Genomic DNA, 72,089 nt, shown 5'->3' on the forward strand with positions numbered 1-72,089 from the left:
AGTTTTGCTTATTGCTGCAAAACAGTTCTTGTACAGTGGATATGAATATGCAAATGAGTGAGCTGACCATATCAAAACCTCACAATTTTCCATTGATCGTGTACAAAAAATTGACGGAAATTCCATGTTTCAAACACACACACACACACACACACACACACACACAAGTTGTTGGAAATGAAGAGGACTGCTAAAAAGCAGAGCTTGTAGTCTACAGTCCCCTCATTTTCTTTATCATTCTTACACGCATGTGACATTACAAGTTGTAATAGACCTACATGTATATAATTGTTCCCATGCAATGATAGTGGCACTGAAACTTCAAAAATCGGCATTTCGTAAGATGGAGTACAGATCGTCTTCTTATTTTAATATCGTTGTCGATAATCATTTTGGTTTTGGTTAAAGAATTTTCACAATTGTTATATGTATAACTTTTTCGTAATTCTTCAAGATATTCTAAACCATTAAAAATCTGTTTATTTCTAAAAAGTGGCAAATATCAGGGCCGGCGGAGCATTTTCAAAAGTGTGTGTGTGGGGTGGGGTGGGGGTACTTCAGGGTTTCATGAGCTAATTAAAGTGGGGGCCCAAAGTGGTGACACTTTATTTATTCCTTTGTATGGTGCAAAAAAAAAAGTGGGGGGGGGGTGGGGGGGGGGGTGGCGAGCCCCCCCCCCCCCCCGGTTCCGCCGGCCATGAATATGGCTTGTGTAAATTGCATCTTTTTGTTCAATTGGTGCAGATTAATCATATTGACTCTAATGACTTTCATTAATAAAGAGTATCAGTTGAATTCACAGGCGATAAGATAATTAGGCCTACGACATATACTCTTTCAGGATTCGCTGGGCTATGGTAAGGGATAAAAGCATTTTTGAAACTGAATCACTCTCGTCATATGATTCATCATCGGAATAGAAATCTTGTCCCGACCCAAACAAGGGCGTGTCTCTCTAGATGACACCTGTGCCGCACGCTTTGAGTTTCTATCTTTGATGTCAAAGAATGCAATAAAATCGTCATGGGTTACAATGGCATTCTACCTCCCGGATTTTACATTGCCACTTGTTTATGTTACTTTTAGCTGGAGACACAGAACTCATTATGTGATTGTACCGTGCAGTTGTGTTCCGGCAGACTATTTCGCACGACCACGCTCTAATGAACTTTGGCGAAAGAGTTGAAACAGGTGGCTGTCTAAACAATTGTCCAATCATGAGCGTTGTTTGACGTGCGCTATCCAATGGCGTACCGCGGCAGTTTTGCTCCATTCCCATCGCACAGATCAGACGTTACCAACCAATATGGCGCCCGAGTAACGGGAAGCTACTCGTGCTGGATAAGTTGGCGTACCCAAAATTCTGTTACCCCATGATTAATCGCTGTCTGCTGATAGCAGCCTTCATGTTCAACTTCTACGTTAGGAAGGTAAGACAACTAATGCTTCTTGTCCTTACATGTACTGGTAAGGTTGAAACTGAATTTTTATTTCGTAGAAAGTGGGATTTATTTGTTGGTGCAATGCTTCGCTGTTCATTTCAGTGCGATGAGCAATAGCAGTCAGTAACTCCACCCGGGTCCCCCGTGTCGCTCCCGTTCCCGTCCGTCGGCCGTCCCGCTCGCTCCTGCGGCCTGGGTAGGCCTTGCGTAGCTGTAGCAGATCTGTTCGATACAAAAGGACAAGGCCCCTCGCCTTCTCCCTCGAAATCTTCTTGCTCACTCTTCACTCTTTTTTTTTTTTTTCACTGGTAGATAACTAGATCTAGCCTACTTTCTACACTACACACAGCCTAGGACTTTTGCAGAGCCTGGACCATGGCATGAATTTTAATGTTTATTTATTTTTTTTTACAGTAAAAGAATGTTGCTTGCATTTGTCGCCGAGACTAGACTTCCGCCTGTACGCTACTTACTACATGTATGTGAATCATGAGTCAACAATGGTCAACAAGCAATCTAAGCCCAGGATATGAATCTGCGGTATTTTTTGCCTTGAGTGAAATGAAATTCAATAAGGTAAAACTGGGGCCCTGGGGAATATTGATTTTTCTAAGATTCACAGTAGACCCCCGAAAGTTGCAATGCTAACGTTAACATTTAAAAGTGGCCGATGAGTAGTAGATGATGGTTCAACTAAAAACTATACGCTACAGTCCATAGTCCCATAAATAGTCATAGAATAGATTTAATGCATATCTACTAACGTTTTGAGATCTACGTGCTACTATTCTACAGGTTAGTACAACATGAAAAGACTTTCATGTTTATGGAAGGAATTCATGAGTCGTGTCCATCTCTAGTCTGAAGCCACGGAGCAAAATGAAATGCTTTTGGCTTGGGATGCTGGCAGTGCAAATATCATCATCATCTGTACGGGAGTGTAGGTAGGTCCTGTCAAGTCACCCGGTTGTTAGCGCTTGGTAGCACAAGTAACAGTCTATATCAAGCGTGGGCGTGGATGTCGGACAATTTCAAAATGTTTGTCTGACCAGAACCTGTCTAAAGTTCGCAAGAATCTTCAAGTTTGAAGGAGGCAGACTGAACCAAAAGAAGAAGAAGAAGAAAGCGTGTTTAAAAGAATCTATACTCACGCGATACTAGTGAGTGGATGTCACGAGTGATGTAGCGCTAGTGAGTGGATGTCACGAGTGATGTAGGCAAACTGTTCCATGACTGGATGACTCTTTTGCTAGAGAAGTTGCTCCAGATCTTCAATTGATATTGGTGGTAAATAATAATCTTGAAGGGATGGCCTCTTGTTCCACGATACTGTGGTTGCACAAAGAAAGACTGTGGGTTTATTCTGTGTGTATCATCATTTAGTATTTTGAAGACCTGGATCATGTTCCCTCTTTCACTCCGGTAATATCTTAGACACATGTAGATAAGAAACTACTATATATGAGATGTAGATAAGAAGTATGAATTATCTAGCTGTTCTGAGCTTTCTACTTTGTTGAGAGCTCCAGCATGCAATATAGCTAGTTTCTTTATAGATTTACTAAGAGAGTAGATGGTGATATAAACAGACTCCTATCCAGCTAGCTGGCATCAAGATCAGTGACAGACAGTTCAGTGATGTACCATGATGATGGGCTGTGCTGGTCATATCCGTCTGTGTTCCAAATCCCAACTAGTGGAATACATTTTGTAATGATACCCGGTAATAGTATAATAATAGTACAATAGCAGTAGTAATAATCATGATAAAAAGAATAATAATAGTAGACTGTCACTCTTATAAATTCAATATTGCAGTGTAAATGTTGGACAGGGACACATGTCACGTCAGTTCGCATTTCTATAAGTTTGTATGCTCTTTATATACATGAATGTCTCACTGTCTCTTTGATTGTTTGTAGTACCCAGACTACATTCAAAATCTGTGTACTTACCACTCAGAGTGGTTCACCTCAGAGCGTGCATTATATAAAGTACATACCATATGTGGGAGTTGAACTTTGAAAGGTAAAGATCAGGATAAGGAAAGACCCAGCCTGCACCTGGTCACATTTGAATCGCTGTAAATGCAGTCTGCAAGAATCTTCAGGCTATTGAAGGAGGCAGACTTAACCAGAAGAAGAAGAAGATCTGGACTTGATATTCTCTAGGCCATCTCACATAATACTAACAGGTTGGCCAAACTTGTCCCTATCCTGAGCTGGAATCTGCTGAGAACCGTACCGAAACCATGGTATCTGTATTGGAACTACAATTGTAGAACTGGTCTACACTGTGCCAAAGGATACACCATGCCTCTATCAGGAACTAGACATGACATTTTTTCCTGCGACGATTGCTTCGGACGGTCTTATTTTCTCCTCTAGGATTTAGGGTTAGGGTAGCAAGAGTGTTTTGCATTGTAGGTTAAGTTTGATGTGAGGATTAGGAGTAGGGTTAGGGTTTAATATATGTTTGTGAGTAGAATTTGTTTGGCTTAGTGTGCAGATATTTCATGGGAGCAACTATAGCAGGAGCAAATGTCATGGAACCATCAGGTGCCAGTCTATGTTCATTTCTGACTTTGGTCATATATTAACTTTTAAAGACTTTAAAAAAAAAATCTCAAATTAGACAAGAGGTATAATCCAATGAGTGCTATGCATTTTATCATGTTGCATGCAGTTGTTTGTGTTTTGTTTAATGGTATGCTGTACCGTAACACTATTGAATCAAAATAAATGCTGGTAGTAGTAAATGCAGATTTTGAATTTTTGCCTTGAGGAGCATACATTTCTGACTCCAAATGCCAACTTCAAAATAGAATTTTTGACATAATATTATAGGAAAAAGGCAAAACCAATGAGTACACTATCACATTGTATACATTGTGTGCAGTATGAATCTGAATATGGTTAACGCTAGTGGAAATGTAGTGATGGAAAATTTGAATTTTGGCTTGGTGGTATGCATTAACTTCTCATTCTTCTAAGTGTCAGTTTGAAAACAACAGCAACAACAACAACAACAACAACAACCACATAATGATCATTGGCCGATGTTGGCATGCACAGCTCTTAGGTGCAAAATGACACATGGTCCATCCATCCTGTATGTTGTGTGAGTGAAACGTCGAAAAAGATACCGGTAATGATGAAAAAGAGTAATGTGCTCTCCTCTTTCCAGACTGCATAACACTACACTGACTGTGGTCATTCTCTGTTGATGATTTTGTCTCTGATAAGAATAATAGAGAGGGTTAGTTGTCAGTTTCAGTACTAGAATGCTGATATCAGATAGTTGATACTACACTGTGACTCCTCTTCTGTGGCCGTTTGCCCAGTCCTTGGAAGCTTGGAACACAATGCTGTGATAGCAGGTTGCCCGCAATTGCACTCTGCTGCTTGGAGCACAATAGCCCCATGCAGTCATTGTCAACGCTTCATTGAGTTCAGAGAAACGCAGCCTTATTGTCCCGCCCTTCTCCAGAAACCTCCAACAGTGTCATTTATGACTCGCTTCACAGCGTTGTCACCTCACAGCAGCCGTTAAATCAGCGATAGTGTCTTCACGTATACCATGCCTCTAGTAAAACCCTACAACTGTCCATTATACATGTAGGGGACACATAAAACTGCAATCTGTACACAATGGGTCGCCTTTTGATGTGTATGATCTGACTTCAGATTGAAATTGTTTCTGACCATTGCCCATTTACTTGCATGCTGTACAATAGTATACTACCTCTCGATGACAAACTGTAGGGAGAATGAGTAAATACTTAGTGCTACCCCAACTGTTGACCCGTAGTTCAGTTTGCAAAGAAAAGGTAAATATTTACCTTTTTATTTGATTTTCAAATTAAACACTGTTAAAATGTCTGACATCATTTCCAATATCTTGCTGATAGTCTATTACCAAGACCATGGTCAGCAGAAAAAGTAACATTGCAAGGTCACAGTGGATCTATGTTGATATTCCATTTTAATTAACTTCATTTTGATTCAATTTTAGGGTTTATTTTTTGTAAATTTCACGAATCACAGTTGGATTGCGAATTCAACAACATACAAAAATGTCTTGATGCGCTCCGGTGCTAGTGCATTTACGTTGGCGTCGACGTCAATTCGCGAAAATGTCTCGACCTTCTCATGCATGAAAATATCTGTATACAATGCAAAAATAAGATTGTATGATACAGTATCTATGATTTGTGAATGAAAACATCATGTAAAGTGACAGTTGGTGCGGGGAAGGGGAGAATGAACATCAGAATACTTCTCTTTTTTCTTTAAAGGGAAGGTAAACCCAAAGAGCAATGTGGATTGAGTGAAAGCAGCAACATTAGCAGAACACATCAGTGAAAGTTTGAGAAAAATCGGACAATCGATGCAAAAGTTATGAATTTTTAAAGTTTTGGTGTTGGAACCGCTGGATGAGGAGACTACTAGAGGATATGACGTATGAGTGGACAACAATACAAAGAAAATATAAAGGATATTCAACAAAAATTCACTTTTCTAGAATTATGAAAGAGCAGTGGACCAACCGCTTTCAGAAAGCAGGGGGAATAATTGCTACCCTTAACATATGTCAATATCAAGTTGATGGAATTTGTAATTTTCATGAAAAATGGATTTTTGTAGTATTTTCTTTATATTTTCTTGATATTGTAGTCCACTCATACGTCATAACCTCTAGTAGTCTCCTCATCCAGCGGTTCCAACACCAAAACTTTAAAAATTCATAACTTTTGCATCGATTGTCCGATTTTCTTCAAACTTTCACTGATGTGTTCTACTAATGTTGCTGCTTTCACTCAATCCACATTGTTCTTGGGGTTTATCTTCCCTTTAAGATAGGCTCTTGGTCAGACTTCATTATTCCATGGAGCAGAGTGTATGCTCCAATCTGTTCAGACCAACCTTGTATGAGCTTTGTTTCTTTGAGTAGTAAGTGTGTGCTACATGTATAACATACCCACAGGTCATCTTTACCTTTCTTCTGATTTGGTGATCATGTTACTTTGGTTAATGATTTATCTCTGAGATGAGACAATGAGAGTGCAGCCAGTGTATAGTACAGGGTTCACACGGGTCATGGAAAACCTGAAAAGTCATGGAATTTGGCCTAATCTTTTTCCAGGCCTTGGAAGTCATGAAAAACTGATATTTTCATCAAAAGGTCATGGAAAGTCATGGAATTGCAAAAATTATAGAAGTTTATCTATTGTTTGTGTGCGATGTGTATGTATTCCCGTTGCTTCGCTTTGATTTGAAATCAATTTTTCAGTTTAATGTGTTAAAAGAAAAATTGTGTAAAAGTCATGGAAGGGTCATGGAATTCTGGCTAAAATGGTCATGGAAAGTCATGGAATTTAATTCATGAGAAAGAGTATGAACCCTGTTTAAGAAATTATAAAACATGTCGATGACTTTCAGGAAAGTAACTGCAAATTCTTCGGTACAAGTTTCTACACGTACAATAGCTTTTATTTAATTAAAGTAGCATCTACCCGTATCTTAAGACTTGAAAGTAACATCTTCATTGGGATTCTCAGCACATTTATTATACTTTTCATTTTCCCTGTTCTTTTTGCCAATTTCATTCCGCAAAAATATTGTGTTCTACAGTAGACATAGATTGTGTTATTTTGAATGAACTTACAAGTTTCTCTTAAATTCTATGATTTAGATTAAAGTTTGATACTTTAAAGTGCCCTGCCTTCAACCTTTGTCTTTCATTATTCATGAATATTTCTAGGCTGATTGTGGAGTTCTTTTTTTTTTTTTCCTTCTTCTTCCTCTTCTGTAGAATTCATATTGCTATTATAGGCCTTTTTCACAGTGGATTGAAAGATTTTTTTATTTTTTTATTTTTTTATTTTTTGCATAAGTCTTGACCTTACCCCATGTTTTATTTTGCTAATTTTAGTTATCATGATTCAGTATAATCGGCTGGATATACAGATGTACAAAAGTGAGATTTTAACCAATGCTCAATAGCTCTTCTTTGATGTAGCTTCTATTGCTCTATTGCGGTAACGGTATACTGTGTGTTTTATTGTAATATCACACCCAAGCATGTGTCAGCACAAACTCTAAATCACACATATTAAACGATCCTACGTACACATCACTTACATTGTAAGTAGAGCGTATTCGTCCAGTGTGTGTGCACACGCCTCTGATTACCAGTGTTTTTGTTCTAATCAGATTTGTCTATTGATCTTCAGTCTGCACGGCAGCAACAGATGTCTGCAGTGCAAACATAGAAGTAGGAATTCCCACACTAACAGGAGTAATTTGGCAGAGTGTGAGATGGTGGTGTAGAGAGAGAGAGAGAGAGAGAGAGAGAAAAAAGAAGGGGAGAGATTTGAGACAGTGAGAGAGAGATTGTACCCAGTATGTTTAGGTATTGTTGACTAGGAAACCTCAATCAGCGTAATTACTTTGATCCTTATTTGGTGATACAGCAATAAATCTGTTCAAATGCTCCCACTCTTCTGTGCCGAAGAAGATACTTCACTCTGGCTCGGTCATGCCAGGACATACGAACTTGTAAGTCTTGCTCCTTGCAGTCACTTGTCAGTTCTAAACAATTACTTGATGAAAAATTGATGTGCAGGGATCTTCCCATGATACCTCTGAATGAAAGGTTCAGTGAAGGATTTGTTTCACACTTGTTGCTTGTCGACCATTGTTGGTATCCATTTCATGTGTATTCATGCATGTAGCTCAGTGCATTAGAACCCTCGTGTCATGATCTTGAGTATTATTCTTGTCCATTTTTATGGACTGAAGTTACAACTTCAGGTAACAAGGAGAATGTCGCACATCAGTGAAAGAAGCCTAAAGTATTTGAGATAGAGAGAAAAAAAAAGACTGCTACAGGTAATTGAAGATTTCTTGATGTTTGCATGTCTTTATCACTGATACAATGTGGCACCTCTCAAGATGATGATGTTGCATCTGGATTGAAGACTAATTTCTTGACATAATGACCCTTTGCCTGTAATTTGTATGAGCATCCAACAAGCAAAAAAACAATATAAATAAACAAAAACTCTCCTCTGTGAATGGATTCGCAAATGGTGTGATGGTTTTAAACTTTGGCTGACTGTGAGTGCAATTCTTGTCTTTGAGTCAACATGAAGCTAATGTCCATTCAAAAGATTTCTGTACGCTGAAATTTTAGACTGCATACAGTAGAATGTCTATCATGCTTTACTCTATAGTTGTCCTGTGAGAGTTAATGCCCCTTTATAAAACACCTACAAATATTCTGGCCAACCAACTGGTCGATTGTTCATCAAGTGACATTTGCTAAAAAGTACCATTGTAATTTGTTGTCATAGTTATTAGATATTGAACTCTGATGGATTTTAGGACAAATTTTACTCCCTTGGCAATTACCCCAGACCCTTCCCTGACCCTAACCCTATCCTAATCCTAACCCTAATCTTGAACCTAATCTTAATCATAACCCAAATTCTAACCCCAAACGTAACTCTAAACCTAACCCTAGCCCTAATCTTTACTCTAACCCGGTCACTAAACCATATTTAGCAGGGGTAGCAGGGTAATTGTTCCAATATGCTCTGACGACCTCCCTTTACATGTTAAATACTTCCATGATAGATTCATAGTTTTGCACTATCAATCATACTCCTCTGATGTTATTGATGCTTATTTTTGCAGTGCACTTTTAAAAGCAGTTACAAGTTCTGAAGTGCATTCACAGTCATTGATAAACAATCAACAATTCCAGCTTATGACTTCCTCTTCCGACTGTTCCTTGATACAACCATTTACTTTTCTTGAAAAATTGTTAGTATTTCTGCACTATATTCAGGAATTGGTGTTAGCCACATTTGGATATTGACGTCCAAAGTATTGTAGAAAACAAAATAGTGAACAGCCTTACTAATACCGTGAAGCAAGATTTTACATTTGGTAAAAGATGAGATACTCTAGTAGTATTCAACTCGGATTTGCTTCATTTGAAAATTGTCTTATCTTTTGCCTCATGCAAAACCTTGTACATTGCACTTGTGACCATTCACTGTTCGTATACTTTTAAGTCATCATGGTCATGTGCAATGTTTATTCTTTCTACAAAGTTCTCAGAATATTGTTCTATATCACTTTTAGCCTTTGATTAGCATGGCATGTGAAGTATGCAGTTTATTGCAAAGAGTAGGGTTGGAGGGGAGGTCAGAAAGAGTACATATTTCCATGAACACTGTGCATAGTTCCAGAGGGTGTGGATTTCACTGCACCCCAGGGGTGGCCAGGATGATGCATTGCCATGGTTACACCAAACAGTCTCCTGACCTCTCAGTCTTTCAATCCATCAAGCCTGCTACCATACTTCTATTATGGCAGAAGGCGCCCATAGTTCAGTTTGCCCCCCCCCCCCCACAAAATCTTTCCTAACTTGGTTTGTTGACATAAAATATATTATTGCATTCTTGATTAGCAATCCCACAATCTGCATGACCATGATAGATTGCTGTATCATACTTTCAGATGTCAAACACAGTGCAGGGTGATATTAAAAGTATAATTTGAATTCTTTCAACCCATTGAGGATGAGTCCCAAGTATACTCGGGCAAGCATCTATGGGATACGTGTTGTAGCAAAATCAAACTGTCCTCAAGGGGTTAGAAAAAAATGTAACACTAGCATTTTGAAGCCAGAAAATGACATACATTCTTGTTAATTTTATCGCATGACTTCATAGTAAATTTCGTGTCGAACAATTTCAAGCCACACTCCAATATTTTTTTTTGTGGGTAATTTCTGTTATAATCATGTTTCTGAAGTATGTTTCTAAACATGATTAGAATTATATTGTACAGAGTGTTTAGACACTTAATGCAGCTGTCATTTGTATGACGCACCTCTTGACCCCCGGGATAGGTGCGTCAAAGTACCAATGTGCGTCATACCTTTTAGGTACCATGACGTACCCTCCGTCACAAAAAAGTGACCCACCTCTATGAGACATTGACGCATTAACCAGTCAAAATGGTGACGCACCTCTTCGTGAAAATGACTGACCCTTGACGCACATGTTATTCGCAGTACGTGCCAGACTGGAATGCTGCAGAGCTCTGTGTGCGCTCACGCAATTCGCTGCCTGCGAACTGTGTACACCGAACGGAACTTCGCCCGCGTGAATCCCTGTCGCCTACGGACCCTGGATGTTTACTTCGATCGCCGTGGTACTGTATCCCCATGATTGTGTGGGCGGCTGGGGAGCGTTAGTATAGTAGCTTAGCTGCACACTGTAGCCAGCTGCCACTACACTTCAGTAGTACCCTGTTTCGATTCGAATCGGGGTAGAAGCGTTCCGTTGTGCAATGTCTGCTTCTTTTTCTCTTCTTCTTCATCCGCTTGTCCCTTGCCTCCCAAGTATGAAATGATTTTTAGAGTGTTGTGTGTGTTTTTTGTAACGTTATTGCATCATTTTCTGCAAGGAAGAGGTGAGTTTCTGTTCGTGTATTGATGTGCACTGCAGTATGTGCAGGTGAAAAGCGTTCGAACTGTCTTTCCCGAGTATCGTGGAAGCTCGATGTATTTCTCGGCCTATCAAAGGAGATCTCATACAACAGAATACTTATAACAAACTATTTTCCGGTCAAAATGAATTGATTTCCTTTGTTTTGTATCGTTTATTGACTTGATCCTGAGGATCTTGTCGCAATACCGAGTTTCCAATGTGTATTTATTTTCACCTTATTTTCGCGTAGCTTTCGGTGCTGTAGACTGTTGCTAGGGCCTAAGCCTACTACTAAACTTTCCATTCTCCACTGTCGTTTCTCACACATCGTTTGGTACGATTTCTTCCATTTTATATCACTTTATCCGTTCCCTTTATACTTTGAAGTATTTGACGTAATTCTTTCAAGTGTCTCGCACTGCTATTTTCGTAACGGCGATTTCTCCGCTTTGCTGCAATACTTTTTCGAATCGAAGCGACGAAGTTTGATACCAGCCGCTGTAGTGTGCCGTGTGTTGTCTTTTCTAAATATTTGTGTTGTTGGGAGTTGTTAATACTTTGTATTTGTTATTTATTTTTCTTAATGTTGATAGGAAAAGACTATAATGGTCTGAGTGATGTCTGATGGTGATGATGATAACTATGCTGGTGTAAAAAGACGGCTTACTGTGAATGCTGAGCGTACGTGCCGTTCGTTCCATTTTACTTTCCCTCTTATTCTTCTTTCCCCCTTACTCTTCTTTTCCTTTCCAAGAATGATAAAAAAAAAGAAATTACATACACCTCACAACAAAATAGAACCACGTGCTACCAACCTTCGTAAAGTTAAATCTAAATGTTCAATATCAGCAAAGAATAAGGGGAAAGCACGAATGACAATAAATTAGAGCGAAGAGATTGTTTTACATGCAGTCTCTTCGGCTCGAAGAAACTTGACACCCCACCCCTCTCCCCTTGTGGAAATTTCCACAAAAGCAGGTGCCACACCCAGGTGCGTGCCAGACGGAAGAATGCGCGCACTGGAATAAACAGCGTGTAAATATCATGGAAATATCGATCGAAGAACCAGCTCATCAGTTGAATTAAAGGAATCATTGCAAAGATATCGTGATTCTATAGCCTTTCTTTTGACGCATAGTAGGAAACATCAAACAGTCGAATATAATGTACTTGATCGAATATCTTATGTTCCCTGAACAATAAAAAAAAAGATCGATTAATCAGTCAATTAAAAATGCAACTGAGCCAGAAATACTTCTCGTATGCCCAGAGAAATTCACTACGAGTAGGTTCAATGAGATGCAGTCATCACCTGGTTAGACAACAAAATCATGACAATTAATTTCTGTTCACGCTCATGATAACTGCTTATTACTTATCAAAGTTTTGGCTATCAACATTCGTTCGTAGGTGTTTTTTGTTTGTTTTGTATGTTTTTCCTCGTGAAAGACGTAATGATTTCTTCGTATCGAACGTAGACTGCATGTTTACCATTTATCCAAACAGTAGGCGCCTAGGCGTACTTTCTGAATATATTCAGAAATTTCTATCAACATTTTAAATATATTACAAGACTCCCAAATACCACTTGAAAAAAATTAAGAAATCGAATTTTTTAGATATGAACAAAAAAAAAATGCGTAAGAAAAAACCACTTCAACCTCGAATGACTTCGAATTTCTCTAAACCGTTCCCTAGTTCATGGACATCCCATAGAAACGCGTGTTTTGATATACACGTTGCTATGGCAAACTATCTATATAGTTTCGCGAAACTACGGCCTGGCCACAGTAATTTTTTCCGTAACCTCCCGCCTCCCCTTCCCCGATTCGAAAACAGCTTGATTGAAGCCCCTGCCTATTTAAACACGAACCTTATTAAACCCAAGTTAGGTACATGGTTTATATGGCTAGTGTTTAAATAGAATTTACTATTTTAAGTTAATGCAGGTTTTAATAGACTCTCAGTAATGTTAGTTCCATAATCGTTTGTATGTGTTTTGGGGCCTGGCCTCTGCCATGCCTCGCCTTCTGTATACGTATGTACGCGTGTACTGTAGTATACATGTACCACATGGTCGACATCACGCACGTGGTTTTGCTGCAGGTTCCACGGTCGACGGTCGATGCTACACTACAGTGAATGCGATTGAAGGATAGCGAGCTTCGCGATGCCGCGGGCTGTATGTGATGATTTTAATCACAAATCGTGTTTGGTAGTGTGGTTTTGGAGCAAATTTGTACTCAAACTTTCTGAAAAGACCTTTAGTCTGACATCAGATAGAAAAAGAAGACATACGAGAATGAAGTGAGTATCAGTATGTTATAATAAAACTGATTGAAAATTGTGTCATTTTCGCGTTTCCAGGAGCCGGTGAATTCGGCCGACTCGCGATCGCGAGTTTGTTTTATTCTGTTACGGAGGGATACCATGCCCCATGCAAAAAGCCTCGCAAAATTACATGACGGTCCCATTAACGAACCTTTTGACACACTCTGGTTAAATGACCGACTATGACGCACATAATGGGTCAGTATTGTGACGGACATTTTGCTCCCGTGACGGCACCACGCGTCATCAAATTGGTGGTACTTGACGCGACCATGACGCACATTTCCCGGGGGTCAAGAGGTGCGTCATACAAATGACAGCTGCATAAATGGGTCCCCCATCGACCATAAAACTGCAAGCAATGACTATTTTATACGACAGCTGTGTCACAAATGCTATGTCTTGTCTATTGAACATGCAGTACTTTCCCAATATGCACACATACAAGAGCAAATGCGAAAAGCATATTATAAGGTTTGTCAATGGCAGTGACAGAAGGTCACACAATGTAGTAAGCTCTGCCTTCTCTAGCATGTTTTAGATGTTAAACCATTCAGATTGTAGTGCATGTACCCAGAATCGAGCCAAACACAACATTTGGAAAACACCTCCACACCACAATTGGTTAAATGTAATTTGATTAATTGATTGATTGGAATTTCCTTATACTTGAACACAAAAACAAAGAAGTAGGAAGAGTTTGTTCGCAAAAACCGATAAGTCCATTTTTGAAGATTTTGAAGTACGGTTTCTGTCATAAAGTACAAAATAATACCTTTTAAATGATATATTGGTCACTACATATTAAGGTACATTTTTGAAGTTATGGTCAAAAGAAGCAAAAATTTTCTTATTATTTTCCTTATTTTTCTTGACCTTTAATCGCAAATATCTCCATTTGGCAAATATGGACTTATCGGTTTTTGCAAACAAACTCTTCAAATATAACTGATTGATTTATTACAATTCCTTGTCATTTTGTGTCTTATGATGTAAATTATAGTTTAATTAAACTTCATGCTTTTAAATTCAACTAAAGGTGACTATGCAAGTATTAAAAGAAGTGTTTGGGGGACGTATAAAAGCACAGCTTGAATTGTAGGTCCCATTACCCACCCCCAAAAAGATTAATTTGTGAAAAAGCTTTTATAGTCAATACATGGTTTGAATTATAATAATAAAGGTCCATCTATAAGAAAGAGATAAGAAGAAAAGTAAGAAATAAAGAGATAGACAGGACAAATTGGTATAGAAGATGAAAGAAGAGATGGAAGAAGGAAATGAGACCTGGCAAGAGAGTTGGTAATTTCAAACAGAAGAAATTGAGATTTTCCTTCTACTGTTGCTATGATATGAAGCAGAAGCATGGCATTGACCAGTCTTTTTTTTTCCCCACCTGAAAAAAAAAAAAAAAAAAAAATGGATGTACTGTAAACTGGCAGCCATAAATGGATATTGCATCCAAGGCAGGGTGCTACCAAGGAGGTATCTTGATGCTAGCAGGGAGGTTCTCACCTCCCTGGTGCTACAAACTCACCTGTTTTCTTGCCCTGGGCAACCAAACTTTACCACTGGGCAAATAGTGTGAAATGGCACTTGCTTCATTAAAGTACAGGGCCTAGCTGTTTTGCTTGTAAGTGCAAGTAGGGGCAATATCTTTTGTAATGCCCTGCAAGGACAAGTAGATCAATATTTGATGAGGCTTCTTTTCTTGACTGTTTGTTTTTTATTGTGGATCTGTATGGGTCCGCAAATACTACATTAAATAGACCACAGCTATAAATGGGAGCGGATCATGCCTTGTATTAACTCTAGATGAGAATTTCAATGTACAATACATACTTTTCAGAGACCATATAAAGGGTTAGTATCCTTATTTTGTACTTTACATCATGTATGTGGTACAAAATATTGTAGGAATAAAGGTATATTGTCTTGTGTTATATTACAAGTATATTATAATTTAGACAGTTGTGCAGTGGGGTACATGTACAATGTACTTATTATGACTAGATTCAATCCTAACAATTGAGAGATTATTGATTGTATGGTGTAGAAGGTTAAAGTGTATTGTGTATTAAGTGTTTTCCACTGTGGTCTTGTATTTGTTTATTTCTGTCCTTAACTCTTTTTGTACTGGATACTGTAAACCCCATGTGTGCAACATTGTTTTTCAGACAGCAATGCAGGCATGCTTTGAGAAAACATTCTGTTTTTTCAAATCATGGTGAAACTTTCATAGATTTTTGTTACCCTAGACATGTAATGAGTGAAGTTGTAGAGAAACTGCCAAGCTTTGCTTCAAGATGTAAATTGTATGACAATTTTCTTTCAAATGACCAGTAGCTACATTATTGCAGAAGCTGAGCCATGACTTTTGCACTCAAAACAGTGACAGAAACTTGGAATTAATAGCAAATTCACTAATCACCTCATAAAATGCAAGCTACATATGACAAGATTGAAATTGTGAGAAATGCTTTCAATGCACTGTGGCGTTTGGCAATTTATTGATCGGTCTGGGCGAGTTTGTGCATTTGAGCAGAATGTGCAAATTTGACACACACCATCGACTGAATTGGGCATGCAAACTCGGCACAAAGGTCATATAATTGATATGAGAGTTAATTGTGTGATGACCGATAATCTGAAAAACCTTGTCTTTGACATTAATTATGATAATTGTACTTGTTGATTTCTTGTTGTAGATGAGAGGTTGACGACTGAATTCTCTGTACTTTAACATCCCAGAGCCTTTTTAACTACAGGTACTTTATATTGTGTATGATGTATGAGTTGTATTGTCTGTACCATCATTTTTGTTTTGTGTAAATATTGTGAAATAGTATGTTGAAACTACGAGTACTGGACAATGGAAACCTCTACTGCAACCATGGGATCACCAACATCATAGAACTGTGAATGAGTGCTTGATTCTAAAAGAGAAATCCTAGATGGTGATTGTGATCAGAATTACTACCAAAAACTTAATCACACAATCATGTTCCTCAACTGACCTACAATTGTATGTGTGTATCCTGAAAATGTCATCAAGTTTTGTCTATCCAGGGAGGTGGATTACCCTGGTCTATCCCTTTACAGGTAATAAGTGCAAAAAACAAACAAACCCAAAACCAAACAAACAAACAAACAAACAAACAACAACTAGGCCTACACAGTGAACAGCTGAGAGTGGTGGAATGAGACAGTGATTGTAAATGACTCCAAGTTCCTCAAATGTTACACTGATGGTCTTTTTGGTATCATAAATATGTTGTGTTTTGTACATCTTCCTGACCAGAGCCCCCTCTTTATTTTTTGTTAAAATGAAAGAAATAAAAAAGGAAAATGGGGGGGGGGGGGGGGGGCTTGTGCCCCCTTTAATTTTGTGAAGGCACCTCCTCTTTACGGAATTCCTGGATACGCCCCTGCTGTGTGATCCTATTCCCTCAATACACATTTCCAGGAAATCATCTTGACCTCGTATAGATGAAATATTGAAGTATCATCTGTGGGAGATGATCACAAAACAAATTAATAACAGTCAGTTGATCAGTTCAACCTCCCAGAGCTACATTCTGCTGCACAGTATTATTTTATATGAAATCTTATGAAAATGAAGAGGGCTTTAAGAAAATAAGGCTGATCCATGACATTTACCCTTTAAATCTGTGTTTATGGAATGCTCGCTGTACTCTGCGTGCTCCATCTGCGGACTATTTTTGCCCCACAGATGTTTTGAAAGCTTGCCGCTGCCTGCTTGGCTGCCCAGTGGATCGTCGGAACTGATCAGTGCTAATTCAATTGCCCGTAGCCCAATGACCCATTTTAGCCGTGTTTTCTCCTCAAGGAATGGAAGCTCATTATTAGACAGGATGATCTCAAATTTTCCTGAACATTAACCTTTGAACTCCCCCAGTTTCATGGTTTGATGCTGTATCTTTTATCATTTCAATTTCTGTCATTTATTCTAGTATTTCATTTGATGGAATAATAACTTTTCTCTCATTTGGTTCCCATTCATGTCATATACCATTGTTTATTTTGATAGCAGGATGATTACACATGGATCTGTAAATCACTAAATTTATGGATGATGATTAAATTGGCAACATTAATATGTCAGGCCCAAATTTGCAACATTTTGATAAATTTAATCAGAGGTGCCAATCTAGTGACGACAAGGTGCTCATTTCTGCAGCAAAATTCCCCCAGGCCTTGAACAGATTGGTAATTCAGTGCCTTACGAGGGCAGCACACAAAAATAAAGAGGCACACTCTTGAACAGGATATGTTATAAGCACTCATTCTTACCCCAGATCAAGGGCATACAGTGGATACTATAGAACATTTGCTGTGTACTTCCCCCAGGAGGGGCTTTGCTGTACTTAAAGAATAATAGTCACTTTTGTACTGCACGTCATCTTGTGGAAAACTGTATATCAACAGTAAACTTCACTAACTTTTCTTTCTCACTTGTTTTGACGAGACAATATATTTTCAGGAATTTACCCGTACATGTGTGTAGGATGATACTGAAAATGGGGGGGGGGGGGGGGGGGGCGACTGAATGATGTTGTCATAGTGTAATGCTGCTGTGATTTTTTTTTTTTTCTGTAGCAAGACGTCTTTCCATTTTCAGTTTTTTTCTAGTCTAGAAAGTACATTTTTTTTTTCAGGGTAGGAGATCAAGCAGATGAATACTACTGCATAAATCACAGAGATTTTTTTTTTCATTGATTACCACTGTCCCTGATGTCTGTAAGTGGTATGAGAGTGAAAGACTGCTGCCTTTACTCATGCATGCCAGACATACATACACACATATGGTGTGTATACAACATTCCTTGATGCTATCAACTTAGGAGTGAATGAAGAAGGCAAAAGAGGTGATTTAGCACCTCCATAGCTCCAACACGCAACATCATAAGGCACCTAAGAGTCCCTTGTTGAGTGATGTAACATGCTAATATCACTCTGTCTCTTAAAGACACGCCTTCTCTTAGTCACTTACAGAGGGAAAAAATGCCACCATTTCCTAGAAATGACCTCATCCACAAACCCCTGAGCAAACATTAAACTGCTCCAGCCACATGATTGTAGAAACACATTGCAGGATAAAGGGCCAGTATCAGTTTGGTTTAAGTCTGTGCTTTTCAGCGAAAAAAGTTTACGACTGAATTTGCATGTCATTCTTCACCCTTGCTCTGTTTCTTTTGAGAATTGATACTCACATTTGATTGAATGCTTTGCTTGTAGTGATTTGTACAGATATTTTGATACAAACTGTCAATGTGTTGAAATCGTATTTTCCATTGGACCCTTATTGTTTCACACTTTCAGTGCTGTAAATTGTCACACAAGAGTGATTTTGTCTTGCAAAAGTTTTGACCAATTTGTGTTAGGAATTACCGCGGTGCCAAAAAAGCAGTCTGGTATTCACAGTTAGTTGAACTGGGTATTAAAGGGAACGCAAACCCAAAGAGCAATGTGGATTGAGTGAAAGCAGCAACATTAGTAGAACATATTAGTGAAAGTTTGAAGAAAATCAGACAATCGATGCAAAAGTTATGAATTTTTAAAGTTTTGGTGTTGGAACTGCTGGATGAGGGAGACTACTAGAGGTTATGATGTATGAGTGGGCAGCAATATAAAGAAAATATAGAGGGAATTCCACAAAAATCAATTTTTCAAGAAAATCACAAAGTCCATCAACTTGATACTGACATACACATGTATTCCCCCTGCTTTCTGGAAGCGATTAGTCAAGTGGATTAGCAATGTGGATTGAGTGAAAGCAGCAACATTAGTAGAACATATTAGTGAAAGTTTGAAGAAAATCAGACAATCGATGCAAAAGTTATGAATTTTTAAAGTTTTGGTGTTGGAACTGCTGGATGAGGGAGACTACTAGAGGTTATGATGTATGAGTGGGCAGCAATATAAAGAAAATATAGAGGGAATTCCACAAAAATCAATTTTTCAAGAAAATCACAAAGTCCATCAACTTGATACTGACATACACATGTATTCCCCCTGCTTTCTGGAAGCGATTAGTCAAGTGCTCTTTCATAATGCTAGAAAAGTAAATTTTTTTTGAATTTTCTTTAAATTCTATTTGTATTTTTGTCCACTCATACGTCATAACCTCTAGTAGTCTCCTCATCCAGCGGTTCCAACGCCAAAACTTTAAAAATTCATAACTTTTGCATCGATTGTCCGATTTTCCTCAAACTTTCACTGATGTGTTAGTTACTAATGTTGCTGCTTTCACTCAATCTATATTGCTCTTTGGGTTTGCGTTCCCTTCATGGATGGTGCCTCTACATGTAAGCTTGTAATTCAGTGTCAGTTGTTGCACATTATTTTGCCATAAATTGGCATCAAATTGCACATTAGCTGTATTGAAGATTCTGTCACAAAGGACCACAAGTTTCAGCAATAAATTTCTCTTTATCAGTATACACACCCCAGCTCCCTCCACCCCCTCAAATAAAAGAATCAAAGACAAAAATAGGATGTCAGCAAAGTTTCATCATCAAGCCCTGTTATTCATTTCCTTGTTATTTGTGTGAATACTTGTCACATTATTGTCAATAGAATATCTTTGGATGGCAGAGACATGCTGTCGAGTCTCCCTGTCTTCCTTTCTCTTCCTGTGCAAACATACAATGAACCTAAACCACCAATATGTCACCATCTACCGCGGATAACCCCACCCATTTGTAGCCCTAATGAGGTCCAGGGAGGACCATTCGACTCTCTAAATTGCTCCCTCGGAAATTTATTAGCCAAAACATCTCATCAAAACAAGTTTGGAGCAAGTTGAAGAATAAGATATGAAAAGAAGCTTTGATTTACAGTATAGAGTTTCTTTTAGATATGATGTACGTGTACATGTACATGGCGTCAGGGAAGAAGTTTGGTAGGAGTCAAGAAAATATTGAAATACAAATACCATGGGGAATTTAAGCTTTGTTACTTTGATGGTTTGGAATTCACTGTGATGTGTGTTTACACTCACATCATTATAACTATAACTGTCAACTCATTATAAAGGACAGACACACTTGAATGCAAAATATGGCCTTTTTATTTCTTTAGATTGCCTTTGGATTCCTCAATTAATTTGTTTGTTTCTGATAAAACTTCTGAAATGAATGACGAAACTGTAGAGCTCTCAGCTAGTATTGGAAAATACAATGTGCTGATATGTGTTATCATAAAAAAAAAAGAAAAATGTTTCTTAGATGTAAATTTATTTCTGAAAATTGATTAAGTGTGCAAGTTATGTGCCACTGTATGTGTACTCTATTCATTTGAAACCAATGATTTTTCCCGTTAAGATATTTTCCCCCCTCAGTGTCATTAGTTTTATTCATTTCGTTTGTGCCACATGCATTATATTTATAAATGCATTTATTATCATTTATTGCTCTCTCGCATTACAAGTGACTACTTGTTTGTGTACAATACCAATGCCATTATGATGCTGTCAGGGTTAATATTTAGAGATTGGCGGCTCTGCAATGGCTGCTGTGGTAGCCCTGTCCATTGAGGGATTATTGGCTGTAATTGATTGGGAGTGGACGGCCAGTTTTCTAGGGTCGCATGTCCTCAGTCTCCCCAATAAAATGCCATCAATCACTGCTTGCCATTGGGTCATTTAGCTGGCCTGGTCTAGATACAGGCTCGTTTACATCTACACTATAGAGTGAGGGGTTTGAACCGCTCTCCTGTAGAAACAGCAATCTTTTACCTAAAAGCAAACAATTCAGTGTTGAAAGTTAATGAAGATCGAACTTTGGCGAGTGCTTAAATTTCTGATCATGGAGTACTCCACTGAACGGAAAAGTGTGCGTCACATTCGTATCGGGATTAGAGTCATTATTTTTACATGTCTATAATCTCGCGAATGGCACCTGACTCGCAAAATTCGCGGAAATAAAAACCCCAAGAAATATTCAGCGTATACAGTAGTTGGTTCTGTAGAGCAAATCTCACTGTCTGTCACAAGGATGTGTGATCCACTGCTTCTTGTAATTGCTGGTACATTATATGCCATAAATGTGTAATATGTTAGAATGGCATTTGTGAATGACACTCAGGACTTTGTATGTTGTGTTGATGCATAAAAGATTGAAACATTTGCATTAAAGTCAAACCGGAGGATTGTTCACACATGGGGAAAAAACAACCGACAAAGAAACAAAGCAAAACTGGCTATTTACAAAGAAGAAATGCACAAGTCAATGTGGTTTGTAAAACATGCTAATTGCGGAGATTTGGCTGGTGCAAACCTGCATTGTAACCTACGTAACTACTGGTGGTAGTAATGCTGATATTTGCATTCACACACTTTATTTGAATACAAAAGTACAGCCAAAATATCAATGTTTTGGTACATGTGTGAACAGGCTTGATATCTCCTGTCTTCGCCTCATCGTCTTTGATACAAAGAAACTGTTGTCACTCTGTGTCCATGGGTATGATGGATTTGTAGGCTAGGCGAGGTGTTAAAGGGACAGTCCTCTCAAATTTGCAGGTCATTCCTGTTTAGAATTCCTTCACTTTACAATGCTGATCTTCTGTTCACTGTGAGAAAGAATGTCCCATCTTCCAGTAGGCAGCAAGGTAGAGTTGTGCAACTTTCGTTATGCAGCTTTTGCTTTAATAGATAATTTTTATACTGAAAAAGAGGCATGATCTCTACTTCTACCCATTCTTAGGTAGTGAGCCACTGGTAAATGATCCCAACCATGGGCAAAACCGTCCCAATATACAATAAAGATGGTTATTCAATCCTGTATAAAGTGATACCTGAGTTGTCCTGGGGAGCAGCATACATGCTGCACACAGTAATTAGTCATGAGTACATGATCACCAGTCTTTTATCACCACCACCAGTCCTGTCCTCTACAAGGCCTGTTCCATATCCACTTGGCTTTTGCTCAGAACCTACATCCTGTTAACTCTCTTAATGCCATGGCAATAATCTTCCATGATAGCATCATTGGTAAATGTGATACTGAAAGGGTTAAATTGTATTCTGCTCTCTCCTGAATATTTTATGGTGATGTAGTTTATAGCAAATTTTATGGAAGGTGACTGCAAGACTACCAACAGATAATGAACAGGTGACTTTTCACTTTATCTTTTGCAATTGACCTTCATTCTGATCAAGACTTTGTGTTGGATGAAAGGACCAAAATGAAGGCAATGAAGTATCATTGACATATAATACATGATAATTGGCCTCTCCCTTCAATTTTGCCTTAGTCTGGAAAACCTGCTTACATTTAAGGCATTCCATCGAAACGAGAATACAGCACGAACGAACATGGAATTTTCTTATGTCCACTTGGCTACTGAGCATCTCAATACAGACTGTATAAATAATACAATTCTTCAAACTTCATTGTGCACCTGTGACCACAAATCTGTTGCCCTATTCGATGGTTTAGCGTATAAGGCATTGCTGCTGCGTCATACCTGGATGGCAAATATGCTGTAATTTTAATACTTAGTTGTACATTATAGTTTGTGTTTGTTCTGAAAAACAAGGGCTGGATGTAAGACTAGGTGGTCATCGGGGTTGTTTAACCCTTCAGATGGCATCCTTGACTGACACAAGATGAGTGTTGCTTGACCTTCAACATGTAAAGAACTTTTGGTTGTTATGTTTTCAAATGCCCTATTTTTATGCCTCCGCCACGAAGTGGTGCCGGAGGCATTATGTTTTCGGGTTGTCCGTCCGTCCGTACGTACGTACGTCCGTACGTACGTCCGTACGTCCGTACGTCCGTACGTCCGTCCGCTTTCGTTTACGCGATAACTTGAGTAATATTTACTGGAATTTTACCAAACTTGGTCCAAGTATGAAGTATGATGGGGCAACGATTTGATAAGATTTTGGGTGAAATCGGCTAAAGGTCAAAGGTCAAAGGTCAAGGTCAAATCATGAAATTGTATCCGTTTACGCGATAACTCAAGACTGTATGGAGCAAATTTCACCAAACTTTGTTGGAGGATGATGTATGATGGGACAATTACTTGATTAGTTTTTCAGTGAAATCGGACAGAGGTCAAAGGTCAAAGATCAAGGTCAAATCCTAAAATTTATCTGTTTATGTGATAACTCAAAACTGGATGAAGCAGCTTTTACCAAACTTGGTCCAAGGATGATGTATGATATGACAATTAGTTGAGTAGATTCTAGTGACATTGACAAGAGGTCAAAGGTCAAAAGGTCAAGGTCAAATGCTAAAAATGTTGCTATTTCCCCCATATCTATGCAATGCCCCAGGTTATTTTCTTGAAACTTAGTGTAGACATGTACTACTGCATAAGGATTCTCCAGAGAGAGTTTCACGTCATAAGGTCAAAGGTCAAAAGGTCAAAGGTTAGGTGAAAATGTTGCAATATCACTTTTCTCGCAAATGGTTCGATGTATCTTCATGGAACATGGTACATATGCATGTACTGACTGGCAGGGATTATCTAGGGAATTTAGGGGTCATGGGTCAATAGTCAGGGGTTCAAAGGTCAAGGTCAACTATGTTGACCTTGACCAATGTTACTACTGTATTTCCCTCATACATGTATACTAGTATATGCAATGATTGCATTATTAGTTTTAAAAGTGTTTAATTTATGTACATGTATTACTTGATGGAGATTCTCTTGGAAATTTCCAGCCAGAAGGTCAAAGGTCAAAGGTCAAAGGTTAAGGGTCAAAGGTCAGGTTTAAATGAAAAAAAAAAATTTTGTACTGTAATTACACTCTTTCTTCATACCTTGAAAATTATACTCAATGCATAAACTTATAATAAGGTCGGTCAGAAGTCAAGTAAAAATTTTCAATTTCCCAAATATGTGTACCTGCACTCTTTAATAGACAATTATAGCAAACCCAGTTCGTGGAAAGTGAACATTCAAGATATTTCTGACAAACCTGTGATTTCGATATTTTGCCAGTTATGTGAAACTGTCATCACACATTGTCAAGACATTGTACTATACACCTATTGGGAGAATCATGCATTATGGCGGAGGCATCAGTCGCCGTAGCGACATTTCTAGTTCTCAAATATAGTCTTGTTTTCAGACTCTAATGTGTTTTATATCAGGTTTAGAATATATGAAAAAGTGATATTTTAATTTCTTTCAAATAGGTTCCAAATCAAGGACATTTCTTAATGCATATTTAACCAAGGCAATGAATCTTTCATGTAGCATATACGTTGCTAGTTGTTAAAAGGGCTGAGAGCCTCCAAAAGGTGAATTAATTTGGAGAAATGAATGAGAGGGAGAGAGAGGATCACATTAAAGACATTTTGTTGTTTAATAACTTGGAATGTTTTACTTATGATAGAGCACTATTGCCATTTCAGGACCAAGTTTACTGTATAGGACCATGCAGTAGAAATGAAAGCCACATTTTTTTACATAGTTTTATGCTGTTTTAGGGTGGAGACTGTCATTGAAGGTATCTTTGAAACATTTACAATTGTCTTCCTCTCCCATTTTGTGAAACATAGAGACAATATTTGGGATAGAGGCTCTAGTTTTCTAATATTTGTTTGTATTACAGGATGATGGTCGCATATCTTTGTCCCACTGAAATGTGTTAAACATCTGAAACAGGCATACAAGGCAGACACAAATCTACATTGTCATGGCGACACACGAGGCCAAACCCTAACAAGCAGAACGTATTTCACGAGTTTTGGAAGCATCGCTCGCAACAAAGAAAGAAAAAAAGGAAGAGAGAGATGTGGATCGATCAGATATGAAATGAGTAGATGCATTGAGATACATGTATGCAGAAAGAGAGAAAGGTGATGGGGAGGTAGACTGATAAAGGGAATGAACAAGAAATAGAGTGATTGAGAATAGAATACTTGTAGAGAGAAACAAAACAAAGTGAACTAGAAAAGCACTCTGAGAGCGCAGACCTCCGCCAAGCATGCAGCTCATATCCACCACTGATCTTGTTCTTCCATAGAGATATCAGTGATTTCCACCCATACATATTATAGCATTGTGTGCTGAAAGTCGCCCAATTTCCCAATATAGAAGCCTTTGTTACATCATAAATCCTCAGCTGCACGGCACATCTCGCCCTAGCAGAAACTAGAGCACCTAAAGTGCGCGCATGCAAACCTCAAATACGCACAGCCTGAACTCCCAAGTTCATTGACCCTACCTGCCAGAATATCAAAAATCCTTCATAAATTCCCCCAAAATTCTCGGATCACTACCAAAAGTTAATTGTTTGTTACTTGTGTCATTCTCAACCTTTCCTGCAAGTTTCATCCAAATCCGTTAACTACTTTTTGAGTTATTTTGCACACGGACAAACGAACACACAAACCAACGGTAACGAAAACATAACCTCCTCCCTTGGTGGAGGTAATAATGTAGAAAGGGGAAGAGAAGAAGAAGCCGATAAGGAAGGAAAGGAGAAAGATACATAGTGAGAGAACATTAATTAAAGACCTAGAGATAGAAAGAGAAAAATGGATTAATAGCTCGATAAAGAGAGAGTATGAGATCGATTGATGGAGATAGACAAAGTAGGAAAGAGATAGAGTAATAGATGAAGAAGGAGAGAAATGAAGATGGATGTAGAGAGGTGCTTGGAGAGACAGGAAAGGGAGTGAAAGTTGTTTTATTCATGCGGCGTCCCCGGCGGCTGATGAAGAACGCTCCCAGCCCGACTGGTGACAGCTCTTCCAAACGTGGCCTAGTTACAGCAGACTAAGCTACAAAGAGTTGTATTACCATTCATGCCGGCTTCCTTCAGCCTTCATTCACCGGCGGATGGTAGAATGCGGATGATGCATTTCCCATCTGTATGAGAGAGTAGCTCCTCCGCAGTATTGGTGTCCTCCTCCTCCTCCTCTGGCTTGCTTTTTTTTTTTTGGAGCCCCTCTCCCCGCAGCTCATCACACCCCGTTTCAGTGGGCCTTGCATTTTTCTCAGTCAGGTTGGATGCTTACCTAATCCAAGGAGCAGCTAAGATAACATAGGAATAGCTTAAAGCAAAGAGATGATTGCTGTTTGCCTCCGGACATCTCAAGAGCAGTCTCTGACCTCGTCGTAGATGAAGACGTAAGTTTCATCACCTGAGGAAAACATCATCATCATCATCATTTTTTTTTTCTTTTCATTCTTCAGGTGATTGAGGAAGTACCCGTACTCTCTGCTGTGATGTGTTTCTCACTCTGCTCTGTGAGGCAAACTCCTGCTGTCCAATGTTAGGAGCTGTTGGAATCTTTACACCTGATTCACAGATCCATTGCTGGTATGTACCAACTATCTTAGTTCAGTCTTTTGCCTCATACCATTAATCTTTTCTGTGCCAATGAGTCAAATGTCCACAAATTTCACACACAAACCTATGAGCATGTAATACAGTGCAGCATGCAGAGGGTTAAAGATGTCTTTTGGTATTTGTGTACACTGGTTAATCTCCTTTGATTTAGCATAAGAGATACATTACACAGGTTTATGAAAATATGGATGAATCTTTGTTGTGTCTGTGTAGTTTACTAGTTGCATAATGAAATACAATACGCAGGATGTAAAGAATGAGAATGAAGAGGGGATTGTAGGGATATATGATTTAATGAAAAATCTTGCTACTAGAAGATCTCACAATGCATTTGTGTGTGTGTGTGTGTGTGTGTGTGTGTGTGTGTGTTTTGGGGGGAGGTGGGTGATGTGGAAGGTAATTTTGTGTTGAATGTGAATGATAGTTTAAAAGCTCAACATTGATTTCTCCTGATTCAGTTCTTTTCAGAGCAGCTTTTACTTTGGCCTGAGGAGGTACTGAATTCCAGGGCTTCTCATAGGAATGTTGACAGGCATCTGAAGTAGATATGAACAGAACTCCAATACCATCATGGTAATTGATCCCTTCAAATACAGTTTAAGATGTGATCTTCACAAGGAAATTTAGTACAAGCTGTTTAAGAAGACTGCGATAGGGATATGTTACTGGCATTGGTTTTCATTTTTCATATTTCATATTTCATTTATGTAACAATTTTTTTAAAATTCATTTTCATAGATTCATCAACTTGAAGATGAGTCTTGTATGTTACTGAAAAAATTATTGAGTACTGTTATTCTCATTTTATGAGATCATTGGAATATTTTGTCTGATTTATGTTGAATGGCATTTTAAGTCTTAATGTGATTTTTTGTCCTTCGTACAGCTGTACTTTTAGTGAATCACAATTTACCGTATGTGCTGTAATAGCCTTTTACTTAAAGGTCCAGTTTACTTTTGGGAGCAGTGATTTCAAAAATGTTCAAGATATCACATTTGATGCATATGTGTAGGTCTGTTGTATCATAAAACATCCTACCATATGAAATATTTGCAATAAAACCTAAAATATAAGGAGATATCAGGATTTTTCTCAGTAAACCGTAACTGTATACGGTTTAGTCTGGAAACATTTTTATTATAACTATTGTTCACATTTTGTGTATTTAACAACACTTAACATCGATTATACGGATTCAAATTTTGACAGTGGTTGTTTCTATCCCTAACTCACATTTTAGAACTATTTTAAAGCACTAATGCTTTCATCTGCAAATGGTAAATTATGCCTTTAAAAATTGGTTGTCACACATGGCAGCTAAGATCAATACCTAGATCAAAGTCTAGTTGTACACCATTGTTCATTCAGTGAAGTTACTAACAAAGTTGCTGCAGAAATTATCATCTTGTCATCAGTAATTTTACCATTCTGGATTTCAGTGCATCAGACTCAGAATGAAGGGGAAGTTTCAGAAAATTTGCCAATTTGAGAGAGCAACATCACTGCCATCTTTAAAAAAGAAAGAATGTAGTGCCAATTTAAGAATCAATTTTAAATCCAGAATTCTTCAACCTGAACAAATTATCATACTGGACAGCAAAGGGCTTTCATGAAAGATATTTTTACCCTGTCTTATGAAATGCTAATAATGAATGGATAAAATGATGATGAAAAGAAACAACATCAAACCACAGTTTGTTTTTTTAGTGTATGTTTTCAGGGACTTTACATGGAAAAATTGGGAATTTATTAGTTTCATGCGGTCATGAATAACTTGGGTATACATGTCAACATGTGACATTGCATCTCAAAATCTACAAAAGTCGCATGACCTGATTTTCTATGAGGACAAAAAAAAAATAGGTTACAAGGGAAAATCTAGTTAATTTTTTTTTTTTTTTTAATATTTTCTGAAAGAGCAGTTCTTCTTCAATATATTCCTAACTTTGGAATCATAAAGGGAATGGGAAATTATCTTTTTTTTTTTGCTGGTTTTGTCTAGAACTTTTTGTTTTGGTCTGATTAGGCTCTCTCTATTTTCAGATTTAGAGCATTAAAAACCCTTCAAACACTTCTCACTTTCAACTCTAATAACTTTTGAAAGGATGATGCTTTTGTGTTGGAGGTTTAAGTGGCAGTCATGAATAGAATGTACTTTATGATGTGCAAACTTTCAGTTTAGTTTAATCATCCCTAAATAGTGGTTGCCATGGAGTTTTATATCCCATTCTTTGTTCCATTCATTGCAGAGAGCACAACAGGGTGAAATTAATCACTTAACCCGTTGAGGACGAGTCCTGGGTATACTCGGGCAAGCGTCTATGGGAAATACGTGTTGTAGCAAAATCAGACCGTCCTCAACTTGTTAACTAGACCCTAGACTTCAAAGCCTCTTTTTCTCAGTACATACTTTTCCTGAGTGTGTATATTATTTCCATTATTTGGATGGGTTTTGAGAGTTCATTTGTATGGAATTCTATGTTATTTTAAAGCTTAGAGTCTGCTCTTTCAGAATTGGTCCTTAACTAAAAATTCATGTCTGGCAACTTTTGTGGGTTCTCATTCTGTGATGCAGGGTCTCTTATAAGGAATGCACCTTAGTGGTGCTACAAACTTGAAGCAGTGGTTTCCCACTTTCATGAAATGATCGTTAGTCATAACTGATGCTGTGTGAGGCCACCCATACTGCCAGGTACCAGAGTTCTATCTCATGTTTGGTATCATTCGCAGACCTCCCAACCATTCTGAATTTGGAGGAAAGAATCTGAATTTTGACCATTCCCAGCTCTTGTTTCAATATGAGTTTCCTGATTTTCATGATAATTTTACGACACACTCCTACGGGAACTGTGCTTTCTTTCCTACTTTTGAGCCAGATCATCCCTATTTTTCAGTCAGAAAGGTTTGGAGGTCTGCATTCGCCAGATCCTCATTCATATGGAGGGGATTCAGGCATGTGAAAGAGACCATTTGATATGAGTACAGTTCACTACACTGCACATTTGCTTGTGAAGGTGGAATGGCCCAAACTTTTCTTTCACATGTATACTAAAATTTGTCAAAAACTCCTGTAGCCCATGGAGTGAAACAGAGGAATTTGATGGTATACTAAAGGTGGAGCTGTCCCAGCTCCTTGAACAGTATTTGCAAATTGTATTCACACTGCACTGAAGAGATAAAACAATCCCAGTTCAGGGGTTCAATCATGAAGACAGTGTCCAGTGTGAACGTGGTAATGGTGAGATGATCATAAACTCTTCACCTCTCACTTTGGACATCTTCCATGAGACACTGGAGGACTTGTTTTCTCATACATCTCCAAATTAAATCCTGACACGTTGTTACTACAGGCAGGATAGATTAGGCGGGGATTTGATGACTATCTGTTGTGAAGGAACTAAATGCGCAGATTGATTTAAGGTGTCTGGCAGATGGTCCAATTAACAGCCATAATGACCGACAGTCCTTGAAGTTCTACCAGTAGTCTATGTTCCAGGCTCTCTGTCTCTTCTTTTTGTCAGGTTTCACTCAATTGTCTTTGAAGTTGCCTAGTGGGCAATTCCATAAATTCGGACGTACATTTTGAACACATTAATAAGCTGCCAAACATACAAAGATTGAGAATATGAAACTTTTTTCTGGCCATGATATGACAAGTGGTTAGTAGAAAACAATTAACTATGAAAAAATTATGTCAAGACCTCAGTGACCTTGGAATGATTAAAAAATAGCATGTGTTCGGACGTACACAGAAAAAGTGAATTTTCTGACTTCATAAGTTCAGTCACAAAGTTCTGTGAAGTATGCAATATTTTTCTAAAAATTCACATTATATCAGTTAAAGTAGATGTGAAATGATGTAGAAATGTAAAAAGAATTAGCAATTTAAACAATTAACATGGAAATTATTATGTTTGTTTTTTGTTTCGGACGTACAGTTTCGGACGTACACGACCGCCGTTTCGGACGTACACTATGTACACCCTCAACAACACTTAATATAAATGCAAAAAGAAATTTGTTACATAACTATTATTCATCCTAGGCCCTTCTCAGATGATAGCACTTGTCTATCATGTCAGCATTACCAGTGTAAATGAATAACACCTCTTCAGAACATGAAAAATACTGTATACATAGGGTCTGTGCATTATAAGCTGCCTTAATACATGTAACAATATTCAGGCATGATAAGTACATCATATATATATGTACTTGTATTACAGAACCAGAATTCTAATATCAAACTTTGTGATTATAACACAAAATACAGCCTAAAAACTTACTGGCCAGAACAACAGAAACACATGTGTTGCAATCTGTAGGTAACCAATTACTATATTAACTATAGACACACTATATTTCTGTTTTTTTTTTTTTTTTTTTTTTTCACAATGTGATAAAGGTACAAAATAATGTACGGTCAACGAAGTACTGTACCAGATGCATTTATTTACAAATAAGAGTAAAAAATAGGCCTGTTTTGCCAATATTAGAATTAAACCCTAGTCTATATTAAAGCATATTGCAGTTAGTAAACAACGACCTTTACAAATATGGAAAAACCATTTGCTAATTACTTTATGTTGATTCAACAGTTAGTACATGTATTGGACCAGAACATTTTACATGAATTGTTACTGTTCTCAAGACTCTCTGAACTTACAATGAAAAGAGCAAAGCAAAAATTGCATGGTCACATTCAATTTATGAGTGATTTATGTATTAAACACAACATTCAGTGTAATTTAAACATTATGGGTTCCTTTTTGTGAGACAAGCTCACAGAAACATGCATGGTAATGTACAAAATGTATGAAGAAAGTAACATATGGGACAGTTTTGCATTAGGCTTGGAATATTCTGGTAATCAAAGGCCTTTTGATGTTGTTTTTTATATAGAATATTAGATTGAGTGAAATGCTATTGAGTACCTGCTAAACAATGGGCTCTATGTAGTGTACTTTTGTTGCATAATTTATTTAATGGAAAAATCTTATTCACTCTGAAATACTTATCATTATAAATCACTAACACTATAATAACCATTTTTATGGCATGACCTGTTCCAGTACTCCTTCAGCAGCAACATCAGTCTGTAATTTTCAAATGAATGGTTAAAGCGCATGAAGGTAAATCACAAATTAGACAGGGCTGCACACTAACCCATTTTTTCTACTGGTCGGACTGGTCTGTCAGACCAGTAGGTACCCAGTTTTTCCATCTTTTACTGGTTCATTCCTTTAAAAAATTACTGGTCCGACAATAATTTTTACTTGTCCTGGAGACCATCGGACCAGTGCCAGTGTGCAGCATTGAATTAAATCATTAAATTAAAAAAATATGATATGACATAGATACAGTAGACCATGAAACCGATTTTGAAAGAAGACAGGATATACATCATAGCTTTGTCAAGAAAATTGACAAAAGGTTTAGGAACTAACCAAAGTGAATTGAACATTGTATGTCTATGAGGTCTTAGGTCGTAACGATGTATATCATATTGTTGTCTAAATTGCAGGCTGTGTGTCCATTAATCTGTAATCAAAATGCATGAAGATGCAGATGATAACTTTATGTTACAAGATTAGGATTGTAAACACCAGCTGACAAAAATGGTAGGAAACTACATTGTAGTATTGCAATGTGAACGCAAGGTGATAAGAAGCTGAAATACTCAGTCTTAGCCAAAATAGGAGGGTATTTCATACAACAAGCCACCTTCTCTGCTCTATGTCCCACAAGTAAGCAAGTAATCAATATCTGTCCTTGTAAAGACACATTGCCTAAACAATGTTCTCAGAATTTTGATATATGACCATTCCCTACTGTTGGTGGTTTTCATACATTCCACAGTAGGCAACTTCAAACCACGCTTTCCATTCAGCCTAACTTGTTTGTGTGCACACATACATGGACAGAATTTGTTTATTTAATAAATAATTAAAATTTTATTGAATATTAATTATAAACCTACTTATACAAGAGGATTAGACACAGAAATGTATTCCTTAAACATTTAAGCTCAATAGGATTGTTTTCAATGGGTTCCAGAGCACAGTAAGAAGTCAACATGAAAAGTGTTTCGGACGTACATAAAAGTTGTTTCGGACGTACATAAAAAAGTGTACGTCCGAACACATATTTTTTCATTAATTAGAGATAATTACAAAATTCTAAAGTTACACATTTGAAAAGCAACAAAAACTTGCTTTGCACTGAGATTTTGTAGTTTACTAGCATTCAAGTTTTTATGTAAGATTAAAAAAAGGTGTTTTTTTGTTTCGGACGTACATTGAAATAATGCATAAAATAAGAGTAAAGAAGACAACATAAATTGTCACTTTCACATTCTCTACCCTATGGATATGGAAAAAGTGATTCATTACCTTCATATTTAATGATGTAGTGAGTTGAAAAGTTTTCTTTTCCTTCACAAAAAATATCAAATGAAATAGTGGATTATAAAAGTGGTTCCAGAGCAGTTGTTAAATGGCTTCATTGAAATCACTCCTGTGACCTTGACCTTGGTTAAGTGCATTTCTTATTTACATTTTTGAACAGTTTAAACAATTCCCATCAAAATGATATATAATTTGTGCTGATAATTTCATTTTGAAAAATTGACCCTCTGGTTGACAAATTTATGGAATTGCCCTTGTCGTAATACATTTTTTTGGGTGCTTCTTCCAACATTCATGAAATCTTACCAGCATGGGCAGCAGTTTTTCAGAAAATATAATGATTTCATCAAATATGCAGAAACATAGCAGTACCTCATTGTCTTTTTCCATGCATGCGAAGGAGGAGTTTGCTGTGATACACAGAAAATGAGCAGTTCACCTTGTAGGCTACGACAAAATGTGCATTGCGTACAGTTGAGTCACCGATTGGCAGAAAAAACTCTGAGTAGGAATACTGCCCCCATTTTTATCAACAAGGACAAGAACAATACTGGTTGCACTAAAAAACAACAACAACAAAGAGGTTTAAGAGGTAGTGGTTTATCTGTGTTAATGAATAAATAAATACATGCACAAAAATAGATGGATAGACAGACAGATGAATAGATAGCAGTAAGACAGAAAAAAGATATTCGGTGATGGTAAATAAGTAGGGAGGTATACGAATTATAGATTAATAGAGGTATTGAGAGAAGAATTGTTGCTGATTAGTATTAATACTGTGAAACGAGACATGAAACTCGTCACACTGACGAGTTAGGTGATACGCCTGGGGTCATCAGATGTCGGTCATCTGTGATCGACAAAGAAAAGAATGTGATATAGGCACCTTGAAGTTATATTGAGCGTGCATGCAAAACGGTTTCTCTAACCACTCGGCCACGGGACATCCACGGAAACGGTAAGGCCGAAAAAAAAATGTATAGATATTACAGGGGGAAAAAGTCAATGCCCACTCAACAATTGTGGCCGCGTGAACATGTATTGCATTGCTAGAAGGAAATGCGGCCTTGTAACGACTGAGGTCGCTGTGCCATTTCTGGCAATTTCGGAAAAATACGTCCCGCAGACATAAAACCTATAATCGGCTGATTTTGATACCTTGCCTTTAATCACAATTTTCAGTGTGATGACGTCATCAAAGTACAAAACAATGACATGGACTTGAAAGACAATTGCTCAAAGTACAACACCTCCGTTGTCGTCATTACATACTATTTGACAGAGTCAGGATGCAACATTCTGCAGCAGTCGAAGCAATGTGGTCTCCAACACAAAACAGAGGGATATTGTGTGTGTGTGTGTGTGTGTGTGTGTGTGTGTGTGTGTGTATAGGTGCGTTTATATACGAACGTAATTTCTACATGGACGAATGTGTAATACACCATTGAAGAAAAAAAAAGTAAAATAGCTAGGTATTTTGTTTCGTGATCTTGTGGGGTTCGAACCCGCACGAGTGCAACCTCACGTCTCTGAGACGGCGCCTTTAACCACTCGGCCATACGTCTCGACGAGAAAATATGAGGAACGTAAACTTATGTATGTGAAAGATGAATCACGAATCGATTCGTCCACATTCCATTCTCATTTTCAGTTTTAAACTGCAAAATTGTCAACCTCATGAGAAGATTTCAAAGAACAAAATGCATGATTACTGCAGCTTATTGTCTCAGCTACAACATACTTAAATTTCAGAGGAAATGAAGCAAAATCAGCTGAGATAAAGGTGCTTAAACGTTGTCAAGTCAATGGATGGTTTTAAAAAAAATCACTTCCCATAGACATAACACGTAAACTTGTCCGATTTTGCATCTTTACTTTTAATCACAATTTAAAGTATGATAACGTCATCAAATTTCAAAACCATGACATGGACTTGAAAGGCAAATGTTAAAAGTACAACATATGTGAATTTGGGATAATATTGAGCTTAAACAACAGAGATACGAGCAAATGAATGTTAGAAACAGTACCTCAAAAAAATTAATTCCACTTTTTTGATTTCAGATGATGATATGATGACGTCATAATGTATTTCGGGAAATATTGATACTTGAAACGTTATTTCCAATTCATATGCTTTTGTAATATGCAATAAAAACATAGGGTCAACGGACTTTTTAAAGAGCTATTGCGAAATAAACAAAGACATGTTTTTCGCTATATTTCCACATAGACGCGCACACGAAATTTCAACTTTGACGCCAGCGCATTCCTTTGTTATAGGTCAACATCGATCGGAAATCAGTGGATATTGTTACTCAAAGTATCAGGAATCCAAATCAGTCAAAAAAATTGCATTTTCATGTTGGTTACGCCCTCTGCGCGCGAAATTGCGCGGACGGACGCGCACGCGAGAAAATGTTTGAAACGCTTAAAATTGTCTGAAACTTCGAGATTTCCCATTGGGAAGTCGTTTTGAGCCTTTTAAAATTTTGACGCGCGCGAACGCGCGCGTAATGAAGACCTGGGTAACTAACGTTAAAAAGTAAGATAGAGCGTGACCTGAACTTTATGTCCACCGAAAATGACGCAGAAATTACATCTAGTTATGAAGTTATGATCGATCATGTGACAAGGTCCGAAAATCACAAAATGGCGCCTAAATGACGTCATAGATATGTTACTGTCATGAAAACCTTATTGTGGCTAGATATTGTTATGAGACATGTTGACTGAAAATTTCATGTCATTCCGTAATGTCATTGTTGAGATATTGACGACACAAAATTGTCCAGAAAGAAAGAAGAATAAAAAAAAATAAAGAGAGATTTTGACAATCACAATAGGTGATACGCTGATAGCGTATCACCTAAATGAAGAATATTTGCGTGCATTTTTGATTACGCAAATTTCATGAGAGCCAAGATTTGCAAAATTAAAATGCATGCGAAAGTTCTTGTTTACACTATATGACTTGAATGTTGGAGGCAACTCGTGAAAATTTCACGCCACAAAAAAAGCCATCGGCTCCAATTCGTGAAAATTTCATGCTGCAAAAATATTGTGTTTTACAATAATAATTTTATATCATCCAAGTGGAGAAGTGAAACAAAGTTAAACTGAAATACCTGTCAAATACAGGCTTTTGCCAAGTATCATCAGTGTTTATTTTAAGATGTGAACATAAAGAAGAATGAAACTGATGTAATATATGATAAAGATTTCAGTAAAAAGAGAGAAAATGGAATTACAAATAAGGAAGTCTGACTGTTGTATTATTTATGTCAGTCATTCAGAGTACTCTCCCATACAACCCTGTGAATCAAAATAATTAATACCTTTTGTATTCACAAAGTAGAAAAATCATTACATGTATCATCTAGCAACGAAAATAGTTCTCTACTACTTGAAACCAGGATAAAGTGAAAACAAAAGCAGTATTAAAATCAGTGCAATGTTTTTTGAAATACATATATGTATCTGTCATTGTTGTTTCCTGAGCTTTGATTGCAGCATGAACAAGGAAACTGCTACTTCAATAGTTTTGCATTAAACTGAAAGAAAAAGTAATTCTGGACAAGATCCCTAGATCGAAACTTTGATGATACTTTAAAGGGGAAGGCTAGTAACTGATCAATGGGAATCAGTGGAAATGCTGGGAGATGATTGTTCCAATCCTTATGGGATTCATTCAAGAGTTCATTGTATATCTATTGTTGTGTGAAAATGATTTGCTTCAGAATGGTCTCATATTCAAGTAATGTGCAGTTTAATGCTTCCAGGTTAGCGTCCCTGGTCAGTGACGGAGCATTAATCTGCACATTACTTGAATATGAGACCGTTCTGAAGCAAATCATTTTCCCACAACAATAGATATACAATGAACTCTTGAATGAATCCAATAAGGATTGGAACGATCACCTCCCAGCATTTCCACTGATTCCCACTGATCAGTTACTAGCCTTCCCCTTTAAATAGCAACATCAAGGAGGTGTGGCAGACAAGAAATGTAAAGCAATCATCCTAGTATTCTTCTTAAAATAGTATTCGGTTTCAACGAGATATACTGTATGTCCCCCCCCCCCCCCCCGAGAAAACGAAAAATAAAAAATTACAGCGGTACCCTCTGCAATGATAAATTTAAATATAGTGAATCAATCTGAGCACAATTTCAGGGTATGAAACTGCATAAAGTCCAATAAGTGAAAAGTGAAAAAAAAATACTGTAAAACGAGTAATGTTTGCATGCATTTTAATTTCACAAATTTCGCGAGAGCCAAGATTCATGAATTTAAAGTGTATGTGAAAGTTCTTGTCTACACTTTATGCATTGAATGTAAGAGGCAACTCAAGAAAATTTCATTCAGCGAAAAAGGCCGTCGGCTCCCAATTCGTGAAAATTTCATGCTGCGAAAATATCGTGTTTTACAGTAATCAATTGGTAGAGACTTAGCAAATGAAAATATGGATAACATTCTCTTTGGTTAGAGTGAGGGTCGGTTAAATTTGTACAATAAGGTTGTTCATACTTCTCTACTGTCCAAAAATTTGGTTACTAGTCATTAGGTGATACGCTATCAGCGTATCACCTATTGTGATTGTCAAAATCTCTCTTTATTTTTTTTTATTCTTCTTTCTTTCTGGACAATTTTGTGTCGTCAATATCTCAAGAATGACATTACGAAATAACATGACATTTTCAGTCAACATGTCTCATGACAAAATCTAGCCACAATAAGGTTTTCATTACAGTAACATATCTATGACGTCATCTAGGCGCCATTTTGTGATTTTCGGACCTTGTCACATGATCGATCATAACTTCATAACTAGATGTCATTTCTGTATCATTTTCGGTGGACATGAAGTTCAGGTCACGCTCTATCTTACTTTTTAACGCTAGTTACACAGGTCATCATTACGCGCGCGTAAGCGCGCGTCAAAATTTTAAAAGGCTCAAAACGACTTCCCAATGGGAAATCTCGAAGTTTCAGACAATTTTAAGCGTTTCAAACATTTTCTCGCGTGCGCGTCCGTCCGCGCAATTTCGCGCGCAGAGCCGGTAAGCAACATGAAAATGCATTTTTTTGACTGATTTGGATTCCTGATACTTTGAGTAACAATATCCATTGATTTCCGATCGATTTCGACCTATAACAAAGGAATGCACTGGCGTCAAAGTTGAATTTCCGCGTGCGCGTCTTTCTGCAAATATAGTGAAAAAATATGTTTTTGTTTATTTCGCCATAGCTCTTTAAATCGTCCGTCGACCCTATATTTCTATTGCATATTACAAAAGTATATGAATTGTAAATAACATTCCAAGTATCAATATTGCCAGGAAAACGCGATGACGTCATCATATCGTCATTTTAAATAAAAAAAGTGGAATTGATTTTTTGAGGTACTGTTTCTGACATTCATTTGCTCGTATCTCTGTTGTTTAAGCTCAATATTATCCCAAATTCAGATATGTTGTACTTTGAACATTTGCCTCTCAAGTCCACGTGATGGTTCGAAATATGATGACGTCATCATACTAAAAATTGTGATTAAAGGTAAAGACTCAAAATTGGACAGGTTTACGTGTTATGTCTATGGGAGGTGATTTTTTTTAGAACCATGCATTCACTTGACAACGTTTAAGCACCTTTACCTCAGCTGATTTTGCTTCATTTCCTCTGAAACTTAAGTATGTTGTAGCTCAGACAATAAGCTGCAGTCATCATGCATTTTATATTTTCAAATCTCCTCATCAGGTCGACAATTTTGTAGTTAAAGACTGAAAATAAGAACGCAATCTGTACGGAACGATTCCCGATTGTTCTTTGCAACTGTATATTGGTCGAATCCACGCGGCCACTTGTGGGAAGTTGAACAGCGCCATCTCAATCAGCAGTGTCACGATAGTATTATCATATATTTAAGTTTCTCATGGGATCTTCAGGATAGCCGTGTGGCGTAATCGCTTAGCGCGCTGGGTGTTAATAGCTCCATACCCGGACGGCGAGAAGTTCGACTCCCGCAGGAGTTTTCTCTTTCTTTCTTTTTCTTTTTTTTCGGCAGTTCAGCTTTACTCCGATGTCATTTATCGTATTATTTTATCAAGTATACGTAACCCGTGAACACGGCTGCTCTATTTCCCTTGTTTTGTATTGGAGATTTGGAGATTGGGTTTGCTTCATTAATTTTGTCACACTTAATGTTGTAAATTGCCCCTTGTTACAGTGTCCCGCTTGCCACCTTTCGTTTGCTCGTTCCTTTTCTCTTCATTGGTTCTTGTTATACTGTAACAGGATAGGTAGGAACATGTACGTTTAGATAACTGGCAGGAATGGGAGCTGATATGATTAACTCTAGTCCAGGTGTATGGCGTCTCGCTCATCTCTTTGAAATTCCAGGTTGTTATTGTTTGACCCAATATCGGAGTTGTATACAGGTATTATGTTGCTATAGAGGTATCTTGTGCCACATGAATGGAAGGCATCACTGTTTAGTAGTAGTAATGAACTTTTTCATGTTGTAAATGATATAAAGATATGAATTTCACATCCAATCTTCGGGACAGCCGTGTGGCCTTATAGTCGCTTAGCGCGCTGCATGGTCATTATGCACTACCTTAGGACGAGATGTTCGGGACCCGCAGGACGCTATTATTTTTTTTTTCTCTCTCTTTCTCTGTTTTTCTTTTGGCAGTTCAGCTTCATTCCGATGTCATTACCCCACGACACACAGTCACTCAAGTTCCTTTTTTTTTTTTGTCGGAGGCTGGAGGTTGGATTTGCTTCATTTATCATACGTAATGTTGTAAATTGCCCTTGGTATACAGTGCCCCGCTTGCCACCTTTCGTTTTCTCTTTCCTTTTCTCTACGTTTGTTCCTGTTATACACTGCACAAGACAGGTCGGAAAATAATTTACATAACTCAACTGGAGCAGGAATGGCAACTGAATAAATTAACTCTAGGCCAGGTGTATGGCGTCTCGCTCGTCTCTTTGAAATTCCAGGTTGTTATTGTTTGACCCAATAACGGAATTGTAGACAGGTTTTATGTTGCTATAGAGGTATCTTGTGCCACATGAGTAGAAGGCATCACTGTTTAGTAGTAGTAATGAACTTTTTCATGTCCCTCCATGTCAATTATAATGTGTTCAAAGGGGCTGTGTGTCTATCTGCCGAAGAAAAGGAAAACCTTATTTTCGTCATTGCTATTTCTCTATACGTAACCGTAGGTGATGAGTGTTGTTGGTATCTGAGCAGTGAATAACACAGCATCAGGCTAAAATCCCCCTTAGTTATACGCGCTAAGCGTTCAATTTGATATATCTTTATTTATGTAGTCAATCACTGCTAATGGAGTTACAGAATTATGTTATGACACCTTTCACTGAAAGTTTGTAAAGCAAAGTTTATGGACAAGGCAAGCAATTGTACATGAATAATACCAATGATTTCAGAGGGAAATTATGGTATACCTAAATGTAAGGGTATCATTGCTTTGGATTGCTGAGACAATAATTATCTTGGCACGAGGGCTTCCACTTCTGATAACTGATCCCTTTGAAGATGTGTCGGTCACGGGTGATCATCGTGATTCATCTTTCACGTAGAAGCTTCCGTTCCACACTCTTAGTTCGAGAAGACTTACCATCATACTTCAAATTGTGATTAAAGGTAAAGACTCAAAATCAGACAAGTTGACGTGTTATGTCTATGGGAGGTGATTTTTTTTTTTAAACCATGCATTGACTTGACAACGTTTAAGCACCTTTATTTCAGCTGATTTTGCTCCATTTCCTCTGAAACTTAAGTATGTGGTAGCTCAGACAATAAGCTGCAGTAATCATGAATTTTATTTTTTTCAAATCTCCTCATCAGGTTGATAATTTTGCAGCTAAAAACTGAAAATGAGAATGGAATGTGGACCAAACGATTCCTGAATCATCTTTCACATATAAGCTTACGTTCCTCATATTTTCTCGTCAAGACGTACATGGCCGAGAGGATAAAGGCGACGTCATAAGAGACGTGAGGTTGCATACGTACGGGTTCGAACCCCATAAGAGCACGAAACAATTAAAATGCTTACATCTTTTGCTTTTTTTCTTTTATGGAGTATTCACCTTCGTCCATGTAGAAATCACGTTTTCATGTAAACGTACACACACACACAGGTACACACACACACACACACATACAATATCCCTTTGTTTTGTGTTGGAGACCACATTGCTTTGACTGTCAACTTGGACTTGAAATTACAAATGTTAAAGTGAAGATGACTCTTAAAAGACCGCATGGCCATGTTTGATTTTCTTTTACAATATAAAGACCTATTGGTAAATACTCATTCACATATCCTTTCCAATCAACTTACTTGGACACGCCGACACCACACGAAATTTTCAATTGGTTGCATGACAGAAACAATTCCATCTGAATTATGTAGGACTGTATAAAGAATTGGACTTCACGAATATTTCTCAATATTACTTCAAGTCGCTACTTAACATTATTTTCGTTGTCGATCACTGAAAATGAGAATGGAATCTGGTCGAAACGATTCCCGATTTATCTTTGCAACTGTATATTGATCGAATCTACGCGGCCACTCGTGGGAAGTTGAATAGCGCTATCAGTCACTTGACGTATATCGCCAAAAAACTGAATATCAATGTAAATTTGTGTTGTGTATAGCATCCATAGATAGATTTAAGTTTCGCAGAAGATCTTCGGATCTTCCGTGAGGCAGAATCGCTTAGCACGCTGCGTGTTTATAATGCCCGACCGGAAGGAGAGAAGTTAATCGAGTCCCGCAGGACTTTTTCCTTTTATTTCTTTTTTCTTTTTTTTTTCTGCAGTTCAGCTTCACTCTGATGTCATGAACACAGCTACTCTATTTCCCTTGTTTTGTATTGGATTTTAGAGGTTGGGTTTGCTTCTTTAATTTTGTCACACGTTATGTTGTAAATTGCCCCTTGAAACAGTACCCCGCTTGCCACCATTCGTTTTCTCTTTCCTTTTCTCTTCATTTGTTCTTGTTATACTATAGTAGGATATTTAGGAACGTGTACGTTTACATAACTAACAGGAATGGGAACTGAATTAATTAACTCTAGTCCAGGACAGGTGCATGGCGTCTCGCTTTGTATCTCTTTGGAATTCCAGGTTGTCGGTTATTGTTTGACCAAATAACGGAGTTAAAGACAGGCAGGGAAGGAAGTGACTTGATATTGCTTCATAATGAGGAATTTCGGGCAACACCTTTCCAAGTGTAGTGATTATGACGGGGTTCTCTGTCGTTTATTTTCGTCATGGCTGTTTCACTAGTTTAGCCATAGGTGATATCATGTTGTTGGCATCTGGGAGAATAGAACAGATGAGTACCAAACTGGAATAGCCCTATAAGCAATGTGGTAAGCGTTCAATTTTTTGCATTATCTTTCTTCTTTAAAGTCAATCACTACTGATCGAAATACACAATATAATATGACCCGTTCTACTGGTAGTTTAGGAAAAGGGAGTTAATGCACGATGCAATGATAAATGTGCTACCATTGATTTTAGAGACGTCATTGTGGTGTGGTACTGGTGATGGTAAGGGAACCATAGATTGCTTTTAAAGTAATGAGACAATCATTGGACCTTTGCATCAAGACCGTATTCCCATCTAGAATATAATGCATGTTCGTGCGGCGTTTTTTTTTTTAATCCTGACGTGGACATTTTCTTTTTCTTGTTTTTAATTTAAGAATGTTATATCTAAATTTGTTTCTTTCCCCTAACATGTTTTTTGGTTGAATATAAAGTTGGACGTTCCGTGACCGAGCAGCGATTTAGTTACAGTTTCAATGCATCTTGTTTACCATCTTTTCTGACATTAAATTGATGGTTTTTATATTTGACATTGTCTGTCTATTTGCCTGTTTATGCTCATAAAACACTGCTATAACAACTAATACATTTGCTTCACTTGTCACACGCAATGATATGGATTGCAGTTGTGCATGCAGTTTTACTTCCGCCACCTTTCGTTTTTCTCTCCCCTTTTCCCTCACTTTGGTTTTGTTATACTGCAGATGGGAATGATTACAATAACATAACCCAACTTGAAGTAGGAATGAGAACTGAATAGATTAACTCTAGGCCAGGTATATATAGCGTCTCACTCATCTCTTTGAAATTTCAGGTTGTCATTGTTCGATCAACGGAGTTGAAGACAGGCTTTATGTTGCTATAGAGGTATCTCGCCCCACATGAATGGAATGCATACGCTGTTTAGTATTAGTAATGAATTTTTTCATGTCCATCCCTGCCAATAAAAGTGAAGTGTGTTTGACGGGGTTCTGTGTCATTCTGCCTATGAGAAAGCAAAGTTTTATTTTCGCCATGGCTGTTTCTCTATGCGTGGCCGTGGGTGATGGGTGTTGTTGGCATCTGGGCAGAAAAGAACCGAGTATCATGCTATAATACCCCCCCCCCCCCCCCGTTAGGTTCTAAGCGTTCAATACGGTGATATATCTCTCTTCTTTATTATGTCAATCACTGCTGATGGAATTACAGAATTATGTTATGACACGTTTCACTCAAAGCTTAAAAAACAAAGTTTATGCACGATACAAGTAATGGTGCATGAGTCCTATAGGCCATTGATTTTAGATGAGAAATTATGATATGCCTATAGTAGTGCTGTCATTGATTAGGAATTAATGACACGATTAAGCACTCCTTCCACTTCTAACTGTCCCCTTTGAATGTGTGTCGATCACGTGAGATCGTCATAAATTATCATTCACGTATAAGCTTACGTTCAAAGTGTACTCTTAGTTGGAGGAGACCTATAGTTACATGGTTAAAGGCGATGTCTCTTTCGCTGGAGCCGTACGTTTGGCCCGTTTTTCTTTTGCCCTTTTCTCTTTAATTGAGGCATCACTTTCGTCCAGGATAAATCACATTCTCATGTAAACAGACTCACTTGCTCAATATCCCTTGTTTTGTATCGGAGGCTTCATTGGTTTTACTGCTGGTAAATCTCACAGGCTTGTATATAGCTGTAAGAGCTCTCTGAAAGAATCATTATGATAGCAAGATTAGAGGGAGTCATAATGGTCAAAGGTCATGTTTTAAAAGGCCACTGTTAAAGCCAAGATGGTTATAAACACTTAATTGTCATGTTTTATTTGTACGTGTCGAGGATCACTTGGACCCCGTTTACAGTGCGAGGCTCGGCCGCGGCTCGGCCGCGCCGAGCCCACCTTCATTTCGGTGTAAATGCGCAAAAGGCCCAATGCGGGGCCAAAATTGGCCTCGCATTAGGCCACGCTCTGGAGATGGTCTCGGCCGCGGCCGAGCCGCGGTCGCGCCCGGCCTTTTTCTCAGTGTATTAAACGCAAACTGGGCTAAATGCGCGGCCAATTTTAGTCTGGTTTCCAAACCGTAGCCTGTACTATTTCGCTATTCAGGATATTAACCACTTCAACGTCGAAAACTAGTATAGTTTAAGGTTGTTTTGTCCTGCAAAGGATTTTCTCCTTCGGCAAAGGCCTTTGCCCGAACGGCGACTTTGTCGCCACGGAATTCAGTTGGCAAAGGATCTGAAAACCAGACAATACCAAATTGCGTTTGTTTACAAGTAGAGCGCCACTACGACAAAATATTGAAAGGTTTGAATCAAAAGCGCGGCCGAGCCCGGCAGTGTAAACGGACTAACTTGCGGGGTTCGGCCTCGCAATTGAGGTTGGCCGCGGACGCGGCAAATGTGATCTGAATAATGTAGGCCTAAAAAAGTTCAACTAAGTATCTCATTATAACTTCAAGGTGCTATATTACATTCTTTTCTTTGTCGATCACGGATGACCGACATCTGATGACCCCCAGCGTATCACCTAACTCGTCCTCAGTGTGACGAGTTTCATATCTCGTTTTGAATTGAATCCTTTCCTTCCCATGTTAAATATATTGATAGAAATGATATCCATAAAGATATGAATCTTTTGATAGTTTATGACACTGTCATGTTTTGTATTGAAACGCCACAATGATGCTTAACCCATTGAGGACGAGTACCGAGTGTACTCGGGCATTGGTCTATGTGGGAAATACGTGTTGTAGCAAAATCAGTCCGTCCTCAACGGGTTAAAGCAGAATAAACCGTAGATATACATATTGATATTACCATGAAATAAAAGAGAGGAAAATATCCTTGAATCCTTTGTTTAGTTTTGAGCCTCTAGTGAACTTGTGTGAATGACTTCTGAGTTGTGTTGTCACTGTGAAAGCAACATTGCCACAGGCACTTGGCTGCATTTATCCTTGACCCAGAAAAAAAAACAAAACATGTAGGATTAGTCAAGAGCTAAATTTGCAACAAAATTCCCTTCAATGAAACACAGCAAGTTTCAGACAGCAGAAACTGTGAGTCCTTCCAGATAGTGGAACTTAGGTGAGAAACTACAGAGAGTTGCCATGGAGATACATAGGGCCCAGACGGGGCATTTTGCGGTGAATGTTGCATGGCTTCCTTTATCTACAGACTGCAGTGTGTCACAATGTTACAGTGCAGTATCCTGAAGTTCTTGTGTTTGGGAGTATTATGACAAAGACTTTTGCTAAATGCGTCACATGAAGCCTTAAAAGTGTGTTTTTACTCCAGGTCAGTTCTTATACAGCAATGTCAGAGGGTTTTTTGCTGTTGCATGGATATTCAATTTTCTGTGGCTACAGTGTACCGGAGAAGAAGTGACATGCGATAGCTTTGTTTCTTCATCTCACTCTCTTGAATGTTTTCATGTCCTTCGTTAAGATGGCAGCTTCTTTGGATTTTCTGCAGTTTTAAATCACGGTGAGTGCTTAAATGCTTGAGGCTTAAGTGTATAATTTTGTTTTGTGTACATCCTGTATAGTAGCGCCATTGTAATTTTCCCTCATTCAATTGTACAACATTTGCCTTTGCAGTGAATCAGCCACATGTAAGAATAGATTTTACAATCTGGAATAGATTTTACAATCTGGAATAGATTTTACAATCTGGAACACTTACAAGTATGTACAAAATATGATCATCGATTTCTTTTTCTTTCATGACAGTTTTGAATCCTGTTCAGGGCTGTGTTAATTGACAAGATGTGATATTCATTGCGGTGAGGACATTGTATTGGACTTATGCTTGGCTGAGATCTGAATGGCAGTAGCAGTGTTTACCCACACAAAGGGTGGCATACATGGTCTTCAAAAAAAGTTAGTGACATCAAGCATTTTCGTAAAAGAAATTTTAATTCAAAGGAAATATTGAAGCATTCCTCATCATTCCTCATACATTGTATGTTCTAAGTATATTTTGGGAATAGCGCCCTATAACCAGGCTGTAGTGCAAAACCTGCTGCTGTAATGATGTGTAGATTGTATGAAATTGAATTTTTCTCATCACTTTGATGAAGTCTTTTGTTCTATGATATTCCCATATCAGTGCCTGGTATCCTTCTGGGATGAGGTCCCTGCTATGCATCTTAGTCCCATAAATGCAAAGTTATGTTGTAGATAAGGCAGTACTATCCTTTTTTATGTAGCAGTTCTCTAACTAATTAAAGGAAAGGTAGTGGGAATGCAATTGACTCTGGAAATTGCTCTCAGTAGTGTACTAAAGAGATACTAAAGAAGAAAGTGAACACATCATTTCCCCTGTTATTAGAAGGACAGGCTTCTATGAACTCTTAAGGTGTCACTAACCCTCAGAAGCATTCTGTCCAATAATCTGTGGGATTTAGTGCACATTACATTGTAGGTAAACAATGCATTGCAAAATTTCCTCAGATACAATCACCTCACCGAAAGTTCAGAGTTATCATCTAGATGCTGCGATATGCGTAAAGATATAATCATTCATAAGATATATATTGTTCTGATCAGGGCAGCACATGTCGATAAACATGTCACACTACAGTAAAGCCCATGTAGAGGACTGCACATATACATTTGGTACATCCCCCCCCCCTTCAGCTCACACACACTTCTTGTGCATTTCAGAGGCTCATGAAATTTTTGCCTGTTCAGTAGGATTAGACTGCAGAAGAAAATTTTCCTCTTTATTCTGTTTAAGCACTAGCATGTGATGGTACAATGTAGGATTGAATTTTTTAACAAACTTGCTGCTAGATTATGGCTACACATGGGGATCTATCAGTGAAGTTTGATGGAATTTATAGCACTGCAGGTTTGTATTTTAGTTTGATCTATCACTCACCCACTCCCAAGAAACTGAAATTCAAATCAAACGTGACATGTGGCTTTAGTTCTTGTTGGTTCCTGCCTGCTCTCTTCCCGTCCCAGTCTGTTTGGAATGCCTGATGCAATGTATTTATCACCCTACTCCCAGAGAAATTCAGCTCTTCCGGAATGTGAAATGACCAGAAATCCTTGTGACAGTTTGGAAGAGAGAGACATGAAGAAGAAGAAGGAAAAAAAAAAAAGAAAAAGAAGGAGAAGAAGAAGATAAAGAAGAAGAAAAAGAAGATTTAACTCGAACTGAACTGAAAAAGAAGTATGGAGGTTTTCTTTCTTTGACACCCTGATGTGATACTGTTGACTTTTGCCACTGAAGGAGGCAGCAAATTTTACACTATTTGGGACTGAAATAGGCATTTATAAGAATTACACACATTTTCACATGCTACACCATATCCCCCCCCCCACACACACACATACAAACACACAAACACACATACACACACATACGGTTTGTGTACACACACACACCTGGCAGAAGGGGGGGGGGGGAAGGAGCGGGAGAAGAAATATTGCAGGAACAATTTATTTTTCATCGCAAAAGCAGACAAAGGCAAGTGGGTATGATGTAGGGATGACTATAAGACTGTTGTCACCTTGTCAACTGCACACTGCACCAGTGAAGTCTGACTAAAAAGTGGATGGATGTACAAAAGTGAAAATTATTACTTTACCTCTAGTAACCTTCTCAGGGTTACCAGCCCAAATTGTTACTGATTGTTTATTTGTACACAAGCAAGTTACCATGGTGATGACATTATACCCCCCCCCCCCATGCAGAACCAAGATGCTGCTTGATGTAGCTTTTGCTTGTTTAAAAAAAAATGACTGTGTTGAAGGGTCTATCTGTCCATCCATACACCCGATTCTTGTTATCGCAGTGCTTTGGCCTTGATGACATTTTCCAGCCATAACTGCAGTAATGAATGTCCAATGTTAATTTGGAGTTATAGCAAGAATAGAATACAAATGAATAATAATTAGCAGGTATTACATAATGGGATTACAGATCAAAAGTCAAGATCTCCATACTTCTGCTATTAACATCATTTTCCAGCCATAACCAAGAACGCGAGATTGTACAGTAGCGTAATGTCAAAAGTCTTAGAAGTTTGGCTCACATTATCATCTCACGGTCATAACTTCCGCAGGGATACGTCCAGTGGGAATGTAGTTTGATGGATGCACAATATATTAGTGATAGCCATCCAAAAGGGTCAAAGGTCAAATTGCAGCAGGTGGAAATTTGAATTCTCGGTATCGCCCATGCGCAGAAAATTCTGGGCACGCTGAAAAGCCCTGTCTCAGATGCACTGTGGGATTCCTCGGTGCCATTGTCGCTTGACCGTGTTGTCTGGCACGCATCCCAGTTCCCATATGATTCAGTGAAATTATTTGTCTGCTTTTGCGTTGTTACTCCTTTTTTCTTGGCTATAATTCAGCTTTAAAAGAGTTAAAAGTTTCTAAATTTTACTGATTTGTGGTCACTAGAGTAATGGTTCACAACTGCAAGGCTTCAACGTGCTGGTCATATGATGGAAAGCGAAGAAATCTTCAACAAAAAAATGCCCCTGGATAAAGACGGAACATGACCTTAGTGCATATGCAGCCCAAACCAGGGCAAGTTTGTCCCCTGAGCAATCCCATAATGCATCTAAAACGCTGCTCTGCGCATGGCACCTAGGTATTGGCGTAATGGCGATACCGAGAATTGATACACAAAGCAATTGCATGAAAAGGCAGAGGAACAATGTATGCCAGGTAACTGCTTGCTACAACAGAGCTGCTCTAGTTTCCAGATTGTCTCTGTTACGATGGGGAGGAAGTTTCACCGCTAAGTTTGATCTATGTGACAATACACAGTAGAACAGTTTCCATATTCACTTCTTTTCTTTTTAAGTGAACAGTTCAACTTTATACCACATTTATAAGTGACAGACTATCCCCAATTATGAGAGCTCATTAGCCTGATATTCAGCTGCTATTGTGAGTCAAGTATTTAAAACAAGGAAGTAGTGACCACAGTCTTAAAATATACCTCTACTATTAAATTGGTGTCTAGTATTTGTACATGAAGTGATTAACTTTGTTCTTATTATGTCTGCCTACCACAACTTAACATTAGACAGTTTCTGTCTCGTACAAGACGTTGGTATACTGTGAAATTATCATCACCTAGTGAATGAAAAAATTAAATGGCGAGTCCACAGAACATGTAAGTATGTGAAAGTTGACTTGCCTTTGTCAACATCGGAGGGTAATTTCTTAATGAATAGATTATGAGTAATATGAATTTCATGTATCCTTTTTATGTTTGATAATCAGTCTGTTAAGATTACTATCTTTTTTTTTTGTATGATATTGTTTGTTCTGTACAAAAGCACTGTTTTTCTCGAAGAAGTTTGGCAACTATGACTTTAGTTTCATATTGAGCTGCTAGTAGGCCTAGAGGTGCAGTAGTTGTGCTGTGGAAAATGCTAGGATTGCCTCGTATGAAATCTTTATTTAATATTTTGGATGGATTTAAGTAACATTTCTTCATGAGCTCTCTCAGATGATAGAAAAATCTTCTTACAACATGTGTATGAATCATAACTGTGATCTTGGTTTTGAGTCACGGAATGTTCAGATGCTACAATGTACATTTGTTTGTTTGTTTGTTTGTTTCTTTCTTTTTTTTTTTAAATAGAGAACTCTTTCATCCAGTAGTAAAGGTCTCCCTTGTAATCATGTTGTACTCTGTGAAGTGTGATTGTGATCTTGATTTGAGTTACGGAACGTTCAGATGCTCAAATTAAAAAAGAAAGAAAGAAAAAAGGAGCTTTTTCCAGTGATAGAAGAATTTTTCCTGTAGATACAATGTATGTTTATAAATCTTGTTTGTAATCTAGATTTCAGTTTTGGAGATACATGCTTCTTCATTCATTCATTCATTCATTCATTCATTCATTCATTCATTCATATACATGTATTCATCTTTATTGGTCTATGTCAGACATAGAAATTTGGTTTCCATTGATATTACATGGTATCAAAATAATCATGACAATACCATACTTGCCAACTAGTAAGATTTTATCAGATTCAGTAAGATTTTTTACGTTAAAAATAGCAAAATCAGATTTTCTGTCAGAGAAATCAGATTTTTAAAAAATATTTAGATATACCTTTCATGTGTATTTTCTGAAGATTTGACCAAAAGTAAGATTTTTAACTTCAGTTTGCATAGAAAATAAGATTTTTGCAATCCATGAGTAAGATATTTCATCTTGAAATGTTGGCAGGTATGCAATACTCTCTTAAAAAAAAATTGAGTGAAAATATTCACTCTTAAATGGATCACTCCAAAATCTTCGAGTGATCCCTGAGGTCACTCCAAAATGAGTGAAAATGAACATTTTCACTCAAAATTCACTCCAATTTCACTCTAAATTCACTCTTTTTTGTATTCACTCCTTTAAGAGTGAATATTTTCACTCGATCTTTTTTAGAGAGTACAAGCAGATCTTGCATCACAGTTACATAATTATGTCTATGACAGGCACAATGAATGCAAACAACACCCTACAAATCTATTACACAATCATACATACAAATTATTCTTTATAACCCATAACCCAAGCTACTTCAGCCCTTCCCTGACCCCAAAATTTTAAATTTACACAATGATAATATAATACTACAAACAAAACTTTAAAAAAAAAGTTTGATTGACAGGTCAAGTTTGATTTAACCTGTCAGCCAAACTTGTAAAGCGTGCGCTAGGTAGTGTAGCACAGGAAATTTGCATTACATTTAGCACTGTCTGTAGGCAGAAGTATTAAAGAATGCAGGGGCACGGTATCCTCCGCCTCCTCAATCATGTTTTTGTAAGGTCAAGTCTTTTAGACAGGAAGTGCATGCCTTGAATTGAGCCAATCAAGATTTGAAAATACCTCCGGACCTCAATTTGCAAATCAAGATTCTAGAATCGTAATTACAGCAATTTACTTTTTTACACTTTAAACATCTCGCATATAATCCTGATTCTTCTCAGAGAAGTTACAATTTCCCTGCTTTATGATTTAGCTACTGCAAGTGTACAACCATGTACATGTACCTTGACCTTTTATTGTGAACGCTTGTATTGTGGCGCTTTGAGATCACCAGAGCATATTCTGGGTAGAGATCAGCGATGAGAACATACATGTATATCCTGAGTCTCTATCTCTTCTTTGACCTTCCTGGACCAAAAGTAAATGTCTGAGTCAATCATGTGGACATCACCTCGCCCAATGTGTGCCAATGTCAATGGAATGCATAGCAATGGCTGAATGGGTGGGATAGTTCAGTGTAAATTATGCCCTTTTGTGTTCTTTTAGTTTGTCATGTGCTGTTCCCATTGCACTATAAAGAGTAGCATGTTTTTTCAGGTCGCAATTAATCAAAATCGCTATCAAGATCTTGAAATTTTTTTTATGATGAGAACAGATTTTTTTTTTTTTTTTTTTTTTTTGGAGATTTGGGTTGCCATACAAGTTTGTGCAATTGTTTTGCAAAAAGACCAAAAGTTTTTCAGTGAGAATGGTGACAAAAAAAGAAATTGTGAAATGTTATATCCCACAATGCACCACATATGTCACTCCTTGCTATTTTTACCATGCTATGGGGTACCGCAGTATATTGAATTGGCCTTGAGATGTAGACTAGTAAGCACACCATTCATAACATGTGCAGGTTAGCTCTTCTGATAATAATTATAACCCCAAAAAAGTGATTTTTTTTTTAATCAAACAGTGAGAAAACAGTGAGGATAGTGAATCAAAGAGATGTGGCTCCAATTGCTACCCAAATTTTGGCAATGAGAGCAGCACTATGAGTATAAATTTACCAGTTTTTCCAGTGCAAGTCTTATCAGAATGACTGCAAGGAGTCTTGTACATGTAGATGACCACCTTTTTTCTTTTTTTTTCTTTTTTTTCTTCTTATGGCTTGTAGTTAGCATTTTGTTTCATACGTCTTATAGTATGTTGTCATATCTTTTTCCCAACTGATGAAAGTTTTCTGTACAATTCAATGCAACTCTTATTCCAAGTAGAGCTTCATCTCACACTTTAACGTTTCTGTGCAATGGATTTTGAACAGTGCATGTGTACAATGCTATGGGCTTTTCTGTGTCAATTTGCACCGAGAGCACACAAAGGATTAATGCATCTCTTCGCCGTGGTATGATTGAGTACAACTGTTCACATAGTTGACATGTCATCAATCATACAGTTGCAGTCATAACTAATGTTCTACACTGCCCTGTTCACATTAATAATTTATCCTGCTATATTTTTATGTCTGGATGGGAGAGGGGAGAAAGTAGACATCATGATCTGTAATGAAGTTCCAAGTTTTATTTTCAATCTTGTCTTTCTGTTTGCAGAATACTGTATGTAATATATTCATTTCTTAAAACTGAAACTTCTTGTTTCCGAGAGTGAAGAAGCTTCAGAGTAGTCTTGAGGATCTGCAAGAGAGAGATATATATACAAATATATCTTTTAGAGAGGTAGGACAACTGTAAGCAACCAATTAATGGAAATTTGAATAACATGTGAAACTGACAAGGGATGAGATGTGATTGGAAGGTCTTTATGAGCATGCTTAAGTAGCTTCCATGATTTTATGTACTGAACGTGACATCTGTCTTGCATCAAATACACTGTTGCCTTTTTGTCCTCACACAGTGTGAATGGCTAGAGATAATGCGAGTTACAGTCTTCTGCTGAGTGAAATTTGATTCTTATGATCTAGTAGCATGTATATAGGGCAATGTTCTTAGCAAATCTCAAACAATGTGTTATCAAATGAAATAGCAAGTTTGAGAACCGATGAAATGAATCACATTTTTTGAACGGAACAGATGAAGGATTTGTATCAGGTGACTTTTTAAGTCACATGACTGAGATGTGTTTTGTAGATGATAAGAATACAAAGTGCTGGAAAATGTATCCAAATGTAAGTGCTTATTATTTCATATCATTATTATTTTTATTTTTTGTTTTTGTAGTAACTTTAAATATTTAAGTAGAAACATTTTATACAATTTTCTAAATGTTTTTCCTGTGTTGCTGATAATTACTTTGCACAGACCTCCCATTGTATTTCAGTTCTTGTCAGCATGTACCTTAAAATGAGGTTAGAAGAAGGGGGAGGGGGTCGCGGAAGGTGAAAGAATGATGGGAGAGTTCCAGGAATGCTGTTTAATCTTAAAGGGGGGATTCTTTAGCTGGAGGCAGTCTTCAGGTGAAAGTGTATGATTATTCAGATAATTCCTTACTTTCAGGCTGTCAGTATTGCCAATCAAATCTGATCTGGGACAGGCGTGGATTACATGGCACCTTCAGCTATTCCCCCCTAAACCTAGGGGGTGACATCTCCAGCCAGCGGTCCAACAGAAAGTGATATCATATTCCTCCAAGACCAGAAGAAGCATGAACATCTCTACACGCCGCGAGGAAACTATCTAGCAATCTCGGAGCAAATCCTCTTTGATTGAGCACATCACTTCTGAAAGCATTAGAGCCCTGACGTTGGTAACATTGCACCTCGGTGTATATTAGATATTTCTGACCGGCAAGTGGCTATTCTGGTGTCAAGGGAATATCAAGAAGCAGGAGTGATAACACTTTGGATGGGGTGATATTTCATTTATGCTGTGAAAAATTCAACTAAAATGTAAAGGGTTCTGCTCTGTGGTCAAAAATTACAACAAAAACTTGCAGGAAATGGCCTGTGATGTTCACTGGAAATTTTAAGTTTGTCCAAATAGACACAGAACTGTTATGTATCATACTGTCAATGAAGTCATAAGATGTGAGCTCAGTTTTTCATCCTCCTTCAATAGCGATTTCAGAAGTAAAACTCCATTTGATTTGGCTTTTCGCTTCTTTTTTGTTGTTCTTGAAATGTGCATAGCAATGGTATTACTTAAAATCACAGTCTGTATTCTGTGAAATGTTTCTAGCAGTGATACTGAGAAACTGTCTCCATTGAAATGTAAAAGGTTCTGTTTTGTGGTAAAAAAAAAAAGAAGAAGAAAGAATTGCAGTAAATAGCCCGTGATGTTCATTGGAAATTTGAAGTTTGTCCAAATAGACACAGAAATGTAATGATTATCATACTGTCCTTGCAGTCATAAAATCTAGACTCAGTGTTTCATCTTCTTTCAATAGAGAAGATTTCAAAAGTAACTTTCCCTTTGATTTGGCTTTTTTTAATGTGATTATTGAAATGTGCATCTCAGCAATAGACTTTCTTTTAATCAGTCTCTATTCTTTGAAATGTTTCTAGCGATGGTACTGAGAAACTGTCCCCCTTTCTGACGTCAGCCATCTTGCCATCATCTTTCTCTTCATGACATGGTGTAGTTGTCATTGCTGTGGTAAAGATCCGGTGTGGGCCATTTGGCGAGCTTCTAAATAAATCTTGCCGGGCCAGGAATGTATTCTCCTCTCCTGTTTTGCTGCCGCATTCTGTCCGCTCGGCGAACCAAACCGCAGGGAGACGCGGAGAATGCAGGAGGCGAAATCGTAACTTGATAGAAATAAATCATGGGCACTAAATGTATTTTAACAGTTCCCGTCGGCCTACCGTAAAGGCATGCAGGGGAATCGTGTCCATGTGTTTGTGTTTTATCGTGTCTGTGTGTGGGTCAGACATCTCAAACATTTTTATGAAGCGAAAGAAAAACAGTCTTTGTTTGTCTGTCACTTTCATGACCTACAAAAGCCGAGAATTAGGCCCCTGCAAAGGCTTTATAGTGGATATGCTATTACTGTTTATTATTCCAGGTACAAATAAGGTTGTCGTGTTCATATCTGTACATTGCAAGATATGTTCAGTTAAGTTTTAGGATCTGCTGTGATAACTGACTTGCACTGTTTACTTCATCCATGTGTATTTATGACAGATCTTTACTGATATTTGTGGACTGTGTTTATGTGCAAATAAAACCAGCAGCTAATGGCTGATGGCTGTTTGGAGGTTTGAAAATCATGCTTTCTACCAATTCTTGTTTGAGATATATGACAGTTTCTTTTTAATCCAAGGCATGATGTTTTTTTCTTTACAATTGCAGGATAGTTTTCGCTTGATATTACGTGGTTCTCATAGAGTTATTTTTGTGGTTTTCACTTTAATGGCAGACAACCTCGAAATCTACTGGAGATGAGAACGTACTGCCATAGACAAAGTATGCAATCCATTTGGCTGTTAGGCCTGTATTCTCAAAAGCAACATTTAACCACTGAATCCTAGTTCAGTCCAAATCCCTTCCGAATGGGTCACAAAGAGTTTGAGTCTGTCAATATCAAATAGGATATCTTGATTTGTTCGTGTAGTAACAAAAATGATTCAGTATTAGTAAATGATAATGATGATGTAATGATGTTGATGATGATGATGGTAATATTACCGGTAGTCATGTTAGAAATAACAAGTAAGAGAGTAAGTTAGCAATGATGATGATAATAATGGTAATAATGGGTATCAAAGTAATGATAATGAAATAATGACATTAATAATCAAAATGATATAATACTAGATGATGAGGATAATGATAATGATTATGATAATGATACATTCTAATCATAATACATGTATAAGTAATAATGATGTACAAGTTGTATACACTGTATATATATAATGATGGTTACGATAGTAAATGTTATGGTAACAATGATGATTCAGTGTAAACCCATTCTTCTCCCTGTGCGACATTCAAGCCGGGTTACCACTCTGACCCCTTTGAGTGCCATTCACTCTTGTGTGGAAGATTGATGGGTACTGCTGTGGCTTGGTTTGTCCATTAGTGATTTACACTGTAATTGAGTATCTGAATCGTAAGAACGACCCAAGTCCATGGAAGACCATTTCGAGTAAACTTAAAAAAACTTCATATCTTTTTTATTAGTCCAATAATATTCTATTTAACTGTGAAGGGAAGGCAACATTGTATATACAAATTAGAACATATATCATTATGACAATTAACATTTGCATTAAAGGGAAGATAAACCCCAAGAACAATGTGGATTGAGTGAAAGCAGCAACATTAGTAGAACACATCAGTGAAAGTTTGAAGAAAATCGGAAAATCGATGCAAAAGTTATGAATTTTTAAAGTTTTGGTGTTGGAACCACTGGATGAGGAGACTACTAGAGGTTCTGACGTATGAGTGGACTACAATATCAAGAAAATATAAAGAAAATACTACAAAAATCCATTTTTCATGAAAATTACAAATTCCATCAACTTGATATTGACATATGTTAAGGGTAGCAATTATTCCCCCTGCTTTCTGAAAGCGGTTGGTCCACTGCTCTTTCATAATTCTAGAAAAGTGAATTTTTGTTGAATATCCTTTATATTTTCTTTGTATTGTTGTCCACTCATACGTCATATCCTCTAGTAGTCTCCTCATCCAGCGGTTCCAACACCAAAACTTTAAAAATTCATAACTTTTGCATCGATTGTCCGATTTTTCTCAAACTTTCACTGATGTGTTCTACTAATGTTGCTGCTTTCACTCAATCCACATTGCTCTTTGGGTTTACCTTCCCTTTAATTGTGGAGAGGCCATTTTGTGTGATGGACTTGGGTCATTCTTTGAATCATATGGACTTGGGTCGTTCTTTGATTTATATACATGATATTCCGCTATAGAGATGAGAGAAGGACGAGAGAGGGCACTATAATATGAATGTAAGAATGACCCAAGTCCTTCATTCTTACATTCATATAAGATTTAACTCATTTATTTCAGGCACTTCCGGGGGTAATTAGGATTTATCATTTATACACAAGATGAGTCCATGCATAAGCTACATTTTCCCATGTCAAACTGAATTCGGCCAAAAATTGGACTTGGGTCGTTCTTTATATTCAGGGGGGCATTTCATGAAGGAACTTGTCGGATAAAATATCTGACAAGTCAGTTATATCCGATAAGTTTTGAGAAATTCTTTAGTCTGATTGGCTGATTTCTCTGAACTTGTCGGATATAATTGACTTGTCCGACATTTTATCCGACAAGTTCCTTCATGAAATGCCCCCCAGGTCTTCAATTGATTCCAAACAAAACATTATGTACCAACCATGATCAGATACATGTATGTTCCCTGATTACAAATGTGCCACACTATCGGCATACCTTCTCGGCAAATATTTCACATTTTCATTGTTACCCAACTGAGAAATCATATCATTATATTATTTCACACATTTCTTATGCATATGTGTCCAGTTTAGCGCAAAAATCAACTGTTTCTGCCAGCATACATTGTAGGAGAACTACATGGTATGTTTTACCTTTATAGTGCAGTGTGCAATCCAGAAAATCAGACACACTATCTCAAAATGACCTAGTACTACTCTTTGTACTCTATGTGTATTATTACTCTTTTGAGGGGACATATATATTCAAATTAATCATCATCAAACTATGATAGTGTATCTCATGGAAACATGTTGATATGAGACCAGAAATGCTGTTTCAATTCTATGGTTAATGAAAACAGCCACTGACTGCATGCTCTATTAAGAGTAGAGGGATGATTTTATTTGATGGGTGCACTGTATTACACAAAACCAACTAGTCATCCCTCACCATCTCACTGAGCTCTCTTAATTTTTGCTTTCCATCTCCAGGCCAACCTGCACGATGTGGTGGCCGTCTGTTGTGTGTGTGCTGCCCTCGACAGCTGTTCCTCGCTGCTCTGAATGAAGGTGAGAATAGTAGTGCTGGAGCGTAATCTCCACTCCGGCATCAGTCGGAAATGATTAGGCGCCAGAGTTCCCGACTACCCACCTGAAAGCGATATCAAGTGTTGGAGCGCTCCAGCTTGTCGTGCGATCATTTCTGTCACAGTCACTTAATTGCATTGGGGGGAAACTGCAGAGCTTTTTTTACCTGACAATATCTACAGACTCTGCTCGCCTCATGCATGCTTTGCTGAGCGTAAAACAAAAGTCTGCTACATACATTATCTAATCAAAAACCATATGAGCTGCTGCATTTAGAAATATTCAGAGAGAGCAAGCGATGTTAGCTTCTCAGCAATCAATCAGATGAAACTCATATCATACACCCAATTTCCTTGTATAATATACAAATGTACGATCTGTCTCTTTCATGTTTTCAACATCTTTATAAGATATAACTGGCTCCTTATGACAGGTGTACTGAAGGGAAATAAGTGTAGGTTTGTTCATGCACAGTGATTGATATTTATATAATTATACTGCCATTGCATTGAAGCTATCCGAAGAATAAGATTATGCAACATGTCTTCATTTCATGTGCTTGGATGGTGAATTTGCAAAGGCCTACATTGTATCTCAATATCTTTTAACTCAAATTGTAGCCATTAGCATTTGTTCTTCCGATATTCATAAAAATTGAAGACCAGCAGCAAGAATACCCATATACATGTAGTTGCCCTGGAATGCATGTACATTATTATTATTTTTTTTATTTGTTTTCACAGTGATATGTTTTATTGTCTCTGTGCTTTTTCGTACCATACATAATTCTAATACATCTGATATACCATTGCATTTATGCCACACATTCTTCCGCAAGAGTCCTAGGTACATTTTACCAGTGTATGAATGCAGAATTAGCTTAATGAAGTAGCTGCTTTGGCGTTCAAAAATCTGGAAGACAAGGATGTTATGTATGAATGTTCATGATTAGATTGCCATCCTGTAATCTAGTCATGCATGATAGCGGTACATTTCCAGATGGCGGTCTTGTTTGAGAGTCTTTACCATGTAAACGACTTTTTTGGTGGAGCTGATTATACTTTTTTTCATCCTCTATACATCTGTATGTGCTGCAGTCTTTGGTTGTGTTTTGTACCATGCTGTACTGTACTGTACTGTACTGTACTGTACTGTACTGTGCCATATCATGCCAGATTAAAAACATTCAAATGCTCTGTGGAGACACATTTTGTGGACCTCAGTGGTTATTTTTGGATTCACATAAGAGGGGTCACATGTTTTGTAGCAGTGGGTGTCATTCATTTTGCGTTCTTATGCTACATACATGTACACTTGTCCCTTACCGTACGCGCAATAAGAAACGCCTCCGTCAATTTCGTTTTCCAACGAAAGTTCGTTATCGATCGAGTAGCAACGAAATCTGGACGGAATTTGGACGAAATTTCGTTATCGATCCATTAGCAACGATTCTGACGCTTTGTGGACGCTTTGTGGACGCATTTCACGCACGACCGCCCGCTCAATTCCGTTCGGCAAATGCGTTGCTCGTTCGGAAAATGCGTGTTCGGAGCTCGGCAGTTTCGTCCAAATTTCGTTAGAAGCGTCCGTGATCCAAGGCGCACATGGAATACAGTACACACGTGAATCACTGCAAGATTAGACTCAACAAGTAGCACAGCGGTCGGGAATGAGAACAGTAGACAGGCGTGGAATTCACCTGATACACATAATAATATTAAAAATGGTAACATGTATACATATATCGATGCCGTTTTCATTGAAGCAATTTGTAAAAGTTTTAGTTTCCCTTACCCTAGCTGTAAGTACGGCACCGTTAGCAGATTATTCACTGCATTTAGTGAAAGTCACCTGATACATCACATGGTGGTATGCGGGCTGCATGTAACCAGGGAATGTGCACGTATGGGAAAGGCGAGTGCGCCGTATGTGCGTCGCCATTGCTATGGCATGGCTCGCTCGGCTGAACGAAACAGAGATGTTATACGATGTAGTAGTTCACGTGTTTTGTTTTGTTTTTTACAAGCAGAAAATAAACAACTGTTGATCATGAAATAGACTAAATTACCAATCAGAGATCATTCGGGTTCATAGTATTTAAGAGAAATCACGCAATTTTGGCGAGGGTGAACCCACAGGAACCCACAGGAACCTTATCGTAGAATGCCGACCAAAAAGAAAATGGTTTCACTAAAATTGCGTGTACGTAAAATCATTTGAGTATAGAAAGAAAATTAACCCCCAAAAAGAGGAAAAAAGAAATTAGAAGGATTTGTTCGCCGTTATTTGGTCATTAAATATTTTGTCTTTCTTCAGCAATTGCGCGTTATATTGCCCGTTTTTTTTTTTTATTGAATCAGGGCCCTGTTGCATAAAACCCTTACCGCTGGACTTACCGCTCCTTTCTAGCGGTAAGTCTTCAAATCAGCGGTAAATTTTATAATCCTTGATGCTGATTGGCTGTGATGCCTAATTTTGACGGTAGTTACCATTGAAATTCAATGGTAAGTTTTATGCAACGGGCCCCAGAAAAGCAAAAAAAAAAAAAAAAATATTCAAAACAAGACAATACGTTTAATTCTTAGTTTGATATCGTTTATTTCTGTATTGGACAGAGAGATAATTCAGACGGTACGTGGAATTTTCAAAGCGACTAATTCAGACTGATTCTTAGTTTGACTTGGCTCTTTCTTTCTTTCTTTTTTTTTTGGGGGGGGGTGGGGGGTTGAGGGTCATGATCGTTGTACCCATGCACCCATAAGGTTCGTTAGTACGAAAATGAAACATTCAGATATACACGCGACTTCCCTACACGAAAAATAGATGTTCGTAAATGTGATAGTCAAATTATGATTCATAATCCGAAAATGCACGAATGTTTGTGATTGGATAGGTGCGTTTATTGTCGGATTAGCAAACCTTCGGAGTACTGTAGTATCGAGCCTGTTGTATTCACGGATAAACGAACTTTTGGAATAATGAATTTTATATTCAGAGCAAGACAATAAGTTTAATTCTTATTATAGTTTGACATCGTTTATTTCCTAGTTGTGAAGCGGGAAGCGAGAGATAATTCTGAAAAGAAGTATACAGACGGAACATGAAATATTCAAAGCAGCTATGAGATTAAATCTTAAGTTGTTTATTTGTTTGTTTGCTTGCTTGTTTGTTGTTATGCTCAAGTGTTGGTGTAATTATATATACATTTTTTTTTTTTTTTTTTTTTTTTTTTTTTTAGAGGGAGGCATTTTTGAAGTACCCACTGCACGTAAAGTTCGCTGATGCGAAAGTGATAAAATGTTCCGTAACACGCAAATTCCCTACACCATAGATGTTCGTACCTAGTGTGAAAATAAAATGTATTACTATTATTATTTTTTTCCCCAGTGTTCGATTAGCAAACCTTCGGAATGTCAATCCTTTCGTTTTCGGATAAACGAACTTCCTTAACTCACAACACCACTTTCAGAGTAACAAACTAGTCATTATTTTATTCGGGCATTGAGAATACACGTAGTTCAGGAAAATCTTTAAGGCAAGAATTACGATGGATTCTTATTTTGAAATCATTTTATTGATTTCCGTGGTGTTCATTATTCCGAAAAGAAAACGGGTGCGCTATTCCGATGGTTACGGCGTTATTTCGAATCCGAAACACGCATATTCCTTGTGCCTATCCATGTTTGTTGATTCGAAAATGTAATCATGCTGCGGGTAATTGCTATAGGGCCATATATTGTTTTATTTCTGTCTATTGTTATATTATTATTATTATAATTCTTATTCTTATTCTTATTATTATTATTATTATTATTATTATTATTATTATTATCGTCTTTAACATTATTAACCAATATTTTGATTAACGAGCATTTTGTTGGCTGTTTTGTTTTTGTTTTTGTTTTTTTTTTTTGGGGGGGGGGGGCATTGCCCGATTAGCAAACCTTCGGAGTGTCAATCCTTTTGTTTTCGGATGAACGAACTTCCTTTCCTCAGACGAAGAAATCAGAGTAACAAACTAGTCATTATTTTATTCGGGCATTGGGAATACTTCAGGAAAGAAATAGAAGGGAGGAATCCGAAACACGCATATTCCGTGTGCTTATTTATACGTCATGTTTATTGATATGCTGCGGCTAAGGGCCTATTGGAGGTCGTTATACCTCTCGTTTGGTGTACGATTTCTTTCGTTTCATATCACTTTATTTGTTCCCTTCATATTCTTAATCTAAAGGTAATTCTTTCAATTGCCTCGCACTGTGTACATGCATTTTCGTAACGGCGATTTCCCGCTTTGCTGCAGTATTTCGAAGGGTGTTTGATGCCAGCCGCTTCGGTGTGCTCTGTGGTAATGTTTATGTAGTTGTCGGGGAGGTTGTTGATACTTTGTCTGTTGACATTTATTTTCGTACAGGCAGGGGCGGATCCAGGAATTCTGTACAGGAGGGGGGAGGGGCGCAACTAATATTTCTGGTGCCACTTCCGGGTTTCACTTCTATTTTTTTTTACGATAAATAAAGGGGGCGTGCGCCTCATGCGCCCCCTCTGGATCTGCCACTGCTACGTGTTTATCTCGAGTGATGGTGATCGTGTTTCTAAATGTTTATAAAAAAAGGACATTATCTGAGTGATGCCTGATGATAGTGCAGGTGATGATAATCAACGATGCTGATGTAAAAGACGGCTTGCTGTGGATGCTGAGCGTTTATACGTGCCCTTCGTTTATTTAAATAAGTTTTCCCTCTTTTACTCTTCTTTCCCCTCCCTAGAATGATAAAAAAAGAAAATACTGTACCTACACCTCACAACAAAAGGAACCACGTGTGAACAACCATCGTTAAGTTCAATCGAAACGTTCATTATTAGCAAAGAATAAGGGGAAAACACGAGTGACGGAAAATGATAGAAGCGACGAGATTGTCTTCTTGTGTATAATGCGGTCTCTTGGGATTGGAAAAACCCCACCCTCGGATCCCTTTGTGGAAATTTCCACAAAACCAGGTGCGTGCCAGACCCCAGGTGCCAGACGAAAGAATGCGCGCACTGGTGTAGTATATCGATCGAAGAACTCGCTGGTGGGTTGTATGGCGCGCCAGAGGGGAATCAAATATTTATGTTCGACACCAACTAAAAAACCATTTCATCAAGTAAAATTTCATTCAACAAAAATATATTCGACAAAATATATATTTGATAAAAGATATATTCAATAAAATATGTATTTGACAAAAATATATTCAAACAAAATATATATTTGACAAAAAATATATAGGTTTGACCAAAATATATATTTGACAAAAATATATTTCACCAAAATATATTTGACCAAAATTATATTTGACCAAAAATATATTTGACCAAAAATATATTCGACAAAATATATATTTCACCAAAAATATATTTGACACAAAATATGTTTGACCCAAAATATATTTGACCAAAAATATCTGACGAAAATATATTCGACAAAATATATTCATTTCAACAAAAATCTATTAGACCCAAAATATATTTGACAAAAAGTGTTTTACATACATGGCTTTCCATACTTTCGAAAAAAAAATCATTCGATGAACGAAAAACCATTCCATGAAAATACATTTCATGAGCTGAAATACGTTTCATGACAAAATACGTTCGACAAAACGAGTGCGCAATATTCGCTGTGTACCAAGCTGGCCCATGCGACTTGTCTACATGCAGCGCAACACGTACGCATGCATACACTGCACTGTGGCGCACGTGTACCATGCATAGCACACTACAGCTAGCTAGCCCGTCATCGGCGCGGCGCAGCCGCTGGCCGCCGCGGTGGGATGCTCGATCGAGTGGTGGGTTTTGAGCGCGGTAGCTTTCGCGATTTCGATGTCGATCTAGCTCAAGACTTCACGCATGGGCCATGGGCTTCCACTGTTCTGAAAGTGGGAGTAGGAATGATCCCGCCATGGCGTTATGCAAAAGATTCAGCACAGCTTAATCTCCGCCATTGCCAGTTGGCGAGCGCGAGATCGGGATCAGGTCGTGGCCGTGGCAGAGCAACATCGGCGGTAACCGCATGCAGCAGCGACCCCAACACGTTACTGGTTACAGCGCCCCGCGCCGGGGTTACATCATCACAATACAAATACATATAGTACTAGTATTTCATCACATCATCACTATACAACCAGCTCTATACCTCATCACTATACAACCAGATACATACTTCATCACTACAACCAGATACTTCATTTGATGAATCTTCAAGTCTGATTGGTTAAGAATTGGGGCATACAGTCAGCAATTACCTGTAGTTCCCACAGTACCCAAACTGACCCATATTATACTAAACTGCCCTCTTGATTTGTAGCAGCACATTCATATGCACATGTAGGGTAAGCACTTGGCTTCAATAGTGAGAGAGGTGACCAATATCCAATACGATGGCAATGCACGTGAAATGGCAGCGCAGATGTGTGAATTGGCTATCCAAGAGCTATTGCCATCAACCTACTAAATTTTCATATACAATTTTCTTCATTATATAATACATGTATGTACAGATATGAACTGCTTTTCTTCAAGGCAGTTGTTGCTATCGGTGCCCCTGTAAGGTTCCTTGGGTCATAGCACAGAGCCGAGATCCCTCGTGGTAATGATATCAACAATTCCCCCGAAGAGCAGTCCATATTTGCACTCTAGGAGATTGTCGTTAAAAACTTCATGTCTGAATAGATGGGAGAAGTGTTGTGTGGTGGTTAGTAGAGGTGCCATTGAACTACGGCAAACATATTCCATATGTAGTATCAAAATGTCAATAAATGTTTGTAGAATATGTTGAAGGAATTGAACTACAGTCAACCTTGCCCATGTTGAATCTATTTGGACTGAAGAAATAGCTTCGATCAGAGAAAATTCAACTAATGAGGGATTAAAATTAATAGAATGTACCGGTATAAAGAGAAGAGGACTTGAAAAGGACCTTTGACTTGGGTGATTATTTGACTTATGCGAGGCCAGCTTACGCAAGGTTGACTGTATTTTCATTTGTGTTGGAACTTTTGCAGCAGTTATCAAAGAATGAATAAAACTGGATACAAATATAGAATCCATGTTATAAAACTTGCAAGGATGATACACTAATTTCATCACAATCATAGTCATGGATTGAAAAGGAACACATATATGCTATTATGTGCCAAGTTTTTTTGTTTTTCTTTTTTGTATGTGAGGGGGTGTGTGTGTATGTGTGTTTTCATTTGATTGCTCTTATGGTTTGTTCACTTATAGGTCTCCATACTTTCAACACTGTTATTATTCCTCGAGTACTAGTAGTATGTTGCACTGCATCTTGTATGAAAAAAAACAAACAAACACCAAAACCTCTAATTTTGCAGTCATTCACCTGGAGCATATACATTTGTACTGTACTCTTCTGAGCAGCAGTAAACTAATTTGCCCATTCACAATGAACTGGTTGTTTCCAGTCGCACAACTTACAATATATATAGAAAACAATATATATAGAAAACTGTGGGATGGCGTCATTCAGTTGTGTACACAGCTATATGATGTACGTAGTAACTATCTCACTTTTTCAGTCATAAATTTATCTTGTGTATCATTCATCCACTCACGCATTCAATCACTCCTTTCACTTTGTATGCCAAGTTAACAAGGAAAGATATTCGTGCCATACCAATCACAAGATGGAAATTTAATTGCAGTCATTAACAATTCTGGACATAAAAGAAATACAAAGTTTATGTAAATAACACTGTATATTCAAATTGGCTTGCCATTATTCAACAAGACAGCTCGCACTGCTGTTGTATGTATTCCACACAACCTACTAAAGAGCTCTGAACCACACTGCTTTCACAGTAGTTTGGGTACAGTCCCTTTGTTATCAGTCCATATTTTCCATTCACAACAGACCCAAGAGATGTCACCTGTAGGCCACACAGTTTTGGGGGATAAATTGTTTCCTGTCATGAATCGCCCACTTATGGCCAGAAGTAACAAGATTTCAGAGGCTGAACTTATTTCACAGATGAGCCAGCAGGCAGTATTTCTAACATTATGGCATTGTTATTTCATGTTACTGAGTAAGATCTGAATGTTACTGAGTACATGTATTACCAGGTAAAATTTGTATGCTTACCGTTATGTTGTAAAAGTTGCATCGCAGATTACAATTTGCACTGAAATAACCCCCATATTTCTCCTGTTGAAACATGAGAGATATTGAAACATACATTTTCTTCATCAGACACTCACAGATAAAACATAATAACATATGATAACCAATAATTACAGTATATAGTGCCTTTTCAAAAAAGACTTGAAGCACTTCAACAATTACAACACTGATCCACTTACAATGTAACATGTAGGGGGCTCGTAGGCATGGCACATCCAATCAATATTTGAAATATTACACTTTGAAAAGTCGGAAGTAATTAATGCAGGTTTGATTCATTTCAGAAGGGATCTTTCTTTTATATCAAAAACAGATCCCTTAACTTCCAAGCTTCAATCATATTTCTTACATGTCATGTGGTTGAAGCTTCTCTGGCATTGCCAGCTTAATGCCACAGTCAAGGTGTCACAAATTCCAATCTTTCAAATTCATGAAATCAAATTCCAATCTTCTACAATCTAAATGAGGCAATTGGCACAAATGTACATGCCTTGTCACATATCTTTTTTTTTATCTATATTTTTCAAATTCATTTCATTTCAGTCTCACAATAATTAATGAATGCTAATTTTGAATGGCAAGTACAATGCTTCTGCTCTGAAATTATGCTGTATACTGTAAACCTGTTTCAATCAGAGGGGGCAGAAATTTGCTTACGACACAAGTTAGCCTTAACCCAATGAGGACTGACTGATTTCCCATAGACACCTGCCCTAGCTAGTATACTCCGACTGGTTCTCAATTGGTTAAGAGGAAACTCTGTTAAGCCAGACTTGAAGCACCTCCAGACATAAAGATTCTTACTCGCAAGTGGTACATGTACACTGATCTTTGAAGGCACTGAACACATAATAAAATTCTTGTTAACATGAAAACTTGGCTTATACCAGTCTACTGTCAGCCGCCATTACAGGACAAAGATCATCAATGTAAAGTATTGTATCATCCAATGAAGTCCCATTCTCTAAGTATGACTACTGCACATCAATAGTTTATACAGGATCCTGCTGTGTACTTCACTGTGAAAACAACCTACAAACAATCAGAGTTAACATGATACAGACTACAACTGTGTCAAAGATAAGGTGGGTCTGAAAGTCAAGACTACACACAAGGCCCTATGAACATCAATGCTGAACTGTTACCACATACTAGTATATTATTCTGTATGTACAACTTTAATAAAGATGTGGAGTGTAAAACAGATGCATCCATCGTGTCACTGACTTCATTTGTATTTCCAGTTCCAGTGTATTGTAAGCAACTTTGTTCAACTTTGTCAATAAACAAAACTATTTCACATTGATCACTTAAATAAACAGGATTGAAGTCAACATCCCTTTAAAATTAACTCTGAGACAAATAGAACTATGCAGATATTCATCAGTCTAGAGATACCACACAATTACACTTGCTGTAGGAAGTCTTTAATATTAGAATCTCAGATACGCTGGAAAACATGATCAAGAGAGGCACTAATGTATGGATTGTACATTGCTAAGTAATTGAAAAATAAAAACTTTATAAGACCAAGGAGGTACTAGTACCTCCTTGATAAGACGATAATTTGTACATTTACAAATAATTTCTGAATCCAAAAGAAAGATTCATATACACTCAACAACACTGACAAACAGACAGACACACAATAAAAACTCACACACCTATGAAGGAACTTTGTTCACAATGTGGACTAAATCACATTTTTGAACTAAGGAAAACCCACTAGAACTTTAGAAGACTGAGAGCTAAACACTATCAATTCTGTTTATGCTCTTCCAGCATTATCACAGCCAATGTGAAAAACTGAATGTGGATTTTTCTTCCCAACACCAGGATGTAAATCCTGCCTTTCCACTGTAAATCTTACTGTTTTCAACAATCTACATATGGCAGTTTATAGTTTACATTCACGGGTCCTTCAGCTCATATCATGTAATCTGACAATGTAAGTACATTTCAATTAGACCACAGTGATCAAATTAATCTATCATAAAATTTCATTCAAAGTTAAATGGTGCAGTATTTCGAGATATTTACATTGTAACCTCTGGCAATTTAAAGAGTCATGAATACTGAGGAAACACCACAGACAGTATTTTTGTACTGAGCAAGGTGATATCCAATATTCTCACAGAGCTAGACCTGCTCATAATAAAGAGGATAAAATGGGTTTACCCCTTGCATAGAGACTATAAAATCTCTATCCCATTAAAAGTGCTATTCATTGGAGTGGGTAAAAGGAAAGCGATGGAAGGTTAATGGCAGGATGATGTCACGGTTTAGGGACAATATGAAGAATGATAGGAAAATGATGTGATGTCACATTAGTGTCATGATGATGTCACAGTGTTTGGTGATGATATCACAATAATGTGAGAATGATGCTATGATGTTATAAAGGTATAAGAATTATGTCTTGATGACAATGACGATGATGATGATGATTTAGTCTTATTCATAGAGGGTAGCCACTTTAGTGATCTTTGCACTGTTCTCCTTGTGGTTCCTGTTCACATTCATGAATGTAATTCAGCTATCAGGATTCTGTCATGATAATCTAATGATGATGATGCTGTGAGGATGTCATGTTGATAATGAGCTGGCGATGTGATAGGGATGTAATATTGTCATAAAAATAATACAAACATTATTATGATGTCATGATGACTGAGGATGTGACATAAATACATTGAGTGGATTAGACATTGGAATGATTGGCAATGAGCCATATAATCAATCTTTCGCCTTCCCCTAACATCATCAGCTATCAACCAAAAAAAAAAAAAAAAATGGCTTGACTGAGAGTGATGGGTTGACATTGGTATTGGTATTCCTCTGAGTAACCAGTGCTATATAACTTGCAAATATATCAAAGACGATTCTGACAGAGAATGTCATCACAACTATGAAATCTGTATGTTTACCTGGGAAAGGGGAGGGAGAGAACTAACCTGAATTCAATTTCATAGGGGCATGATTTGTTTTGTCCCTTTAAACAGCATTACACATTAAAATGTTCTTGTCATCTTATCATCATACAAATCTGTAACTGCTGAAAGACTGCAATAGTGCAGATGAAAGAGTTGGCATTCATGTACCAATTGCAAAATTTCAAATACATGAAATCAAATGCTACAGATTCAAGAAATGAACTAAATATAAATGCATTACTCAATACTGGCAACCTTCATCATCAATAAAAACCATTATCAGTCATAATTGTTTAAAGTAAATGCCCATTATAAGAACCATGAGAAACACTTAAATATAAAACCTTGTGCAAACAGGAACACTTCCATAAGGCAAAAAAAAAAAATCATTGTATTGGTGTAACCCGCCCGACCCTAGAAAACCCCCCGACCCTGAACTTTTCACACACAAAAAAAAGGAAATACATCGTTTTTACTGAGAGAGGGCGTGATACGGGTTTGCGAATTATCAAAAACAACAACAACAACAACAACAACACCTGGTGTGGGAAAATGGCCGTGCAGTACAGCGTGTTGGCGACTGATAAGTCCGGTTCGAAGATTTTATTTAGTATTATTCAGAGAATCGATTTGTCAGTGGCGCTGGGTGATTTAGCCCAGGAATTTCTGACCGGTATGTCGTGACGGCTTTTAAACTGGTTATATAACAAATTTTTGGATGCAACAGACACTCTCTATCGAATGGGGTTTCGTTAAATATGAGTTTTACACCTAAAATACAGGTAGCAGGTACAATTGTACACAGTCTTCACTTATTAATGACTTTCACTGAGTATACCCAACCAAACAAATGTCCGTGCACCAGTACATGTATGATGATTTTGACAGATTGAATGCGTCAGAAATACTGCAAAACCACATAAAATTCCTGCCAAGTATCAATGAGACCATCGTCAGGTCAAACAAGTTCAAAATCACACAGTTGCTTGATGATGTGACGCCGACTCAACCGCCGATGACCCTACTTTTAATCTCCGGCACAAGTAAGACAGAGGAAGTCAGCATCACCAAGAAACAGATATCTGAAATGAGCAACAAAAATCAGTCAATCGAGAGTAAGTCATTAAAAGGAGTTCTATGGAAAAGAGTAAAACTGTGCCTGATTGCCCCTCTAATTAAACAGACATGGAAGTCATTGTACGTAGTGCATTAGACATTAAATTAGTCAATTATACCATCCAGTCAGCAGCCTATGAAACCAAATATATAGCATTATTTTCCTACAAATATCTTATAAAGTGAAAAAAAGTATAAGAAACCTCTAATTTTCTCAAAACATGAAGCAGAGCAGAATACAAGAAATCCTACAGAAGTGCTGAGGTTTAGTTGTGAAGAAGTACAATCATAATGACAGATGTTTTACACATAGTTAACTCATTCAATTTTTTTGCTTTTAAAGGACACATTTGTACACATTAGCGTACAATGGGCAATAATTTTACAATGTGTACAATTAACAATTAGCCTGTGATATTTAAATGACGGCCCTTGGTTTCAACAATAACATGGCAAAAGTGTGCGAATACACCAGTGGGATGGGAGAAGGGGAGGGAAGTTCATGCCACACTCACCTTATACTGACAGTGCTTCCATCTGGAATATTTCCTGTAGTGGTGGGAAGTAGATAACCAACATCAGTTACATCTTGAAGGACAGCTAACCAAGGCATGATCTGCATGTTTGACAACATTACTTATCAAAATTATCACTCATTACTTTATGTTGAAACGTACAGACAAAGTCTGTACACAATTGAGTAATTTCATCACCAGTGGTGCATCAGACAGTATGTATGGTCTTGTATTCATACATGTATGCTACACATCTTTTTATGACTTTGTCTGACACAGAGAAGGCTGAGGCAGGATTGCATCTAATCGAGAGGAGCAGTCATTATTACAGTGCCATCTGGACTGCTTGACAGGCACAAGTTGATAAATCCCAGCTCAAGATAGTATCATGCTTGTCCTTATACTCTGAAAAGGCTTCATGGAGCAAAACAATTCATTGCATACTGTATGTGAAGATGAATGCTGCTACTGCATGTACTAATATACACAGCCAAGTATCTATAAAGACAATGGATAAATCTAATCAAATCAATACATGCATCATTATCTAATATTACAATCCGCATGACAAAGCATCTGACAGAAGATAGCTTGCTAAATGCACTAATGTTATCACTCGGCACAATGTAGCAAGGGCATAATATTACAATTATGTAAAGGAAGAACTTGACCAATATTAATAGAAATGTGTGTACAGTCATGGACAATAAAGGGAACACTAACCTCTCTCCAGAAGACCCAGAGGATCCCCACGACGATGATGAGGGCAGACATGACTACATAAATAAGAAGAGGTCTGGTGATCATGGGGTCACGAACCTAACGAGGAGGCTTCCTTATTACATCCTTGTCCAATGGCTCCACTCCGAGACTGGACAGAGGAGTGGGGAGAGAATGAAACATTATCATACAGTAATGTGAACTACAGAATGCACAATTTTTTTTTTCATGTCAGTATTTGTTCATTATCCATCTTTGATAATACATGTATACACACTCTTTCTTTCTTTTTTTTAAAGAATGAACATATATTTGTCCTTTCTTCCAAATTAACAATAAAATCTGTAGCCATATAGACAGAAAGGATTTCTGGAAACAACATTAATGTGTAGAGTAGAAATAGTTGGCCTCCAGACTTTCCAATAAGAAGGGTCACAAAGAGAAGGAGAGTGGCATACAAATGAGACTTCGAAACACTGCTGATTTGAGAGGTATTGATTTTTACTTTTACAAAATTATTTCCCCCATGACTGAAGAAT

At 37.7% G+C, this 72,089-nt stretch overlaps 2 long non-coding RNA genes across 6 annotated transcripts in view; one reads left to right on the top strand and one right to left on the bottom strand.

Annotated features, from left to right (window-relative positions):
* Positions 1 to 1,292: 1,292 nt before the first annotated feature.
* LOC140243052 (uncharacterized) lies at positions 1,293 to 48,078 on the top strand. 2 transcript variants are annotated; one of them, XR_011902162.1, is made up of 5 exons: positions 1,293 to 1,430; positions 26,464 to 26,590; positions 27,079 to 27,193; positions 46,118 to 46,267; positions 47,403 to 48,078. It is a non-coding gene; the product is annotated as an uncharacterized lncRNA (long non-coding RNA). The 2 variants fall into 2 exon arrangements; XR_011902163.1 differs by lacking the exon at positions 27,079 to 27,193.
* A 23,492-nt stretch (positions 48,079 to 71,570) lies between these two features.
* Positions 71,571 to 72,089, bottom strand: part of LOC140243146 (uncharacterized) — a 5,193-nt gene continuing 4,674 nt past the window's right edge. For all 4 annotated transcript variants that reach the window (XR_011902171.1, XR_011902172.1, XR_011902174.1 and 1 more), the window contains one exon: positions 71,571 to 71,701. This is a non-coding gene — a long non-coding RNA (uncharacterized lncRNA). The remainder of the gene's footprint in view (positions 71,702 to 72,089) is intronic.

Source organism: Diadema setosum, chromosome 19 (assembly GCF_964275005.1).
Source record: "Diadema setosum chromosome 19, eeDiaSeto1, whole genome shotgun sequence".
In the NCBI taxonomy this organism is placed as follows: domain Eukaryota; kingdom Metazoa; phylum Echinodermata; class Echinoidea; order Diadematoida; family Diadematidae; genus Diadema; species Diadema setosum.